Source organism: Papaver somniferum, unplaced genomic scaffold, assembly GCF_003573695.1.
Source record: "Papaver somniferum cultivar HN1 unplaced genomic scaffold, ASM357369v1 unplaced-scaffold_15, whole genome shotgun sequence".
Taxonomy (NCBI): Eukaryota; Viridiplantae; Streptophyta; class Magnoliopsida; order Ranunculales; family Papaveraceae; genus Papaver; species Papaver somniferum.
Window position 1 is genome coordinate 4,614,761 of NW_020624376.1, and position 72,089 is coordinate 4,686,849.

General features: G+C 36.6%; 2 protein-coding genes across 2 annotated transcripts; one reads left to right on the plus strand and one right to left on the minus strand.

The window, feature by feature from the left end:
- Positions 1-27,013: 27,013 nt before the first annotated feature.
- Positions 27,014-28,563, plus strand: LOC113335819. The gene is made up of 2 exons (XM_026581859.1): positions 27,014-27,883; positions 28,051-28,563. Exons 1-2 carry the CDS (start codon positions 27,246-27,248, stop codon positions 28,211-28,213), a joined length of 801 nt encoding a protein of 266 aa, XP_026437644.1. The 5' UTR covers positions 27,014-27,245; the 3' UTR covers positions 28,214-28,563.
- Positions 28,564-28,633: 70 nt separating this feature from the next.
- LOC113335818 (oligouridylate-binding protein 1B-like) lies at positions 28,634-33,006 on the minus strand. The gene is made up of 12 exons (XM_026581858.1): positions 32,741-33,006; positions 32,038-32,099; positions 31,608-31,710; positions 31,364-31,440; positions 31,229-31,290; positions 31,046-31,133; positions 30,799-30,874; positions 30,616-30,646; positions 30,234-30,356; positions 29,846-29,931; positions 29,454-29,627; positions 28,634-29,377 (listed from the first exon to the last, which is right to left on the minus strand). Exons 1-12 carry the CDS (start codon positions 32,867-32,869, stop codon positions 29,084-29,086), a joined length of 1,305 nt encoding a protein of 434 aa, XP_026437643.1. The 5' UTR covers positions 32,870-33,006; the 3' UTR covers positions 28,634-29,083.
- Between the last annotated feature and the right edge of the window lie 39,083 nt (positions 33,007-72,089).

The following is a 72,089-nucleotide window of genomic DNA, read 5'->3' on the forward strand; positions in this document are numbered from 1 at the left end:
ATGAATCGCCATGAAGTCCTTGAGCTCAACTACACTTTTATATCCTAGTCCGAGACTTATCTATGTAGACTAGAAATCAAGACTCATAGTTTTGATCACTAACATTGACAAACATGCTTGAGATATCAACGCATGCGAGGTCGACCGAGCTATGCTCTAACATTTTCATAGTTTCATTTTGCCTAATAATAGGCCAAATTGATAAAGTGGTCACTTTCCCAGAAACATAGGAAAATTGAAAAGGTGAAAGTATCACTTCTCCTGAAACGGAAAATTAGTCGATGCATAAACCAAAATATGGCTGCATAATGTGTTATGCATCCTTTGTGGTGGTTTGCATAATGGCTATGCATTGAATTTTCGAAAACTATGCCTAAAGTGAAAGTATCACTTTTCTTGAAACGGAGGGAGTACATCATTTTATTAATTGCAATTGAAAATTAGTTAGATGCATAAATCAAAATATGGCTACATAAAGTATTATATATCCTTTGTGGTGGTTTGCATAATGGATATACATATAATTTTCTAAAATTGTGCCTAAAATGATAAATATACCTCCGAATTTTTCGTAAAAACTTTAAATTTGATATTGTTGTTTGTACTCATTGCGTGGATTTTTTAATAACCTTTCTAATGAGATGAAATTTGTAAAATTTTAAAGCACGGATTTTTAGATATATGTTATATTAAAGTTTGGTTGCCAATTATGCCCCTAAAGAATAAGATACACAAGGAGTTATAGTAATTGGACTAAAAGGGAGGGATATTATGGTATTATCAAGTGCACACTACCAAAATCTTTTTATGAAATTGCAAACTTATGTGAGGTTTCAATTTACAAAAAAGTAGCCATAAAAGGGACTCCCTCCCTTCAGGCCCTCTGGGCCCTCCGGTTGGTCGGCCCAATCATATATATATCTAATCGAAGTAAATCATCAACCAAAATCAAAAACAAAAACGTGAGAGAGAGGAGACACAATCGAAATTTAAGGTTTGAAGACAAAAAATTTCTTCTCTTCTTCTTCTTCCATCTTTCAGTGACGTTCCTTGTTTGGCTGAAAAACCCATCACATTTTAATTCGTTTTTGATTGAAAAGATTGAGTATAATTCATCAAAATAAGGCTTAAATGGAAGTTACTGTAGCATGTTCGGTTAGGAGTAGTTTAAGAAAAGCCCTAGTTTTCCAACCGAACATTCTGAAACCAAGAACTTGAAGAACACTTCGGATATTACGATTTTTTTCTTTTCGTAATCGAACTCTTGTACAGAGAAACTTTTGCTGAGTTCAGTTGGTTCGCAAAAAAAAAAAGTTGCTAACCGAACTCCTCTCTTAAAACCAATATGTTTTGTTCGGTTGATTAGGTTAGTTGAAAGAAAAAAATCCCTTACACGACTCTTGTATAGAACAACAAATGTTGAGTTCGGTTGGTTCGCAAATTTTTTTTTTGCTAACCGAACTCTTCTCTGAAAACCGAAGGCTAAGCTTAGGGGTTCGACTCCATTCTTCTTCCTTTCATTACCGTTATCTTACCTAGCCTTAGTCTTTCTTTGTTAGAGCAGAGGAAGAGAGAGTCACGCCTTTCTTCGATCTTGAAACACATCCGAGCATCGAATTGTCTTATGTAATCAAAATGAGAATTGACTTATGTATGTTGAGTTCGGTTTCATAGGTTGATTGGAATTTTTCCCTTCTAACCGAACTCTACTCTGCAAACACACATGTTGAGTTCGGTTTATTCGATAATTTTTCTCATATCTGAACTTCACTTTGAAAACTCTTGTGTAGAGTTCGGTTTAGTCAAAAATTTATTTTGGAAAATGAACATTACTCTGTATACTTTAGAATATAAATTCGGCTTCCCGCGTCTTCGAGAACAAAGTTCGGCTGCCTGCGTCTTCGGAAACATTAGCCGAATTGCATTTCCAAATAAATTCGGCTACCTGTTCTTCTGATATTGTAGTCACACTTATTTGACCTAGACAAAGTTTACTTAAATTTGTTTTCTTTTATAGGAAAGTTTTGGCCAGTTCAAGCAACATTAACGAGTTCATCACTCGTATCACTCAATTCATACTCACCCATCTCAAAAAAAAGAAAAAAAGTAAAGTCTTTTTTTTCATCTTCTTCTACTTTTCTCTTTCAATAATTCTTCTTCTTATAAAAAAACAATTTATTAATTTAACCTCACTAATCACTAATTAACTCAACTTAATCATTCAACTAATCATTACGCTAACTGATAATTATACTAACCAATTATTACACAAGATTAATCAAGAAGGGTAATTTTTTGATATAAATATTTGGATAAGTGGTGGTTTATATTTAGTTCAAAATGTTTTCCTCCAAAAAAAGACATGGTCCCAAAAAATTGTTCCTTTCCTCTGTTGCTAACGTGAAAATTACGGATTATAATTCCTGCAAACAATCTTTTGTTTTTCTCCAATTATGTGGCCCACCAAATTGTAAATGACATTATACTCCATAGGTGGCTTCTCATAGTGGTACCTTGTTTGGTGTTCCATTCTTTTTTGTAACGAGAAGTATAACGGCTAAAAGGCAGCTCAGGGGAACACGGGCTTCTTCACTAGGCGACACTACGGGTTCCCAACAGGGACGGGCCTAGTGCCCGGGCTATAGCCCGTCCCTATTTTTGGCTAAAGAAAATTTTAAAATAGTAAATTTTTTAGAAATTAATATTTAGCCCACTTTTATTTATAATTAGTCCTTGTACTTGTAGTTTAAATAATTTTAATTCAAAAATTGTGTTTAAAACATAAACCTTTATGATCCTCCGGTTCCTAAACAAGGATGTTCTTCTCATCTCCAATTCAAGTATGTGCATCAACATTTTTCTTCAGATTCTATATCATGGGATCTTAACATTCTGCGAGACATATTTGAAGATAATATAGTCAACTATATCTCCAATATCTCGATTCATGTTAGTCAAGAAGATAGATTAGTTTGGCTGCTAGAGAGAAATGACACTTTCTCTTTAAATCCTCATATCGTAAGATGTTTGAAGAAGAACATGGATTTGAACCTGTGGGAGATATAATGATGAAAATATATAAAACCTTATAGAAACTCCCACTGCTTCCCAGGATTCAACATTTTTTATGGAAGGCTACCTCAAATCTTCTCTCAACAAGGGATGTCCTCAGCATAAAGGTGCCTGGAGATGTTGATATTTGTCCGTTCTGTGAGCAAACACAAGAAACTTCTGCTCATGTTTTAAGAGACCGTAATCTCCCCAGAATGGTTTGGTTTGCACTATTTGTTTGGTCTTCAAGTGGTAAAAATTCATTTTGAGAATGTATTGGTACCTGGTTTGATGAATTTCATGATAAGAAGATCATTGTGGAGGAAATCTGCAAAAGAGTCATTACAACTTGGTGTTTATGGTCTGACAGGTGTAACAAGGTCTTTCAAAACATCTGTCCTTAACCAAACAAGTCTATTAAAAACTACAAAAGCTTCATTGAAGATCATTCTTTTCAGTGAAATAAAACTTTACCTAGCAATAAGAGTTGCAGTCGTAGAATGATTCATTGGATACCTCCTCCTTATAATACTGTGACTATTAATTGTGATGGATCTTTTTAAAATTATTTAGGGGTATAGGACTGATTATTCGAAATTGTGTTGGTTCACAGCAAGCAGCAAAATGTATCCAACTGAAGGAGGGTAAGGAGCGCTGAGGAGGCTGAATGCATGGGACTGTGGGAAGCTGTAAATTGAGCGCATACTCTGAACCTAGAGAAGGTGCATTTTGAACTTGACGCAAAGACGGTGGTTGATGCAGTGGTTAAGAATTCTCCTATAGACTGGCACTTACTCAATATGATCAAAGATATTCAATTCTTTTTTAGTAGTAACAATTCTTGGAAATGTTACCATATTCCTAAAGAGAGAAATAAAATAGCTGACATCCTCTCTAGATTAGCTAGAATTGATGGATTATCATGTTCCTCGTCTAGTTCTTCTTCTCTAGAGATAAGATCTCAACTTCTTGAGGACAAAACTCACTCATGTAACCTATTTATCTTCAATACTACAATTTGCAGATTTTAGTTTTATAATGTCTATTTATTTAATATTTCATAGGAAAATTTTGGTTAACTTCTAATTTAATTATGTAACTCGTTCCAAAACAAATTGCTTGACAACCATCTATACTCTAGCCCTATCCTAAAAAGACTTGTGGGTCCGTCCTTGGTTCTCAAAGCTGATTGATCCTCTGTTCGTAAGAATTCATTAACTAATTCATCAAGCATAGCAGAGGAGGAACCATCAGGTGAAATTGGCATCCACGGCTTTCTATTTCTATCCAATGGTTCTATGCTTCATTACCTTGACGTTTTCTCCCTCAGTTAGTTTTTTCACCAGCTTCTCAACCTCATTCCTACACTCGATAAAATCCATTGATCAAGAAATAGTTCACTTAAAAATTAAAAATTCATCTGGTGTATCAGACTTCCAAAATGTTTATCTATTACTGGCATTTGCATTTCGTGTCATAGATCCAACATTAGGGGACCTGAGACTTCTAACTAGATAGGACACCCTAATTGCTTTATGTTTTCTAATCAGATATAGTGTGTTCTTGTAAATGAATCAGTACTTGAACTAATAATTTTCTTAAATTAATTTGCTTTTGTTTTGGCTTCTTTTTCTGCAAATCTCCTGTTATTCTGGGAGTTTCATCTTTATAATATAGTAGACCAACCGAAAATGCTTTATACCCCAAAGTTATGCCCCCAAATGTTTCTCCCACGACGCGTGGCCACAGTAGTGGCCCAATCCAATGCTAATGGACCCCCTGTTTTCTACGGAACAAGGGAGGTGATGACACCTAACGGGGGAAATGGTAGCAGGTGTGATTGTGAGGTGCTTAGCAGGGTCGGTAGACCAACTGTGAATTGTTGCTGAAGCTGGTGTAATCCTTCATATAATAGTAGCAGAAAGAGCGTTGATATCAGTGTAGTACAATGATAAAGTTGAAAAAGTGGGGGTACAACAACCACACCCAATATTTCCCTTAGCAATTTGTATGGAGAAACTCCAATATACTTTCTAAAGAATCAACTAGACAGTCAGACTCAATCTAGATAAAAAGTATATCAAAGAGTTTATATCTCAATCTCTCGATTTCATATATATACTCAAGCAAATAGAAATATGCGAGTCTTTATCAAATACTAGAGAGATAACTTGGATGGTACCAAAGACCAATATCCAAGTGTCAATCAGTTTAAATCAACAACCAAAAGGTTGGATATTCTAATTGATTGAACAACGCACAACTTGTGATATTTCAATTATATAACAAAATATAATGCGGAAAAGAAATAACATAGACACCAGAATTTTGTTAACGAGGAAACCGCAAATGCAGAAAAACCTCGGGACCTAGTCCATATTGAACACACAATGTATTAAACCGCTACAGACACTAGCCTACATCAAACTAACTTCGGTCTGGACTGTAGTTGATCCCCAATCAATCTCACACTGATCCAAGGTACAGTTATGCTCCTACGTCTCTTATACCAGCAGGATGCTACGTACTTGATTCCCATAGCTGATCTCACCCACAACTAAGAGTTGCTACGACCCAAAGTCGAAGACTTTAATAAACAAATTTGTATCACACAGAAAAGTCTACGATAATAGATAAATCCGTCTTGCACGAATATACCTACGAGTTTTGTTCCATATTCTGATAAATCAAGGTGAACAGGAACCAATTGATAAACTGGACTTATATTCCCGAAGAACAACCTAGTATTATCAATCACTTCACAATAATCTTAATCGACGCAGCGAAAAAGATATTGTGGAATCACAAACGATGAGACGAAGTGTTTGTGATTACTTTTCTATCTTTCCTATCGGAGATATAAATCTCGAGCCAATTATTACAATTGTACTCATAACGATAGAATATGCAAGATCATATCACACAACTACAAGAAAAGTAGTATCGGTCTGGCTTCACAATCCCAATGAAGTCTTTTAGTCGTTAACCTGGTTTTAGAAGAAGAAACCAAAGGTTAAAGTAGAATCGACTCTAGCTATGCAAATACTATCACACGTAAGGTGTGGGGATTAGGTTTCCTAGTTTCTAGAGTTCTCCTTTATATAGTCTTTCAAATCAGGATTTGAAATCAATGTTAGCTTGGTAACAAAACATTCAATATTCACCGTTAGATAAAAACCTGATTAGATTCAAGCTAATATTTCTCAACCGTTGGATCGAAAACTTAGCTTGTTACACACAAATGAAATGTCCAGTTTTTGATTTATGTAGCCTTTCCCAAACATTAACATTTGTTGGTTCAACAATAGTTAACCAAATGGTTAGCCATATGATTACTTTCATATCCACCATATTCTTCTTCACCACAACTAGTTCAAATGACTGAAGTTATAGAGTTGTTCAATTGCGTAGATCTTATGTAACTACACAAGACATAATCGAAGCAAAAACGGTTTGATTCACTCGAATCGGTTCATGAACTTTTTAGCCACGGTTTGCAAAAGCATTACTTAGTTTATATAAACATGAGTTCAAGAACAACCAATTTTAGATATAACCTGCTCTAGTTCGCGGACTGGGTTCGCGGACTTAAGCTCACGGAAGGAGTTCACAAACTCCAGCAGAAATTCTCGGGTCGAGAACTTCCGTTAGTTCGCGGACTTGGCTCACGCCACATTCCGTTTCTCTTGATCAACAAAGTTCGCAAACTTTGGTTCAAGGAATAAGGACTTATACATATATGTGTTTCCACAATAATGCTTATATCCTACCAATGGTTATGTAATCTAAACTCTCATTTCAATCATTGAAACATTCTCAGAGGACGTTATATAGCCGTTATTCACAGACCATTTTTCGTCAGAGCAATTTCCAAAGTGATTGAAACATAACATGACATTCGTCACTAGGTAAAGATGAATTTGGCTAAAGCGAAAGCTTACCAACACATATTTAGAGAAATAGATAGGCGAGTTACACTCGGCTCGAAATAGCAAATGTGTATAATGAAAATCTATATATCAAAACGACTTTTGTCTCAAGAATAGGAGATAGAGTAGATAGACTTTTGAGTGAGAGATAAGTTCAAGTGTCCACATACCTTTTAGTCGATGAAGATCCACCAGTTCCTTGAGTAGTCCTTCGTCTTGTATGATGATTGCCATGGAGTCTTGAGCTCAACTACACTTTCTATCCTAGTCCGAGACCTTTAGCTATATAGGCTAGAAATCAAGACTTATAGTTTTGATCACTAACATTGACAAACATGCTTGAGATAGCAACGCATGCGAGTTCGACCGAGCAATGCTCTAACAAAAGTCATAAGATGGTAATGATATTAATGATCAAGAACGGGAAGAGTCTGGCAATATTGAAGCTTATAGGGTGCTATTGTGACCTGTGATACTTAGAACAGCTCCAACGGGACTATCCAAACTTGACACTTTGCTTGTCCACGTGGATGGATAAACTGAATTTTGGGCAGTGGTAAACATCAAACGAATGGGAAAATTAATCTATTGGGACCCGTTTTTATATAAACAAATATTTTTTAAATCTAGTGGTACCCGTTTCAATATAAAAATATATTTTTATAATATCAAGTGGAGCCCTTTTATTAAATTTTTTTATAAATATTTAAATAAAACTAATTTAATTAATTTTTACGTTTTTTTTTTTGTGTTTTACATCAAATTCATATAAGACTCGACCCAACTTGGACCGATCGTCTCAATTAGGTCCGATCATCTCAGATTGAGTCGATCGGCTCAATCTGAAATGCGCTGACAAAACCTTTTATTTGAAAGTTTGTTCATCCATTTCAATCATTTGCGAGTCCAATTATAGGTGGTAAACTGGAAAATTTGCAGATATACGAGTTCCATTAGACTTGCCCTTAACTTGTTGAACTTGAACAAGCTGGAAAATTCTATGATAAATACCTTATGAGGTTAGAGGACTAATGTCTCACGTTTCAGTGCTTGGTTAAATAATATGGGATGGTATCTTTCAAAATCCTTAGAGGTTCTAATTTCCTCACCCTTTGAAGGCGTTTTTTTTTCTCTTTCTGCACCTTAAAAGAGTCGGTTTCCTCGATTATAATGACCAATCTAACTTAATGTGTGAATGCAAGTCATTAATTACTCCCCTTCACAATTTTTAAACTAAACTAGATTTTTGTACACCTAAAAGCGGGGCACCCTTTTTTATCCCCTCCTATTTGTGCTTAGGTGGTGATGAAGTCTTTTGGTGTTGATATCCACGATATAAGTCGGAAGCTTCTCAACAACAATAATTTTTATCGGCCAGTAAAAGATGAAGCAAAATTGTGCAAATGACATGTTGCTGGCATTTCATGCCAAGATAATGAATAAATTACATGAAACAGATGAATCTCCGATGAAACCATAAAATCTCTAGATTTTTTTCATTTTCTTGAGAATCATGAGCTTTATTGAACCAAAAAATCATTGGACTTGAACTCCAGAAATAGTTCCTGTTTTAAAAAGCTAATGTAGTACTCTTGCCTAGACACTAGGGTAGTGTAGCTGAGAATCGATAGCCATGATAGTAACAGGGTTCAACAATGACACACTACTAACCCCAATTATAGACAGAATAAAATAACAAAAAATTAAGTGAGAAAATGATTTAGGAGGAATAATGGAGAAGATTAGGGGAATAAATTAGGATTAAAACCCTAAATTAGTATCATTTGCTTTTTCCCAGTCACGAATCAATACCCATAGGAAGAAAACATCCGGTCTCAGCTCAGGGATTGCAATCAATAGATTTAGTTTAGTGGAGAATAAATTATGTATTAGTTGATGTATAACTATGATTGTATAGTACGAAAGCAATGACTCGATCAAATAAGGTCTCCCTTTAACCAACAAGAACTGGTCTAATCGGCGGTAGAGAAAAAAAATATACAGAAAGAGATTATGGGTTCATTGTATGAGTGTCAGGTGTTATGAGTATCAGGTCACTATAATTTGCAAATCATGAAGATTTGGTGTTGCAGTTCTTTTTGCTATTTGTTAAATGTTGTATACATGATGAATCATGATTATCAGGCACCTAAGTAACAAAGAAATACAATGGATCATACGGGAACAAGAAAACTCTTTATCTGGCAGCAGATGCACTCGCAAACCAGGCAATGGACAGAAACCAATAAGAAGTACTACCTCCGTCCCACTATTAATTGACATAGTAGTACAATTCAGAAATGATTTATCTCTTAAATTATACAGTGGATATTCGTATATTTTAAATCATTGAAAAGCATTTTAAAACACTTACGTAACGAATATAAACATGAGTATCAAATGATATAAATTTAACTGTAGTTGCAGGAAATCCTACACTACACCCCTCATATGATTTCACTAACATTCAGCTCATTTTAGATTAACAATCTTAATTTTATTGATGAATCTTTGAACAATCTTACAAGAAAAGATAAAGGAATCAAGAACAACCCTTGTTCTAGATTTTCTCTCTCCTATTTACTTGTTTCTCACCCAGAAAAAGATCTCCCTCCTTTTATTCACAGTTGAACGACTATTTATAGGGAAATACATAGTGGATGACAGCTAATCTGTCCTTTATTTTCGGATATGGCTTGCGACATTCTCGCAACCTTACAAATATTAATCTCGCAAACTCTCTAATTTTCGCAGGGTCATCATATCTTTCTCATGATTTTAGCTGACGTCGTTTATTATATCGTTTCTGAAATAGTTCTGCGACGCTGTGTTGTGTTGTTCATAATTTCGATGAGATATTACAGTTGCGAGATTCTGATCCTACATCTTGCTTCTTCTCATATCTTCTCTGCAAAGTAGAGAATGATGTGAGAAATGCCGCAGCTGTTCATCTCTTCATATTCTGCATTTATCACACTATTCTTTCTTCCATCTGTTTCTTGACACGTCTTCTGTAGCCGCTGCTTTTCAACCGCTCATGTTTTTTCGTCTTAATGGTGTTTATTTCTTCGAGTAAAAAATCTTCTTTATATATTCTTCTTACTCTTCTTTTCACTTTCTTTTTACTTTCTCTTCTCTTTTTATTCTCTCATCTCTGCAACTCTATTGTTCTTCCGTAAATTCCGTTACCGTAATCCTTCCTTCTTCAATCTTCTTACTTTTTATTCATTCCCATACTCTATATTCAAATATGCCTCCAAGTGTCCATAAACATGAGAAAAACTTAAAAGACGTCCAAAAAGATCTTGCAGAGAAAGGTTTCACACTTTCTATCATTCCTGGTAAAAGTGCCAAGTCAATTCTTTTTATCAAAATTTTTTCTGATCAGTATTGTGATGATCAATCAATCATAATTTCGCTAGGTCAAATTCTCGCAGGTCTTCCCATTCCTATTTACGACCCAGATATTCCTCTCTTCTATGAAATTCTCGCTCATTCGGGATTTTCGCGAGCTATCTTCCAGTTGAGTGGGGATTGCATCCGTCTGATGCTAGACTTCGCTAATCTTGATGCTGGTAAAGGATCTCTATACTCCAAAGAATTTAGGGATCCTAAATTCGCAGACTTATAAATAATTGCTGAGAAATATACAGTAGCGAGCTTCTTTGAAAATTATGAACTGATCTCCATGAAGAAAGAGAATACTCGCTGGGGTATTCGTTTGAAAAGGAAAGATAACGTTGATGAAGCGAAAATACTTATGCAAGATATTGATTGGCATTCTGGTAAGAACACAACTCCTCGCCAATCCAAAGATGATAAATGGTGTGTTTTTCCCTTGATGCTAAGAGGGCCTTATATTGCTGGATCAAATATTCTTCTTGAGAATCTCGCTACCTATCAACCTTGGGTATTCTCTTGGCCCGAGAAGAAGAAATAGGTATGTTTCTTCCAGTTTCGCGCACTTTATATTTCTTTATTTTTCTTTATTCTTTTGTTCGCTGACCCTTGCGATATTCTACAGATCCAAAAACTGAAAGATAGTTATAACAGGACTGGGAGGACTACTACCTTCTTAGCTCTTCGCTCATACACAGATGAGGTAAGAAATTTTTCTCTTATGATTTTAAACAGTATATGTTGCTTCCATTTCTTATTTCTATCTGTGTGTGAAGATTATTGCTGAAATAGAAGAACCTGTCAATGTTGTGAAGACTGGTGATAAAGGCAAAGGCGCTTCGCAGGGAAAAATCAACTGCTCCTCCTTCAAAGAAAAGGAAAATCCGTTCTTCTTCTCCTTCAAATATTCCTTCTCATGAAAATTCTGAAAGTGACAACGATGATGAGGATAATTATGACCTTGCCGTAAGTGAAGATTTTCCACCTGAATCTTCTATGGCTAAGCTCTATGGCCTCTTTTCTGATTCTCTGCAAGGAATGGGAGATAGCCAATTCGCTAATACCTGCAAATCTCTCGCTACAATATGTGATGTCCCTTTACTGGATGGTGATAGTTCTCTTCGTGGAGTTTCTAGATCAGTGACTTCCGACTTCTTGCATTCTCTTAATAGTCTGGTATACTTTCATCCTTTTACTTCTTCATTGTCATAATTCAAAATCTCTTTCTATGTTAATACTTTTTATATTTTCTCGCAGGCTGGAAAAGCTTCTTTCGTTGTTGCCTCAGATCTAGAGAGGAGACGCGAAAATCTTGAAAAGAAGAATCTTCAATTTCGCACAAAGAATGAAGAATTGAAAGCTGAAGTCAAATGTCTTCGTGAGAAAAACAGACAACTAGAAATTGATTCTTCTTCGTATAAGAACAAAATCTCTAGTCTTCAGCAAGCTAATAATCAGCTTTATGGTATGTTACTTTTCTCCTTTCCCTTCATTCATTCATCCTGTTGTTTTATCTTATTTAAATGATCCTTTTTGCAGACATTTATGGTCTTTCTGATGAAGCTACCCTTCTTCGTTCATTTCCTAATGCCTTGGATAATGATACCCTTCTTGAGCGTCTTAATAATTCTTAAATAGTTTCTCAAATGATAGAATTTCATCTCTTTCTCTAGAATGAGCTTAGATCAAATTTCGCCTCTTAGAAATTGACCATAGATCTAGTTTAGGCTTAGCCAACCGATTTAAGCGTCTCCTTCTTATTCTAAAGAGAACCAATGAGTTAGAACCAAAATTAGCGGTCTCATAGATGATAAGGATCGCATCTCTGATCAAGGTGCTAAGGCTTTGGCGAAATTCCAAGAGACTCTTCTTGAAGTTCAACTTGAACGAGATGAGCTAACCGCAAGAACATCGAGCTCTGCGAAAGGGAAAACCAAATTCGTTCTCGTCTTCTTATAAGTAATGAGGATGAATTTGTTTGGGCTGCGAAAATCTTAGATGATGCCAGAAAAGATTTAGGTGTAAATGTTAGTCTCCAAGTTGAGCATACAGCCTTGATTAGAGATATGATTTCTGACAGAGAAGGTTATTAACTGCTCTTCTTTACTAATCTTTTGCTTCTTATGAATTTTCATCAAGTTAATAATTGATTGTCTTTTGCTCGCAGATTCTGAAAGTAGATATCGTGAAAATTGAGGAACTCGAAGCTGAAAAGGAGGAACTCGCAAAGAATCTTTCTTCTCGCAACGACAAGTATTCTAGATTAAAGAATCAAATCAAGATCACTGTTGCGAATTTTAAGAATGATGCTATGCATTTTCGCAATCAAACTATCCAAATGGTTTGTGACGACATAATCCCTCATTCTGATTATCCTTGTCTCTTGGAAGAGATCCCACAGAATACTCCCAGTCTGATTATTTCTGATAGCGAAGCTGATGATGAAGAATCTGATGGTGATGAAGGTTCTGATGGTGATGAAGATTCTGACGCAGACAAGAAGGGAACAAGTCTGATGAAGATGTGAAGGATCAACTAAGAAGTAGTCTTTGTTTCTTTCTTTGATCTCTGTAATACTTGTACATTTATTCCTTCTTTCTGTATATTTGTGTTTCTTTCATTTTGACCTGCATTCATTAAAACAATTCTTCCTTGCAATACAGTTAATCAATATAATCATTAATTTTTGAATTTTGTGTAAATCTATCATATGGAGACAAATAACATTTTCTAATTTCATTCATTCCCATACTTGCCTCTGTTATTTGTATCCAAATGAGAGATTTTATAAATTTTTCTTATTTTATGCCTCAATTTCGCAGTTAATTATGTATAATTTCGCAATCTTATGCGAAGTGAATTTTGATTCTTTTCAAAATCTCATTCCTGTGTGGTCTTATTTTGCCTTCCTAATTAAAGGTCTTATTATGCCACCTCTTGTCATTGCGACAAAATCGCAGGACGTCCTTGCACTTTCATGCAAAAACCCATTGATCTTGCCTTAACTTTTTCTTTTGTATTATGGCCTCTTCAGGAATGTTGCGACAATATGACAGGCCTAAATATTCTTGCGAAAATAAAGCCCCATGACATTGCCGTCTTGCGACGAAATCGCAGGACGTCTTCGCACTTTCATGCGAAAACCCATTGATCTCGCTCTTAATCTTTTTCTTTTGTATTATTGCCCTTCAGGATTGTTGCAAAATGATAAAGCCTTAATACCCTTGCCTGCGAATAAAAGCCTCATGACATTTGCGTCTTAAGACACTTATCATCTCCCTAATGGAGGGTGCCGCCCTTATCTCCCCCTGTTTCCCCTTCAAGGAGGCGTACTTCTACCATACAAGGTTAGCTCCTCCATCCAGTCTTAACAACAACCAGTTGTTTTCGCAGCCTCTTATCCCTTTTACCTATAGGCTTATGGTTACGAGACTGCACCCTAAGTGGGGTTTTTTCTTTGCCGAGTGCAGTATAAGCCAAGACTTGTCAAGAAGGCAAAAGTACGCTTCAACTCCCTGGCACTCTTGACTCAACCGTGTACCTCGTCCCTTGATCAGATCTGCACCCTTGGGAGAGTCCTTATTACTTAGTCGTCCCCAACCTAAGTCATATGCTTAAGCTGAGAATCCAAGGTGCCTCTCCGGATGGGCTTTATTGACCCCAAATCTCCATGACTCAGGTTCCGGTGGCGGTGTAGCCTTTCCCTGAGCCATGCAACATACAACATACCCCCCCCCGCTACCCCCTTATATGACGTACTTTAGGTCTTACATTTTCCTCTTGCGAAATTGTATTCGCGAACTAGGGTGTACGCCATAAAGGTTCGCCCCTTTCTCTTTTGTCATTTTTCTCTGATTGTCTTCTGTAAATTCATTATCTCTGCGAGAGTCTCGCATCATCATATTGTATTTGCATTTCGCAATCTCAATTTTGTCATTCAATAAAATGTATTTTGAGAATTTTACTTATTGCGAGAGTGTCGCAACAACTTAATCATTCATACATTTCTTGTTTTTATTACCTTTGCCATCCTCTGCTTCTTTATTATTTTCTGATACTACTTCCTTGGTAGTGGTATGTTCATCATTTTTACTCTGAGCTAACATTAGTTTCGCAACATCTCTTCTTCTTTTCTTTCGATTACATCCACCATCAACCTCTCACTTCTTTGTGTCTCTTTGATTTTTTGTCGCCAATTTTCCTTCTTGTTTGCTCTTCCTTCGCAAGATTCTATCTCAGTTTCGTAACACCTCTTTCCTTCAACCCAATCTCCCTTTATGATTCCTACACCGCTGGGGTGAAAGGAATTTGATGCACTGGTGGAAAGTTGAAGCTACACCTAGAATCCGTCGACCAATTAATGCATTGTAGGGTGATTCTACATCAACGACACATAATAAGATTTCAGAAGATATTCCCTTCAATGGAATTCGCATAGTAACCTCCCCTTTAGGCTTGTTAGCAGTACCGTTAAAACCATATATCTTATATGTTTATGGTATAAGATCATCATCTCTTCCTCCCATAGTTTTATAAGTATGATAAAATAAGATGTTCACAGAGCTTCCAGTATCGACTAGAATTCTATTAATTTCCCATGAATCTTCAGCTTCATCATCCTCATCTTCTTTCGGTTTTGGATTAATTTCTAATTTTACTACCAATGGATTATCATGCACCTCTTCACCTTCGGGATTTCTTCTGCGGTAAAAGAAATGATCTGTTTCTCGCATTCCTCTAGTGGAGATTTTGCAATATTCATAATTTCTCTTCCATCGTTATCTCTTGCGAACACTCTACTCAAAACATTGTCATGAAAATCTTCAATTGTCTTGTATGAATGTACGATAGAGTGACAGAATAGATTCTTTGCTTTTGCACCAACTTCTATGAAGAATGTTTCCTTCTTTTTCATCGTGTTTACTTTGTGATGCTCTGGTGGTGGTGGCAATGGTTGAGATTGTGGGTGCCCTACCAAAAAGTGGTTTAGTTTTCCTTGATCTATCATTCTCAGAATAATTCTTTTTACATTTCTGCAATCATTTGTTGTATGTCCATGAAAATGATGATAAGAACAAAACTCATGCTTCTGTGGTTTGGAGGTGGTTCCGTTCCCATGTTCCATGGTGTTGGTATATTCTCCATCAAAATTATAGCTTCCCATATTTTCTCCACACTTGCATTTAGAGGTGGCATCTTGATTTCTTCCCATACTACCTTGTGACCTCCTTGTCCTCTATTATAGTTTTGTCTTTGACCTCCATAAGTTTCTTGTGGTTGATCGAGTCTTTGAATCTTGTTATTTCCACCACGATTGTAGAAATTTCTTTCTCTTCATACTCCTCTTGATCTCGGCTTCCCATAGCCACCAGTTTCTGTTGATTGTTACCCGTCACCTTCTCTTGTTGTACTTGCGAAGTATTCGCTACTGTGTTTATTAGCTTGGGTAATAAGCTTGCATTCGCTGTTTGTGACTGGTGTTCGCAACTGGTATGATTCCATTTCATTTTGCCTTTCCTCTAGAAATATTCTTCTTGAAGTTCTCGCAATTCAGTCATTGTGATCGTATTCTTGACTCTGAAAATTTGGACATACAATAGGTTGTTGCAAACATAGCATTGATAAATGATAATAAATATATCTCTCATCTACACGGCCAGCCATTTCGCTACACATAGTTCTCCATCTTTTAGTAGGTGCTTCAAACTTTCGCCAATCCTTGTTTTAATCCAAACACGTTTATACCAGGTCGCGAAGAATTATTACTTATATATGCCCCTAGGAATGTAGTCTGCAAATGATTGAAGGATGTTATTGTATTCTTTGGTAGACCTTCGAACCATTTTAACGCCTCCTGTTAAGCTGGATGCGAAATACTTGCACAATACGGCATCATGATTTTCCCATTGCAACATGCACCTCACGTAGGCTTTAATGTGTTGAATTGCACAAGTTGTTCCATCAAAAATGCTGGTTAATGCGGGAAAATTGCATTTCGGTGGTATTCCTCCTAATTGTACTTCCCTTGTAAATGGAGTTTTCGCAGCTTCTTCTATAGCTTCATCCAATTGTCTTCTGCCTACTTCTCCTCTATTATTTAGCATTCCTCTCATTTCTTCTAACTCTTTCAAGATTTGTTTATTTACACCTGAATTTTGATCCATTGGTCTTTTTAATTTCGCCTCTTTCTTCTGCGTTCATGTCTTTCTTCTCTCGCGAAATTTTGCATTTCTTCTTCATTATCCTCATCTCGTCTTCTTCTGCGAGTTTCTTCTTCATCTCTATCTTGAATTCGCAATGATTATGTCTCTCATTTTCCCCTTCATGATTTTGTTCATTTCTTATTAATTCCATTCGATGTCTTTCAGCCATCCACTTTATTCTATCGTACTCTTCATTGATATTACCGTTATTCCGGTTTTGTGTACGCCTTATTTCTCGATTATCGTGATTGTTCTGGCGAATTGTCTCCTGAAGCTCTTGTTCTTCCATTTCCTCTCTCAATATTTCACGTTCGCGAATTAAACGTGCTTGTTCAGCATAATGTCTTTCAATTTCTTCTTCAATCGTCTGTTGATTTCTTTGAGTTTCTCTTTCATGTAAAATTCTTCTTCCTTCCTCTCGATTTCCTTCGCCATCTTGGTCATTTCGTCCCTCACGTTGTCCGTTCTCTTGATTTCTACCATTTTGTCCATCACCAAAAGTTTCATTTTGTGGAACGTAACGATCATCAGTTCTTTCTCTATTTTCGCGATATTCTTCATTAGGATTTGATATTTCTTCTTGAATATTGTTTCCAGCATTAATTGTGGGTGAGTTTCGCCTCATTTCTCTTCTAATCAATCTTGAATATGATTTTGTAATACTTCTCGATCTTCTACTCTGTAGTCTTATATTTTCCATCCTCAATTCGTGATTTTGTCTTGTTAATTCGCACGTTCTTCTGCTTCAGCTCTTCTTTCTTCGTGTATTCTTCGTCTCAACGTTTTTAACGCTCCAATTTCCTCATCTCCATGAATTATTCCTTCATCTGCTTCTTGATTTCTCTCTACCTGTCTATGGTTTCTGGTTTGTTGTTCTTCTTCTACTTCTTCTGCTGAATTTGATTGCCAAGTGTGTATACTCACCCTATCATAATCTGTATTCCTCCCTTGTACTAGTGTTTGTTGAATTGGTGGTTGAATTTGATTTTCTCTATTACTTCTCATTCTAGTAGATTCTCCCATCTCACTTCTTTCTCTTCCAGCAATTCTCTTGCTTCTTCTAACAGTAGTTGGTTGTTCTGATGTATTTCTTCTTCTAGCCATTTCTTCAATGTTAACGAATTGCAAGAAATTATGTAAAATTCTTAATCAATCACTCCAAATCTTCACAAATCTCAATGTTAATCTTCAATTTTTTATAGAACAATCTTCAATACTCCTTGTTTCTAGCGCCATTATGTAGTTGCAGGAAATCCTACACTACACCCTCATATGATTTCACTAACATTCAGCTCATTTTAGATTAACAATTTTAATTTTATTGATGAATCTTTGAACAATCTTACAAGAAAAGATAAAGGAATCAAGAATAACCCTTGTTCTAGATTTTCTCTCTCATATTTACTTGTTTCTCACCCAGAAAAAGATCTCCCTCCTTTTCTTCACAGTTGAACGACTATTTATAGGGAAATACATAGTGGGTGACAGCTAATCTGTCCTTTATTTTCGGATATGGCTTGCGACATTCTCGCAACCTTACAAATATTAATCTCGCAAACTCTCTAATTTTTGCAGGGTCATCACATCTTTCTCATGATTTTAGCTGACGTCGTTTATTATATCGTCTCTGAAATAATTCTGCGACGCTGTTGTGTTGTGTTGTTGATAATTTCGCTGAGATATTATAGTTGCGAGATTCTGATCCTACATTAACTATTAATGGAATAAAATCTAAAAATAATTAGGTTAATTAATAGTGGAACGGAAGGATTATTTGAAACTGCCTTCTGGGAAAATGTGGTTCCTAACTTTCTAAGACAATTTCTACCGAATGCCCTTGTGGATGTATGTACATGACCTAGTTGTAACGATGGTTTCGTTATCAAATTAGCAAAATCTTATCATCACGCATTCGAGTTCATAACAATGCAGCAAGCAATACTAAACTGTTATATTTTACATCCACTGATATGTATATTAATAACAGTAAACCCCTTACGACATAGAAATGCACTCTCATTGTTCATTCGAGAGTGCGTGGCAGCAATAATCAATTATCAATTATTGTGTCAAAATAATCAATTATCAATTCAACTCTAAACTGAATAGTATCATTCTTTTCAATTGTCACGAAATGTTAGAAAAAGAAGATCAAACTTTGAGTTTGTGAGAGAACTCTTTTACCAGTAAAAGTGAAATCATTCTTACTAATTTTGTATCTTAATTTGATTTGATTTGTTTTATTTTTTAGAGTCTCAAAATCTTTTTTTTTTCTTCTTTACTAGAATTTCTTTTTCGTTAGTGCAAAAGTAATGCTCCTTTGAAAAAGCAACTAAGGAACTTGCATGGTAGCTATAGGATGAAACATAAAGCTTCTTTTGAAGAACTGATTTATATAACTTCGAGAGTAACTACTTTTTACGAAAGCCACAACGGTAATCCTTGTATTTGTATGGCTTCCACCCAATGATCATTTGTCTATGGATATCTAGAGCCTAAAGAAAAATAGGTAATGGTTTGAAGTCGATGCTCCTTTCACCGTAGATAACTATTAATAAGATAACGTGATGATGTACTTATACTGAAAACTAAAGTCTATAGTTACGCGGTTTTGGTATGAGATTAACGTCACTTAATATTTTTTGGTCATTTTTCCGCTGGGTTTACAGAAAACAGAAGAGAGAAAGAAAATGGTTCGATGTGTCATAGTCTGTTTGGGGCCTGCTTATGCACTAATGACTAATTTTTAAAGTGTTTTAAGCATTATATTACAAAAGATAAGCATTTCAGACAGTATTCTCACTAACTTTATAACTAGCTGTCTTTGTCTATAAACATTAGATTAGTATTATCACAAATAGACAAAATGCCACTTGTAGGATGAAAGCAATAGCATCAAATATATTAATCAATATATATTCTTAACTTCCTTATATTAATTTAATATTACTAATTAAATAAAGAAAAAAGTATATTGATTTGATAAGTCTTTTTATGGATTAGTTGAGAATCCCAATTAATTTGATAATCTAAATTAGAGTATGAATTATTAAACAAGCATTAGGTGTTCACTTGATCCAACATAGCCAACGGATAAGAAGTAAGAACTAGTTAAAAAAAATATTTATTTTTACTCCATTTTCTAAGAGCTTGTTTGGATTTTTATGTCTTGGTTTTCACCATTAGCGGTCATCATGGTGCAGAAGTCTTCCAAACTACCAACCCTAAGAATTAGGGTTTCTTTTTTGGTGAACTACAGAGTTTAAGGTCTCTAGAATGGCTACACCTAACTAAAGCGAATTGTGTTGCAATTTTTAAATTGCAATTTTTCTTTTAGGTAGATATTTCTTTTTTGTAGCAAAAGTGATAATATTTGATACTATTTTGAGATTTTGTTTTTTGATATTTTCGTATATTGAGAGAAATGGAGTGGAGGAATAAAAAAATAATGATTATATATTCTATAATTTTTTAGCAAACTGTACTATACAAGTGTATTAGAAAAATCAAACAAATGCTTCTTCATATTTGAGATTATAACTTCTAAATCTATCTTCATCAATAACTTAAGTTTTATCCACAACAACACTTTCATAAATTAATAGTTTTGGGATCCAAAAAAATTATTATTTTTATGAAATTATTAATTTATTGAATTAAAATTTAGTTTATACAAGTCCAGTTAGGGTCAAGTTTTTTTTATCATTTTGGAGAAATAATTAATTTATCAAGAAATAGTTTATCGAAGTTTTACTGTATCAATAAAAGAAAATAAAATCAATGCAATCACAGGTGGTTTTATGTAAGTATGCCTGTGATGCTATAGTAGTTATACTTCGGAAAAGGTAATTGTCAATATGCAAACTAAAGATTTTTTGCTCTGTGGTGCAACCACAGAGTTCGCTTTTTTTTTTTTTTTTTTTTGAAGCAATTACAGAATTAGCTGATCATTTGTTCTTACATTGTCCTTGTATTTTTGAAATTTGGGTTTATTTAGGTAACCTGTTATAGGGGGCGGAAAGAATTATCAGAGGGGCAGAATCTAATAGGACAAAAAGGGTCATTACATGGTAATTTCAAGTGCCCCTTATCGAAAAAAATTGAAAATGACTTATTAACCTTTACATAGTTAGTTTAGTGTTAATGATTAAGTTTCACTTCAATTAACTCTAAATCAAAACAAAATCAGATTTTAGAGTTTAAAAAAAGGAAAAAAATTTAGAGATGGTAAAAATGTTTTAACCCAAAGTGAAGGTCAATCTCAATCAATTGAAGAAATTAACCAACAAAGTGAAGAACCAATGCCTGAAAATGACAAGGTATACTTCTAAATTAGTCCCAACTAGCTTTTGTTGCTCAAAGTTATCTAAAGTACGTAAAAAAATTAATTTCTTTACATTTTTAGATCTAATTGCGGTTGGAATTTTGCTCGTAACCAACCGTAAATCATAGTTGCGGTTCGAAAAAGTTGAACTACCAACCTTAACTGGTTAAATTTGGGGGAAACCCAATCATAAAACCAGTTACGGTTGGTAACCAAATGCTCGAGGCGAACCTAACTAATAAACTAAAATGGTTACCAAACATAACAGTATTTACGGTTCATCTCGAATTTTAGTTATGAACTGTAATTTGTGACCTTTCTGAACTCTAGCTTCCAGGGTTATTTACGGTTCGTAATTCTGGTATCGACATCAACCGTAAGTTCACTTACGGTTGAAAAAAAAACGTAACTGAAGAAAATTCTCAGATATAAGAACATATGGCAATTACCAACCGTAAAAACATCAAAATTTCCAGTTATGGTTCGTAACTGAGTTAAAATCAACCGTAACTCACATAAACCCATAAATTTCAATTTCAATTTTCATCTAAAACCCTAATTTTTGATAGAAACTAAACTTAAATCGAACAAAATAAAATAAACCCAAACTGGGTTTTTCAAAACATACCTCATATAAGTCATTACACTTAATTAATTTTCGAATCGCTGATTAATCGAAGACTATGAAATTTTCAGTTTTAATGGAGGTTACGGTTGATGGGAGGAGGAGAAGAGAAGAAGAAAGAAAACAGATTTTCAATTTAGCTTTGATTTAGGTTAAAAAATAGGGAGGATAATCTAGACAATTTACAATACCATTTGCACATCCCCTAACCAACTAGAGGAACATTACTATCATGATTCCGCTCCTCTAATAAAACCTGCCGCCCCTATAACAGGTTACTTATAAGGTATTTCACTTCTTTTAGGTCACTCCCACAATCACTTTAATGCTCATTGACTCCGCAGAAGTCACAAATTTATACCATTCTTGACTTCCTGAGAAGTTACTAATTACACCATCCGCTAGCAACTATGAACAGGAAGAAATCATCGAGTTCTTGGCTCCATGCACAAAAACAATCTCTGCAAAATCACTATTCTATAAAACAAACCATAATTCTATAGTGTTTAGATGAAGATACTTCTATTAATTAATATATAAGTCGTGAACCCCATAATTGGGAGTTTGTTCTACATTGATATTGTAGCTTCCAGGTAATATTAAATTCCATAAAATCAGTTTTCTGGACAAGATAAGGAATGACTTTCCATGAAATACCATATAGTTAAGTTTAAAACATATTTGAGACCACATTTTTTTTTTATAATTACATGGAAACAGATTTTTAACCGAACAACGGAAAACACGTTATTTTTATGGGAAGATGACTATTCCATGGAATTAACTTCTATCAAACATATTAATATAACTTTTTCCTTTTTGAAGAAAAAAAAAAGAAACAATAGACAAGAAATTGATTGATAATTCCTTGCTTTTTCTTCTCATTTATGAGTGATTTAAGAAATTAGTTGGATAATAAAAATCATAACCAAATGGGAATCAAATTGATGGTGGAGATGGTACTTATTAACGGTAAGACCCACCCAAAAATTACCTAACTTCAACTCTATTATTGATATTCTTTTTCCATCATTAACTACTGGATGAATGATTTATGATGAAACCCCATCAAGGTAGGGTTCCTTCTTGAACCCACACGAACAATGACAAAATAAAATCAAAGGAAAAAGACATACAAGAAATTTAAATACCAAAGCAAAATTAAAATCACATCAAAAATAAAGTAGCAAACTGTATTCAAGGAAATTTGAAAAACATCAAAAAAAAAATGACATAAATTATTTCATATAATTGACACGTACATAATTATTGATAACTTTTTTAACAATACTATATTACTAGATGACCTCTGCCACGGTGGGGAAGCCGGCCGAAGAAAAAAGAAAATACTGCTGTAATTGGATGGTAAAAAAAAATTTGTATCAAAAGTGAAAGTATCATTTTTCTTGAAACGGAGGGAGTACATCGTTTTATTAGTTGCAAAGGAATGTATAAACCAAAATATGGTTACATAAAGTTTATGTATCATTTGTGGTAGTTTGCATAATGGATATACATTTATTTTCGAAAATTGTGCCTAAAATGATAAATTATCTCCGAATTTTTCGTAAAAACACTAAATTTGATATTGTTGTTGGTACTCATTGCGTAGATTTTTTTTAAACATTTCCAACGAGATAAAATTTGTAAAATTTCAAGACACTGATTTTTAGATATGTGAGTTACCAATTATACCCCTAATTTTTTTTTTATTTTTTTGCAAAAGACTCACTAGGAGCATTTTAATAAAAAGGCAACCAAAAAGAATGAGGGGGACTAGGCTCTCAAAGATGGGAGAAGAGAAGACAAGAACAAAAGTAAAAGAACATGATACAAATTATCTAAAACGATAAACGGACAGACTTGATCTGTTTGTACCCACAACTGATCGAATAAAATGCGGTGGCTCATTCCACCATTGCGAGCCTGTAGATGCTCCCCACTTAGCCAGTAAATCCGCTACAACATTACCCTCTTTATAGATATGAGAGTACCTGAACTGAATTGTCGATAGAAACTTCATACAATTAGCCCAATGAACAGCTAAATTCCACGGCACCAAAGAATGATCAGATAAAGCACCAATGACATGCATGGAATCACATTCAAACCAAATATGTCTCATGCCTCTGAAACATGCGATCCTGAATGCAAAAATGACTCCCCAAAATTCAGCAGAAATAGAGTTATCCACACCGATGGATTATGCCAAGCTCCCAACTACTGCACAATTACTATTCCGAAATACCACGCGACATCCAGCTTGCCCAGGATTCCCCAACGAACAACCGTCAGTGTAAATTTTACAAAACATTAACAATTTGACTCTTATATCTATTTGCCCTTCCTCTTTGGTTTATTTACTTTTTTGGTTTATTTACAAAAATGTCTAATACTTATTTGCCCTTCCTTTTTCGGTTTATTTACGAAAATGTCTTAAAGAAAAAAGAAAAATTTGATTTAGGGGGCAGTGTCGTCCTTTCATCGTTGAACCAAATCCAATCTTTTTGTGTTAAATTGGAAAAAATGTCACGCTTCACATTGACACAAAATCACAATATGTATAGAGTCCTCCCTCGCTTCGCTCGGTCGGCCTAATAAATTTGGGCATGATTCTCAACTATTTTGTTAGCTGGTTATATAGTCAGGTTATCAAAGAACGTAGTGAAACAGTTTGACACCGATGACATAAACTTAGTTAATCAAGTCTATAATTATCTTTTTTGTGTTAAATTGGAAAAATGTCACGCTTCACATTGACACAAAATCACCATATGTATAGAGTCCTCCCTCGCTTCGCTCGGTCGGCCTAATAAATTTGGGCATGATTCTCAACTATTTTGTTAGTTGGTTATATAGTCAGGTTATCAAAGAACGTAGTGAAACAGTTTGACACCGATGATATAAACTTAGTTAATCAAGTCTATAATTATCTTTTTAGTGTATTTGTGATTACATTTTGAAATAAACATCAATGTATCAATTACCGCAAGTTACGTAAAAATTCAGTAAATTCTTCAATCCATGTATACATAAATTGAAATATGTTTACCCCTTGTCATGTACCCGGCATGGTAAGGGAGCGTCCATATTCTATATGTGTTTGTCTTTAGTAATAATAGCGTTGTTTAGTATAGCTAGGAGTAGTAATTAATATTAGGTTGTACTGGTCAGTTGAGATGTAACCACCCGGTGAATTAATGATCGTTGGATGGTAAGGGAAATGCCTATCTTTATAAGTCACAGAGAGTCCTGTAATGAACTTTATCAAATTATTAATCAAATTCAATCGTTTATTCGATTTAGGCTGTGTTTTTCGGAATTCAGAGAATCCTGTCATTGTACATCCATGTACATGACACCTTTCTAGTCCGATATCTCCTAAAGACTGAAAGATTCCCATAACATCATAATATAAAAATAGCAAAATAAAACGCTCAGATCATATACTTCATACAATGTGATTTATGTTTTTCTCCCTTCTCATCTTCAATCCGTCCTACTCCTGCCAATGCATTCGAGTTAAAGCAGCTATATTAGTCAACAAATTAAATTACTACAAGTTACAGAAAAAAGGTTTACTGGTGTCTTCAGTCGACCTACAAAAATCAGAATATTTTTTTAATTAATTTTATTTAACAGTTAAGTTAAATGCAAGGGTCGACGATGAGTAATAATGACTAATGAGTATGAACAATAACGATTAAAATGCCAAAAACAAGAGAGTACCCATATGAATTAGCATGCCATCTGTAATATTTCACGATCATATACTTTATCAGTTTGTCTTCTGATCAAAATTTTTTTGCTTGATGGAAAACAAATAAATAATACAATTCGCAACAAAAATAAGGTGTCGTATATATTTTTGGCGCAACACCGCAAGAAACGACATGACGTGACGCGACTGGCTTATGCATCATAGTCCCAACTGTCTGACCGCTACTTCATCAGCTTTGACAAATGCTTGTAACCAATTATAACTCGTCAAGTGTTCATCTTCACGTGAATGCAGGGGCCGAGTGTTCCTCTTTTCTAACAGTTTCTTTCCTGTGGGCTAAAACCCTAAAAAGTCAGTTGATAGGGATCATGGTTTTGTCCACTAACTCAAATTCAATCATCTTCCATTTCACTTAAATACTACCTCTTTTTACTGAATCCCATAGAATTTTGTGGAGCTCTAACTTTTACCATATTTAATATGAGTTGTGCATCGGGGAAAATTCAGATTTTTTTTTTAATATAAACCGTGAATGTCGTAAATCAGTGAAGTCGATAGGTTGTCATGGGAAACTGTGGCTAAAAGATTTCTAGCAGAGTTGTGTTCACGGAGAGAACCATGATCAAGTTACATTTTTCCCATGACAGTTGCAGTTACAGGAGCTTCTGCTAGGCATTAAAAATATGAATTCCGACTTGTTAACCATCATGTGGATCTCTCTTCCCTGTGTTGTTCTATGGATATCCATTACCTAAATTCGAAATCTATCTATGTTGTTAAACTTATACAACTCAACGTTTAACAACGAATCTCATGAAGTTATTGCCTATACGGCAATACTTATCTCATACTGTATGTCAAATAAAAAGTCTACATAAATATCTCTAGCTATGTGAACTACACAACGACCTTTTAGGACACAAACAAAGGTTGATTTGAGTACTCATCTTCATATGTATGTGTCAAACACATTTGTTTGCATCATCAGAATGAAAAATCAGATCACAGATGTGCAAACGACACAAATAAGTGACCTCCCTAACTATTAGTGTGTTGCCCTTTTTCTGGTACCGACGAATTTCGAGTTCAAATGATCATATAATCACCCAAACACGTTATCATATAATCACTGTGCTATACCATAAAAATGATCGGCGTTATTAGTGTGCTATATTAGAGTATTAATGTTGCTATCACGCACTCACCTGCATGCCGGATTAGCAACGCAATGAAATAAAATAGGGTAAACCTTCGTCTCAAAATAATACAAAGTAATGAACTGAGAGTCTGAGACTGATGCCATGATACACTGCATTTTTTTACTACTGTACAGTACAGAATCTCCAGACTTCAGTGACGTACAGTTAACTGTCTGTGCAGTGATCGTTTATCCATAGAGTATATGCCGATCTCAGATTTTTTTAACACATAACCCATCCATGATGATTATTGACACGTACCAAACTCTCATCTGTAAAATACTGTCACAATTCATTCTTCTATATAATTTATGTATGAACAGTGAATGAATGGGGTCTTGATCAATGGTGATGTAACTTGCTAGAGGACCACTCACTGATAGGTGACACTTTTCTTTTTTCCTTTCTTTATAAAAAAAGAAAAATCGATCTTTGAATTATTTCCATTCATTCATAAACAATTAAATTTGATAAATTATTGTTTATGATTTATTTTATTATTAAAAATTATTTTCTTGTTTTTTGTTTTTATATTCCAATCATCAACCATATAATCCAAACTCAAAACCTGTGGGCTAAACTCACTCCTCCTACTTCATAAATTCCAGAGAAGGAGAAGTGAGAAGGAGACGAAAAAACCAAAAAAAATCCATTGAATTGAGAGCTGAATTTCTCAATTGAATCAAGCCCCAAGATTTGTATTTGATCAAGAAACGTAACTCAAGTTTTGAGTTTGATCTGAAAATCTTTCATTTCTCTTGTAATTCTTGATTAGAATTCATTTATATTTAGATATGTTGGGAAAAACTACAAGACCTATTGTGATAGGGAAGCTACTAAAGCCGGAATTCTCCGGTCACCGGGCGATGTTTCCCGAGGAAATTACGAGTCCGAAGAGCCCTTTGGATTTCAAGATTCGATCACCAAGAGTACCGGCAATCGGGGGAGTCGGATTGGGTATACTGGCTGCGTTGGAGAAGTCCGGCGGTGGTCGGAGTGAAATTCAGATGAGGTTCATTGCTGGTAATTTGAATAGAGGATCAACAGCAACAACTACTGCTACTACAGCAACAGCTAAAAGTACATCTATATCTGTTCCAATTCCGATTGGTAACACTAACGGTACAAGAAATTGTAGAGAAGTGTTAATGGATGAACAAGATTCAGAAAGTTACACTTATGTTACACTTCATAAGCCGAATAATCAATCTTACACAAGGGTTTATTGTGATCATGGTGGTGATCAGAAATTGGTATCTAAAGTTGTTGTTCATAATGATGAAAGTAAAAAAATGAGGATCAATATGGGTGTATTTTGCGAGTCACCACCACGGCGTAACGAATCGGAATTCGAGTTTCCGACATCAGATTTTCTTAGTTCTTGCTTCTTGTGCAGAAAAAAGCTTCATGGAAAAGATATATTCATGTACAGGTAAATTTCATTCTATCCAAGCTCTCTCTAATGGTTTATATCAATCAAAACGGTTTTGGCAATAGTTTTCAAAAGCGTAGCTAAAACGTTGTGTACTGTGGTTGTTTCCGTGTTTTTATGTTGTGGCGGTTGATCAAGACTGATGATAATTTTGTTATGTTCTGTAGGGGCGAGAAAGCATTTTGTAGCAACGAATGTCGACACAGACAAATAGTTAGCGACGAGCGACAGGAGAAATGCCGATCAGAGGCATCAAGATATAGAGATATATCGATTTCGCCGTACTCAGGTGGTGGCCAACTCTTCTCTGCTGGAATTACTGCATCTTGATTAGGAAGAAAAAAAGTTCAAAACTAAATAAGCTGGCACCACCACACTAGTAATTACCACGATGACGCCTATCTTACGGTACATTATCATCGGACCTACTACTACAAAGACTGCATGAACGACGAAATTCAGTACATTTTTGGACCTATGGGGACGTGTTGATTCAGTACATTTTTGGAGCAAAAGTGCCGTGTAGTAAGAATCAACCGGTTCAAAGGAAGGCAAATTTTTGAATGTATGTGCAAGCTTAAAAGCTTATGCTTGTATTGTATAAATTTTTGAAAGAATTTAGTGATATAATGAAAATTGATCACTCTGTTCTTGTTTATATGAATTCACTATTTCTGACACTTGATTGCAACAAATAATAGAGATCATATCCATATGAAATGAACAGGCTAAAAAGATCGAGATTACGAGTCGAAGAACTTCACTTCTCTTTCGATTCATCAACAGAGAAATACAAAGAAATATAATACAGTCAGAATGATACAGTAAGAACAAAAAACTGGAGAAATTGTAAAGAAACAAGAAAAAAGAACACCACTAGGTACATCTGAGTAATTATAACAGGAATCATTTCCATCAGGTAATCACTCCCAGCAGTAGAAGAGAACGCGCTAAAGAAAAGAAAACACTCGCTCAAACCCTACATAAAAACTTAAAACTTCACACGCTATGATATATCCTTACAAATTCCAAGTAGAACACTCAAACAAGCTCACAGTGGAAGGAGAAACTAAAAAAGAAACTGAAAAAGAAGATGGGTCTAGTTTTAAGGTTTAGTACAAACTCAAGCAGTCTCGTCTCTGACCAGCAGGCGAGGCAACTGCAAGTATAGAGAGAAAGAAAGTGGTCGAGGAAGATGATTTACTGGTGATAGTACATGAGCTGTTGGGCGTTTGGGTAACCACCATCATATATTGCTTGACTGGCTGCTCCGGCAGCACCCATTCCCATGGCTTGCTTTAGAGCAAGCTGAGCATGAGGGTGGTGATGCATCATTGCTGCCGCCTGAGGACCTCCCATCTTGCTCATTTGCATTTGTCGCTCATAGGCTAACAAGTCCGTGGTGGTAATACCAGGGAAAGGACCAGCAGCGGCGGGTGGGGGAAGTGGGGTTGAACTTGTACCTGGTGGGGTTGGTTTGCTACCCCAAGAACACTGCAGATACATAGGTAACATTAGAAAGAACAGATAGAGAGATGATCAGATTGGTCAAAGGAAGACATGTTTTTACCTTTAGTGCCTTTCCAAAGAACATACGAGTATTGGCCATCTGAATAGCAAGAGCTGCTTCTGAATGGTTACTGTATCTCACAAAACCAAAGCCTTTGTCTCGTTGTACTCTGACTTCTTCAATTGCTCCGGCACCAAGGGAATGGAAATGTCGGTGGAGATCAAGCTGGGTAATCTGTAAAATTACGTATCAATGAGTAATCTCGAAACATAATTAAAGGGAGCTTTTAAATTATACAATGACTACTTCTATGACACATCATTATAAAAACTTGAAATCCAGACCAAATACCACATTTGAGGTACTTCAAAAAAAATTTAGCAATATAAAAAGCTTAAGAACTGTCTTCAATTAGAAACAGCCAGGTAGTAAAAAAGAGATGACTTTCTTGCCTCTGGCGCAAGGTTGCCAACATAAACTGTAGTATACTGAGGATTATTCTCGGGAGCATCTTCATTTATGGTCTCTTGACCGTCTTCTGCAAAAAGAGAAAAGAGAGAAAATGTTAAGATCACAACAAATCTGTTGAAGTCGAGACACCTTTATGGAGACAACCAAAAAAAGGGAGTATAAAATAGAGGAAGCATTTCCCATTTATAAAGATAACATCAAAGCTTCAATTTTAATCTTTCAACAATGGTTGTAAGCAAGAAACTTAGTGAAAAGTGTTAATCCCACCACATTAACGACTCAAAAGGAAGATTCTATGTTGGATATGTTTCAGTCTCACAAGCCACAACTAACAGTGTTCACACTACAAAGACAAGTTACACAACTCACCTGATGTTCCTCCATTTGTCAATTCAACCACACTTTTGACATCTGAGAGTTGCTTCTCATCGTTTGAAGTAGCACCTTTCGCCGCCCAGTTACACCGTATCTGTCTACTGCCTAGCCACTTCCCTACAAGGACAAAGTAAAAGCAGAAGAGCGAACAGTTATTAGATCATCAAACTGAATTCTACAAGGTATAGTATGACAATTGAATATATACTGGAATCTGAAACTACTAACAGACAATTATAGATATTTGTCCTGGCATGCTCCAGTATCGGGTGATTAAAATACAAAAGAAGCATATCATAAGACAAAGCTTCAGAAAGTGAAAATGTAACGAGCAACGTCCCAGTAAAATATGTGAAAGTGATTTAGTCTTCCTTACCAGTTAAGTCATTTATTGCACCTTGAGCTTCCTGAAACAAAGAACAAGATTGAGTGGTTATCGTAGGACATAAAACTAGAGCGCGTAACTAGTACGACAATTACATAATAACGACAGAAAAAGAAAAAAGTGCATGGAGGCGCTCCTGTGTTTGGGAAACAAAAGAGAGAGTACTTCACTGACCTGCTGATTCCTGAAGGAAACAAACCCAAAACCTCTTGAACGTCCAGTCTTTTGATCCCACATAACCCTTGCATCTCTGCAACCATGAAAAGTTCCAACACCAAATGTTATCTTACAACTTGAACTTTAGACTAAGATTTATCAACTTATTGTAGTTCGACTCCCAAGTCCTTTTTGAGAAATCGAGAAAAAAAAATCTAACAAGAAGGAGAAACCAAAAGAATAGGCTGAATCGAGTGGAACTTACGAGCAACTTGGATATACAGAGAAGCACGCATATAAAGTAGCATCAGTAACCTCAGGGCTAAGATCACCAACGAATATGTTGAAATGACCTGCACAACATGATAAGAAGCAAACAGTGTCCAATGAAATCCGTGTCGGGGGAAAACTTATAAACCTAGGGTAAACAATTAAAAAAGCGTATAACCTGAGGTGTCCTCCCTCTGACCACTAGCATACGCCCAATTAACTTTGATAGGCTGCCCAAACCTGCATATGAACAGAGTTAGATGCAGGACATAAGAACGAGACAAGCAATCAAAAGCAGAAGGATTCTACTCACAAATGTCTCCCGTTGAGAGTCATGATGGCGAGAGCAGCACATCTACGATCAAAATAGTCAATAAAACCATAGGATGACTGCAAACAAGAACAGTAACGCAAATCGTAAGCAAACACCACTATAAACAACCAAAAACAGTAGCAAACCCTTTAAGAAAATAGGCCCCCCCGTTAAAAAAATACAACTGTCTAGCCTACAAGGCTGATCAACAATCATCCCTTTAGAGGCAATTCACACACTATACCTTCTCTTTTCTAATTAACTTGCAACCTTCAAGTGCACCAGTACTTGCAAAAACCTCCTGAAGAAGTGGTTCAGTCACCTGACTATGAACGTTTCCAACATACCTGCAATCCCATAAACCTAAATGTTAGGATGCTAACAAAATTGCAGCATTCAAGTAGTGAAATAAACAGATATACATGAAGATCTGGCAATTTGGTATGCTAGAGATTTACCCATAGGGCCATAGCCAAAAAAGTAAGAACAAAAGTAGAAATATAAAGAAACACGACAGACCTAAACTATTAATGTCCGGTCCAGAACAATTTTCTTGTAAGATGTCACATAAATACAATGGTAGATAGATACGGTGCTTCGGCATCCTAAAGATCTACCCACAAGTAAAGATAAAAAGATGAAATTAAAAAGGTAAAAGACCCAAGGACACTCACACACTGCGGCATGTACTCAAATCAAAACCAGGAGGTAGATTTCCACTTGGGATCGGCTCTATCTGCAAAATCAAAAAGTAAAAACCAAAAAAGATCCTATAAAAATTCAATAGAGGAAATCTAACATTCTAATTAACAAGTACAGATATGTGATGCTAAATTCACATTTCTACATAACATTTACTCAGTAATTCTTTTCTCTGAGCAAATCACCGAGAGTGCCAATGTCCGTCAAATTTCACACACAACCAGATAAACCCCTCAAACAAGTATCGGGTTTCACCAAATACAACAGTATCCAGAAGAACTTGAGTGTCAATTAAGTGACCTAACATAACGAAAACTCCAAATTTCTTTCAATTATATTTCTAATCAAAATGAAGACACTATAAAAACCCTAAATTTGTAAATTAGCCAGCTTCTGACTACTTTCCCCCAAATTATAAGTAAAACCCTAAATGTCTTATCCACCTCTCAACCTCAAAATTAAACCCCTTGGATCTCTTCATACAATGAAATCAACGGACCCCCAGAATAAAAACCACAAAAATGATTAACCTAACAACAAGAAAACAAACCCTAACTTTGAAGTGAAAAACCCTAACAATCATACAAAGAATGAAACCCAGAAGAGCAAAGTTAACAAAATGAAAAACCCACACTTTTTTTTTATCAATAGAGTGATTGATGAAGACATATATACCTGTGGAGGAGCTAATAAACCAGGATGATACATAGATTGTTGATGTTGTTGCTGCATTAAAGCTGCTTGTTGCATCAAAGCTACTTGTTGTTGTTGTTTAAATCTCTGCTGTTGCTGCTGCTGTTGCATTTTTCTGTATAAATCCTTTTGATTTTGATGAAAAAATAGGTGTGATTTTTAGGGTTCTTCGAAGAGTAACAAAAAAAGAAAAAAGAAAAAAAAAAGAAAGAAAAAAAAAAGTGAAAACTAAAAAACCCTCGAAGAAAATTGCGACTGAGAAGATGAAAAAAAGAAAGAAGAAAACAAACAAAAAGAAGAAAACAGAGAGAGTTAGAGAGAGAAAACTCTGTTTTTCTTGTAAGTGTTTATAACCGTTAGATGGGTAGTCTTTTGTCTTGTCAAGTATCTCGAGGAGGATGATTGTGTTTTTGTCAGGCCATAATTGTACTATCACCCATCACCATACAATGGCTCTTGCGCAACCTTTAGAAATTACGATAACTCTAACTGTCGAAGCGTGGGAAATTTTACCGGCAACAAGATCAGCAACGGAAAGACGATAGCCAAATATTATCTTTCAAACAGATTCAGAAAACCTGATGCGATTCATAAAAACGATCACAAAAATTCTCTGGTATATTGCAGAAATGATTACGAAATCGAACAAAGAATGCATGCAATTCCCTGCTGTCATATATAACACATCTATAGGCAAGGGAATCAAGAAGCGGATGGTTTGGAAAATTATGCAGCGAGCGAACGGAAGACAAGAGAGAAACTTTTCGACAACAATTTGGGATATAATTCAAAGAGGAAGAGGATGCAAATGAATGAGGTCATTCCGAATTCGGACGAAGAAGTTACGAACAAAACAAATTTACCGAATATCAACGTCAAGTATGCGTACGGGTTTGCAAACGAATTTTCGTATCCTGGAGCAGTATGCAAACGGGTATGCGTACTTAAACCCCAGGATTTTGATTTTAAATGATGTTATGCATACTTGGTATGTGTACAATGTAGTCCAAACATCTCGAACTATTATTTTCAAACCGGAACATTTAAGAACCTTAAACAAAAATCAAGTTAATTAGGTAGACATGAACGATACACAAGGTACATAGATCATCATAAAACTTGCTCAAGCTTAAAGACATGCCTTTTTAGAAGAATCAGATCGAATTCTACAATGTTATCAAACATTCAAAATCATACCCAACATAATATATATGTGCCCAATTCTTATGCTTCCCTCACCGTATACATAACATGGCATTTCTTGGTGAGGATGCACTTCCAACACAATCAAGTTGTGTTGAGCATGGCACCAAGAGAGAGTTTCTTTCCAGCAACTCTTACATCTTGTAGTGTTGAGAAACACCCAATAAACTGTTTTTATAAGTCTATCAAAGAACTTCAAGAGAACCCAAAAAGATTTGTGTTTCTGATTTCTTGTTTTCCAACTTATAGAAAACGGTTTCTGCAGATAGTTTTTAGTACTGCGAAGGGAAACTCTTTTAATAAAAATAGGCATCATAGCTTCTTAATAAAAGAAGACAATACTACTATCTTGATGGGAAGTATCAGGAATTGAGCAATGAATCGATTCATTCTTTGCGGTGATGCAGTCTAAAGACTGAGATTTAAACTCCTCTTGTAATTCGTTCAATATGTTACAACCAATTGGATTACACATAGGAGGAGCATGGCTCTGGCTGATTATTAAATCAATATCAACTTCAACATGAACATTAGTCATCATAACTAGATTCAGCCTATCAAGAGATTCTTGTTCTTTCTGGAGGTATACCTCGACATCTAGAGATAAGCTTTCTAGTTTCTTTTCAAGCCCTGAGAACACTTCAAGGGATTTTAAACCTAGAGGAGGTTTAGACAGAATTTCTTCTACATATTTTATTAAATCAGTCATGGAAGAGAATTCTGAAATCCCTAGATCTGGTGGTGCATTTATTGAGATAGCACTACTGTCCATAGAGTCATATCGCTTATAAACACAGACTTTTGAGATCTTAAACGTGTTTGCATGCTCTGATACCAATTGAAAAGGTGGGGGTATAACAACCACACCCAATATTTCTCTTAGCAATCTGTATGGACAAACTCCAATATACTTTTAAGAGAATCAACTAGACAGTCATACTCAATCTTAACAAAAGTATATCAAAGAGTTATATCTCTCTTTCTCGATTCAATACTTACTCAAGCAAATAGAAACTCTGCGAGTCTAATTGAATACAAGAGAAATCACTTGAACGATACCAAAGACCAATGTTCAAGGATCAATCAATTGCAATCAACAACCAAAGGTTGGATTTCCCAATTGACCGATTCAGTGCACAACCTGTGATATTTCAATTATATAACAAAATATAATGCGGAAAAGAAATAACACAGACACCAAAAGTTTTGTTAACGAGGAAACTGCAAGTGCAGAAAAACCCTGGGACCTAGTCCAGATTGAACACACACTATATTAAGCAGCTACAGACACTAGCCTACTACAAACTAACTTCGTTCTGGACTGTAGTTGAACCCCAAACAATCTCACACTGATCCAAGGTACAATTGTGCTCCTTACGTCTCTGATCCTAGCAGGATACTACGGACTTGATTCCCTTAGCTGATCTCACCCACAACTAAGAATTGCTACGAACCAAACTCGAAGACTTTAATAAACAAATCTGTATCACACTGAAAAGTCTACGGTAATAGATAAATTTTTCTCCCACAGAGATACCTACGAGTTTTTGTTCCGTTTTTTGATAAATCAAGGTGAACATGAACCAATAGATAAACCAGACTTATATTCCCACAGAACAGCCTAATATTATCAATCACCTCACAATAATCTTAATCGACTAGCGAAACAAGATATTGTGGAATCACAAACGATGGGACGAAGGTGTTTGTGACTACTTTTTTGTCTTTCCTATCGGAGAAATTAATCTCAATCCATCTTACGATTGTACTCAAATACGATAGAAACAGCAAGATCAGATCACACAACTACAAAGAAAATAGTAAGGTCTGGCTTCACAATCCCAATGAAGTCTTCAAGTAGTTAACCTACAGGGTCTTGATAGAAACCAAAGGTTGAAGGAGAATCGACTCTATCTCATACAACTAGTATCACACAACAGGTGTGGGGATTAGGTTTCCCAGTTGCTAGAGTTCTCCTTTATATAGTCTATCAAATCAAGGTTTGCAATCAATGTTATCTTAGTAACAAAGCATTAAATATTCACCGTTAGATGAAAACCAGATTAGATTCAAGCTAATATCTTTAAACCGTTAGATCGAACTTAGCTTGTTGCACACAAATGAAATGGACGTCTATTTAGGTTTGTGTAACCGTAGCCGAACATGTACATTTAGTTGGTTCAACAGTAGTTGACCAAATGGTTAGCCATATGAGCACTTTCATATCAACCATATTCATCTTACCCATAACTAGTTCAAATGACTCAAAAGAACTAGTTAGAGAGTTGTTCAATTGCTTAGATCTCATAGAAGCATATAAGACACAATCGAAGCAAAAACGATTTGATTCACTCGAATCAATTTATGAACTTTATAGCCACAGTTTGCAAGTATGCATTCCTTAGTTTATATAAGTTTAAGTTCACGAATAACCATTTTCAGAAACTAACCCACTTAAGTACGCATACTGGTATGCGGACTTAAGTACCCGGAATAAGTTTGTTTTCAGTTCACAAACTACAACAAAAACTCATGGGATGTGAACTTCTGATAGTGCGCGTACTGATACGCAGACTTTAGTTCTATTTTTCCTGAGCAGCAAAGTATGCATACTTTGGTTCAAGGAATAAGGACTTACACACGTATGAGTTATCATACAATGTTTATATCATTTCAAGGTTATATTCTAAACTCTCATTCCAATCATTGAAACATTCTTAGAGGACGTTATATAGTTGTTATTCACAAGCTATTTCTCGTCAAAGCGATTTTCAAGTAATTGAAACTAATATGGCTTTCGTCACTAGTAAAGATGAACTTGTCCAAAGCGAAAGCTTACCAACACATATTTCGAGAAATAGATAAGCGAGATAAACTCGGATCGAAATAACAAATGTGTATAATCATAGTCTATATAGCAATACGACTTTTGTCTCTAGATAGGAGATAGAGTAGATAGACTTTTGAGTGGTAGCTAAGTTCAAGTTTCCACATACCTTTTAGTCGATGAAGTTCCACCAGTTCCTTGAGTAATTCTTCATATTTTTATGATGATCGCCATGGAGTCTAGAGCTCAACTACACTTTCTATCCTAGTCCGAGACTTAGTTAATAGTAGACTAGAAATCAATACTTATAGTTTTGATCATTAACATTGACAAACATGTTTGAGATAGCAACGCATGTGAGTTCGACCGAGTAGTGCTCTAACAATCTCCCCCTTTGCTAATTTTAGTGACAAAACTATCAATACATATGGAATACAAAATAAATAAACTTTTGTAGCTTATCTTACACATGCATGATCTCCTTGGTTCTTCAACATTACTCGAAATCTCCGTCACTTCCAAGTACTCCAATGATTCCAAAGGTTGTAAGTTTAGCATCATCATTGTTGAAAATCCGTACCTATAATAATGCGAAAACAATAGCTCTCAATCATCGTTATACAGTGTCATAATATTATTACACAACATCAAAGTTCAATTGTATCACAACTTCGACAACAATACTATGGTGATATGTATCACTCCCCCTTGGTCAATACTCCATCTCACATGGAAACCACTCCCCCTTACATAATGATCCGAAAACCATATGTATGTGTAATGTGTGTTCGAGCATTGCTCGGTCGAACTCGCATGCGTTGCTATCTCAAGCATGTTTTTCAATGTTAGTGATCAAAACTATAAGTCTTTGATTTATAGTCTATTATAGCTAAGTCTCGGACTAGGATAGAAAGTGTACTTGAGCTTGAAGACTTCATGGAGATTCATCATACAAATAGAAGAACTACTCAAGGAACCGGTGGAACTTCTCGACAAAAAGGTATGTGAAGAGTTGAACTTATCTGTCACTCAAAAGTCTATCTACTCTATCTCCTACTTCTTGAGACAAAAAGTCGTATGCTATACATATAGACTTAGATTATACACATTTGGTATTTCGAGCCGAGTATACCTCGCCTATCTATATCTCGAAATATGTGTTGGTAAGCTTTTCGCTTCGACCAAGTTTATCTTTACCTAGTGACGAAAGTCATGATATGTTTCAATCACTTTGAAAATTGCTTTGACGAGAAATGGTGCAACAACTATATAACATCCTCTAAGAATGTTTCAATGATTGGAATGAGAGTTTAGATTACATAACCAATGATGGACATAAGAATTGTTGTGGAAAAACATTTATGTATAAGTTCTATTCCTTGAACCAAAGTTTGCGAACTTTGTTGATCAAGAGAAACCGGAAGAATGGCTTGTTGCGAAGTCCGCGAACTGCCGAACTTCTCATCTCGAGAAATTCAGCTGGAGTTGACAAACTAGTTGCGTGAGTACCAGTCCGCGAACCGGCAGAAGGTCTCTTGCCGAGATTTTCTGCTGGAGTTTGTAAACTCTGCCGGTTGCTTAAGTCCGCGAACCTATTGTGCGAACTTAAGAAGGTTATATATCTGAAGATGATTTATGAACTTAAACTTTAAAAAGACTAAGGAATGCAGTTTGCAAACCGTGGCTATAAAAGTTCATGAACCGATTCAAGTGAATCAAATCATCTTTAATTCAATTGTGTCTTGTGTAGTTACATAAGATTTCCTTGCATTTGAACAACTCTCTAACTAGTTCATTTGAGTCATTTGAACTAGTTATGGTGAAGAAGAACGTGGTTGATATGAAATGCTCATATGGCTAACCTTTTGGTTAATTATTGTTGAACCAACACGTTTGGGTACGGTTAACAAACCTAGAAGCGTGCAGTTCATTTTTGTATAAAAAGCTAAGTTTTCGATCTAACGGTTGAGAAATATTAGCTTGAATCTATATCAGGTTTTCATCTAACGGTGAATATTGATTGCTTTGTTACCAAGGCAAAACCCTGATTTGAAGGACTATATAACGGAGACATCTAGTATTGTGCAAAACTAATCCCCCACACCTTACGTGTGATAATAGTTTGCGTACTAGAGTCCGTTCTACTTTAACCTTTCGTTTTCTTCTTCTAAAACTAGGTTAACGACTTAAAGACTTTATTGGGATTGTGAAGCCAGACCGATACTACTTTTATCGTAGTTGTGTGATCTGATCTTGCATCTTCTATCTTACGAGTACAATCAGATTGATTGGCTTGAGATTTGATATCTCCGATAGGCAAGATATAATAAGTAATCACAAACATCTTTGTCTAATTGTTTGTGATTCCACAACATCTTGTTTCGCTACCATACGATTAAGATTGTTGTGAGGTGATTGATTAATCTAGGCTGTTTTTCGGGAATATAAGACCGGATTATCCATTGGTTCCTGTTCACCTTGATTATTATCAAAAGACGTAACAAAAACTTTAGGGTTTTTCTGTGGGAGACAGATTGATCCTTTGATAGACTTGTCTGTGTGAGAAAGATTTGTTTATTGTCAAAGCCTGCGATTTTGGGTCGTAGCAACTCTTAGTTATGGGTGAGATCAGCTAAGGGAATCAAGTGCGCAATATCCTGCTGGGATCAGAGGCGTAGGGAATACAACTGTACCTTGGATCAGTGGGAGACTGATTGGGGTTCAACTACAGTCCAGTCCGAAGTTAGATTGGAGTAGGCTAGTGTCTGTAGCGGCTTAATACAATGTGTGTTCAATCTGGACTAGGTCCCGGGGTTTTTCTGCATTTGCGGTTTCCTCGTTAACGAAATTTCTGGTGTCTGTGTTATTTCAATTTTCGCATTATATTGTTTTATCTGTATAATTGAAATAATACATGTTGTGCGTTAGATCAATCAATTAGAGAATCCGACCTAACGGTTGTTGATTGATATTGATTGACACTTGGATATTGGTCTTTGGTACCATCCAAGTTATTCCTTGTATTTGATTAGTACTCGCAGTTTCTGTTTGAGGAAATCAAATCAAGAGAGAGATATAAACTCGTTGATATACTTTTAATTGATTGAGTCTTGTTGATTCTCTTAAAAGTATATTCGAGTTTGTCCATACAGATTGCTAAGCGGAATATTGGGTGGTGTTGTTAGACCCCCGCTTTTTCAATTGGTATCAGAGAAGGCAACACGTTTAAGACCTTACAAGTCTGTGTTTGTAGATATCTGACTCTATGGACAGTTGTGCTATCTCAGTAAACGTACCACCAGTCTTCGATGGTTCAAACTACCTATGGTGGGAAGTTGCTATGCGTACTTTTCTTCAATCGCGTGATTTCCAATCATGGGTTATGTTGTTAATGGCTATGAGATTCCTGTCGTTATAGTTGAAAACTCAACCATGCCTAAAAACATCGGTACATATACTGCTGCCGAGTCACTTGTTGCAAAGCAAAACTCCGACGGTTTGAATGCCATCATGCATGCCATTACCCCAGAGCTTCGACACCATGTGGCTTCATGCTCCACATCTAAAGAGGCTTGGGATACTTTAGAAACTGTATTTGAAGGTAACACCAGCGAAAAGGAAGCTAGGCTTCAAAACCTTAATTCTGAATGGGAAAACCTTCATATGGCAGAAGAAGATTCATTTGATGAATTTTATCACAAAATGTCTGAAATTGTTAATGCATCATGTGCATGGGGTAGGACTATTCCTGAAAAGGAAATTGTGACGAAGATTCTCAGATCTCTGCCATCTAAATACGAATCTAAAAAGCATGCCATCGTTGAGGAAAATAACCTTGATACCCTTTCGCGAAATACGCTTGTTGGGAAGCTTAAAATTTTCGATCGTGAACTTAATTCAAGAGATAAAAAGCACTTGTGTAGTAATCATGTTACTATTCCTGATGGAAAATCTCACCGTCCTAAATTGATTGATAAGAAAAATGAGAATTGCTTTATTTCTACGTTGTCTCGGTTTATACAACAACTTAGGAAAATTCTTAGAAAAAGTAAAAGAAAGTCTCAAAAAGAGATTCAATCAATCAAAAAGGGGGATAAGAGAGTTCAGAAAAACTGTACTAGCGAAACTAGTCTTGTGTATTGTAAAAGTGTGCATACTTCCAAAGGTCCAGATACTAAGGTGAATAAGATAACTAAAGCATGGATGAATACTCTTGATTATTGTCCTGAGGATGAAATCTATGATTGTTCTCTTAATCTCTTTGCTGAAAATCACAATCGTGATTCTTATACGACTGTGTCTCATAAGCTGTGTCAGCAAATGTCACCTGACTATGTATCACTCTTCAGTCATCTTGACAACAAGGGTGATACAGAAAAACACAAGATTCTACCAAAACTCTCGGGTTCCTTGTGTGAAAATCAGGATCATCTTAGCACGGATGATCAAAAGCAGTCTTGTTCTGCTAAACGCTGGGTGCAGAAGAAAAATAAGAAATCTCCTATGAAATCTTTTTTTCCTCAGAAAATGATTTCTAAAACGGTGCAGGATTTGCGAAACTCAACAATCAAGTTGTTCAAAACTATGATTAAAAGGGAAAAGAATGATGTGCAAAACTCTTCTTTCCTAAAGAATAAGAAAAAACTTGAATTAACAGATAATTCCTCGCCTCACAAAAATTATCCCAGTCCTATATTGGATTGGAGTAATTATGATCAGTAATCTTCTTGTTTATGATTCTTTTGTCTATCCCTCTTAGGCAAGAATCATTATTTTGATAGGGTTGTATTGGAATTTGGTTGTTAAATATCTAGGATTGTTCGGTTCTTGTTTGTTCTCTTCTAGTACCGTTTTTTGTTGTTCATGAACGGTTCCTGGTTCTTTAAAAGACTTTTTCTTGGAGATAACCGAATTTTGCTAGGGTTTGGTAAAAGGTCTTTTTTGGGAAATTCTTCATCTTCATTCCTTTAAAATGAAGTTTCTCCTCTTCTGCATGATCATTTCATTTACCTTCTCTATCATGTCCTCCTACGGTCTTTCAAGCAAAGAAAGTGATGTATGGACTGTTCTGTTTCCCTCTAAGAAGATTCGTTTTGATTCCTTTGACAATGAGATGTGTTATGAGAAGCGTATCTCCTCTTCTGATGAGAATTCTTCTGTCTCACAGTTTGATAATCTCTCGTTAACCATGAATCTTGTCTTGGAACAAGTACGTGCCTTGAAAAGTGAACTCGAAGCTTCTTCCAAAAGACTTGAAGAAAAGATGGATAGTCTTGAATCTAGGATTGATCTAATCTAATATGAGCTTGATGAATACAGGGAATATGAGAAGAATATTCAAAGTAAGTGAAATGCTTCATAGAGGTTTTGTTGCCTAGTATGTCTTGTTTTTGGTTTAGATGGAAGAATAACTAGTGCTTGAATAACAACGATTGTGACTGCACATAGCTATTATTTTTCATCTTCTTGTATTATTTTTTAGGTTTATTAGTATAAAATTCTAAAAATATTTGGAGGATGATGTTTTTGCAGTATTAATCTTTATGATTTGTGATATTGCAACTTGTTATGGGATATGCATGTTTGCGTCCGTGAACTTGAAGGTCCCATACTTTGTCAAAAGTAAAGTCATTCGTGTTCGGTATTCACGTACTTGTAAAAGGATGAATGGACTTTTGACAAATACAAAAGTTAAGCCTATATTGTCAATTATGTTGATGGAAGATAGGTTAAAATCTTTTGTTTTCAAGGATTATGTCTATTATTGTTGTTATGCAAATAATGATTGAATATAGAATGAATCCTTGTGTATTCCGCAGTATTGATCATCCCTGATCCATATTCGTATGTATTACTGTGAGGCTCCGTAATGTGTCTTATGTTGAGCATGATACAACCAACTTGATTATATTTGATTGACTTTGTTGGTTGTTCCGTAAGGTACTTTATGTTGAGCATTTTGAACTAAATTAATCATCTTGTTTGGATATTTAGTTATTGCTCCGTAAGTTTTCTTATGTCGAGCAAAATAATTGACAATTAAATTGATTACTTTCGTAATTAGTTTGGAAGTTTATTCCAATTAGATTAATTATGGATTCTCTTGTAATTAATCTAGTTGAGTATTTTTGTGTCTCCATGAGTTTTCTTATGTTGAGCACAAACAATTGAATTGATCACTTTTGTGTTTGATTTGATTGCGTATACCGATTAAATTAGTCACGGGTTTTACTTGTGATTAATTTGATTGAGTTTTTGGATATAAAAAATCATTCTTATAGTTTTTGATGTCCAATAAAATCCTTCTTTTCTTTCGAAATTAAGGTCGCTCTTGTTGTTCTTTCGGGAATGACATCAAATGGGGGAGATTTCTTTTGAACTTGTGCTTAATGGTCATATCTTGAGGGGTGTGCGGTTGTGGAATTTTTGAGGGGTTATCTTGTATCTTTAAACTCCTTGATGAATGCTATTAGCTTCGGCTATATGATTGCATCTAAATAAGATGATGTGTTCTCTTTATTTTTAGTCATGAAATGTCTCTTACGGAAATTTCATTATGATCCCGTTCATGTACCTTTGCCAATTTTATTGACAAAAAGGGGGAGAATTAATATGTAAATCACACTACAAATACATATGGTCTTCGGGTCATTATGTAAGGGAGAGTGGTTTCCATGTGAGATGGAGTATTGACTAAGGGGGAGTGATACATATCACCATAGTATTATTCTTGTAGTTGTGATACAATTGAACTTTGACGTTGTGTAATAATACTATGACACTGTATAACAATGATCTAGACCGAAGCTTTCTCATTGTTATATCTATGGATATTCAACAACGGTGATGCTAAACTTACAACCTTTGGGATCATTGGAGTACTTGGAAGTGACGAAGATTTCGAGGAATGTTGAAGATTAGACATGTGAAATAGGATCTACTTAAGTTTCTTTATCTGTTTTGTATTCCATATGTATTGATAGTTTTGTCATTAAAATTGACAAAGGGGGAGATTGTTAGAGCATTGGTCGGTCAAACTCGCATGCGTTGCTATCTCAAGCATGTTTGTCAATGTTAGTGATCAAAACTATAAGTCTTGATTTCTAATCTATTATAGCTAAGTCTCGGACCAGGATAGAAAGTGTAGTTGAGCTCAAGGACTTCATGGCGATTCATCATACAAGTATAAGAATTACTCAAGGAACCGGTGGAACTTCTCGACAAAAAGGTATGTGAAGACTTGAACTTATCTGTCACTCAAAAGTATATCTACTCTATATCATACTTCTTGAGACAAAAAGTCGTATGCTATATACATAGACTTAGATTATACACATTTGGTATTTCGAGCCGAGTATACCTCGCCTATCTATATCTCGAAATATGTGTTGGTAAGCTTTTCGCTTCGACAAATTTTATCTTTACCTAGTGACAAAAGTCATGATATGTTTCAATCACTTTGAAAATTGCTTTGACGAGAAATGGTGTAACAACTGTATAACGTCCTCTAAGAATGTTTGAATGATTGGAATGAGAGTTTAGATTACATAACTAATGATGGACATAAGCATTGTTGTGGAAACACATTTATGTATAAGTCCTATTCCTTGAACCAAAGTTTGCGAGCTTTGTTGATCAAGAGAAACCGGAAGAATGGCTTGTTGCGAAGTCCGCGAACTGCCGAACTTCTCATCCCGAGAAATTCAGTTGGAGTTGAAAAACTAGTTGCGTGAGTACCAGTCTGTGAACCCAGTCCTCGAACCCAGTCTGCGAACCGGCAGAAGGTCTCTTACCGAGATTTTCTGCTGAAGTTTGTAAACTCTGCCGATTGCTTAAGTCCGCGAACCTAGTGTGCGAACTTAAGAAGGTTATATATCTGAAGATGATTTCTGAACTTAAACTTTAAAAAGACTAAGGAATGCAGTTTACAAACCGTGGCTATAAAAGTTCATGAACCGATTCAAGTGAATCAAATCATCTTTACTTCAATTGTGTCTTGTGTAGTTACATAATATTTCCTTGCAATTGAACAACTCTCTAACTAGTTCATTTGAGTCATTTGAACTAGTTATGGTGAAGAAGAACATGGTTGATATGAAATGCTCATATGGCTAACCTTTTGGTTAACTATTGTTGAACCAACAATGTATACGTTTGGGTACAGTTAATAAACCTAGAAGTGTGCAATTAATTTGTGTATGACAAGCTAAGTTTTCGATCGAACGGTTGAGAAATATTATCTTGAATCTAAATCAGGTTTTCATCTAACGGTGAATATTGATTGCTTTGTTACCAATGCAAAACCCTGATTTGAAAGACTATATAAAGGAGACATCTAGTATTGTGCAAAACTAATCCCCACACCTTATGTGTGATACTAGTTTGCGTACTAGAGTCGGTTCTCCTTTAACCTTTGGTTTTCTTCTTCTAAAACCAGGTTAACGACTTAAAGAATTTATTGGGATTGTGAAGCCAGACCGATACTACTTTTATCGTAGTTGTGTGATCTGATCTTGCATCTTCTATCGTACGAGTACAATCAGATTGATTGGCTTGAGATTTGATATCTCCGATAGACAAGATATAAAAAGTAATCATGAGAAAGATGTGATGGTCCTGCGAAAATTTGAGAGTTTGCGAGGTTTACATTTGTAAGGTTGCGAGAATGTCGCAAACCATATCCGAAAATAAAGGACAAATTAGCTGTCACCCACTATGTATTTCCCTATAAATAGTCGTTCAGTTGTAAAAGAGAGAGAGAGAGATCTTTTTTTAGTAAGAAACAAGTAAATAGGAGAGAGAAAATCCAGAGCAGTGGTTATTCTTGATTCTTTTATCTCTTCTTGTAAGATTGTTCAAATATTCATCAATAAAATTAAGATTGTTAATCTAAAAATGAGTTGAGTGTTAATGAAATCATATGAGGGGTGTAGTGTAGGATTTCCTGCAACTACATAATGGCGCTAGAAACAGGGAACATTGAAGATTATTCTAGAAATAATTTAAGATTAATATTGAGATTTGTGAAGGTTTGGAGTGATTGATTAAGAATTTTATATATTTTCTTGCAATTCGTTAACATTGGAGAAATGGCTAGAAGAAGAAATACATCAGAACAACCAACTACTGTTAGAAGAAGCAAGAGGATTGCTGGAAGAGAAAGAAGTGAAATGGGAGAATCTACTAGAATGAGAAATAATGGAGAAAATCAAATTCAATCACCAGTTCAACAAACACTAGCACAAGGAAGCAATATAGATTATGATAGGGTGAGTATACACACTTGGCAATCAAATTCCGCAGAAGAAGTAGAAGAAGAGCAGCAAACCAGAAACCATAGACAGGTAGAGAGAAATCAAGAAACAGATGAAGGAATAATTCATGGAGACGAGGAAATTGGAGCGTTAGAAACGTTGAGACGAAGAATACATGAAGAAAGAAGAGCTGAGGCAGAAGAAAGTGCAAATCTAACAAGGGAAAATCACGAATTGAGGATGGAAAATATGAGACTACAAAGTAGAAGATCGAGAAGTATTACAAAATCATATTCAAGATCGACTAGAAGAGACATGAGGCGAAACTCACCCACAATTAATGCTAGAAACAATATTCAAGAAGAAATATCAAATCCTAATGAAGAATATCGCGAAAATAGAGAAAGAGTTGATGATCGTTATGTTCCACAAAATGTAACTTTGGATGATAGGCAAAATGGTAGAAATTAAGAGAATGGACAACGTCAGGGACGAAATGATCAAGATGGCGAAGGAAATCGAGAAGAAGGAAGGAGAATTTTACATGAGAGAGAAACTCAAAGAAATCAACAAACGATTGAAGAAGAAATTGAAAGACATTATGCTGAACAAGCACGTTTAATTTGCGAACGTGAAAGATTGAGAGCGGAAATGGGAGAACAAGAGCTTCAGGAGACAATTCGCCAGAACAATCACGACAATCGAGAAAGAAGGCTTACACAAACCCGGAATAACGGTAATATTAATGAAGAGTATGATAGAATACAGAGGATGGCTGAAAGACAACGAATGGTATTAATAAGAAATTAACAAAATCATGAAGGGGAAAATGAGAGACATAATCATATGCGAATCCAAGATAGAGATGAAGAAGAGACTCGCAGAAGAAGACGAGATGAGGATAATGAAGAAGAAATGCAAAATTTCGCGAGAGAAGAAAGACATGAACGCAGAAGAAGAGAGGCGAAATTAAAAAAACCAATGGATCAAAATTCAGGTGTAAATAAACAAATCTTGAAAGAATTAGAAGAAATGAGAGGAATGCTAAATAATAGAGGAGAAGTAGGCAGAAGACAATTGGATGAATCTAAGAAGAAGCTGTGAAAATTCCATTTACAAGGGAAGTACAATTAGGAGGAATACCACCGAAATGCAATTTTCCCGCATTAACCAGCATTTTTGATGGAACAACTTGTGCAATTCAACACCTTAAATCCTACGTGAGGTGCATGTTGCAATGTGAAAATCATGATGCTGTATTTGCAGACTACATTCCTAGGGGCATATATAATTAATAATTCTTCGCGACCTGGTATTGAAGACGTGTTTGGATTAAAACAAAGGATTGACGAAAGTTTGAAGCACCTAACTAAAAGATGGAGGACTATGTGTAGCGAAATAGCTGGCCGCGTAGATGAGAGATATGTTATATTATCATTTATCAATGCTATGTTTGCAACCAACCTATTGTATGTCCAAATTTTCAGAGTCAAGAATACGATCACAATGACTGAATTGCGAGAACTTCAAGAGGAATATATTGCTCTAGAGGAAAGGCAAAATGAAATGGAATCATACCCAGTTGTGAACACCAGTTCACAAACAGCGAATGCAAGCTTATTACCAAAGCTAATAAACACAGTAGCGAATACTTCGCAAGTACAACAAGAGAAGGTGACAGGTAACAATCAACAGAAACTGGTGGCTATGGGAAGCCGAGATCAAGAGGAGTATGAAGGAGAAAGACATTTCTACAATCGTGGTGGAAATAACAAGATTCAAAGACTCGATCAACCACAAGAAACTTATGGAGGTAAAGACAAAACTATAATAGAGGACAAGGAGGCCATGATAGACGCATTTATGTGTCTAATATAGCTCATTTGTATATATTGTTGGTGCTCGATATCGTACTTATTTGGTTATTTTATTTATTTGTAGGTGTTTTTGGAAGAATAAGGCTTTGTGGCGAAATTGGCTAAGAATGCGGCATTTGGACCTCCGTTGATAACTACCAGAAGCACCCCAGAAGTATGTTGGAGACACCCAGAAGTACCCCGAAGGAACCCCGAAAAAGTCCGGAAAACATCCAAGAAAAATTACGAAAGACACCCAATATTTGGTTATTTCCACCCCAAGAATTTTATTTCAACCCCACTTGCTATTCGCACCCCATCAGAGGATAGGGGGCATTCCTTCTCAAAATTCAAAAATGGGTTTTTGGCGGGAAGACTTGTTACAGCACTGGCAGATTTGGTGATCGAATTTTGGACGTGATTTTTGGAGATTCAATTGCTGTATTTGCTACTAATGGGCTGTAATTGAGTAAACAAGTCTGTTACGATCGATTGGACCCAACCAATTGGGCTGGAATGACCGGGAGAATGGATCAAAGTCCAACCAGGACACGTACTCTCTGTTTAACTTTCAAATCTATTTTCAAGAGATTCTAGGAGAGTTTTGCGCTGAAGTAAACTATACTTGGTCCTGTTCAAGTCTTGATAAGAGTTTGGTAGCAAATTTATAGCTAACAAACGCGTACAGGGAGATCACAAGAGAGATATTTTCTCAACAGCTCAGAGAAGAGAGAAGAAAGAAGAAGTTGGATTCACTCGAGATTTTTGGGGGTTTGATAGCTATATAAGTGTTGGTTCGAGTCATAAGAAGGGTTAGAAACCCTTAGGAGAGAATTGGGAGTAGAGGAGAGCCGAGGAGAAGCGATTACAGAGAGTTAGAGTGCTGCTGCTGCTGCTGTTCGAGGAGGAAGAAGAAGAGGAAGAACAGACCTGCTAAGGCAGTCGTTCTTCAACAGTCTTAAAACCAGAAACTAGTGTCGTAGTTCAACAGCGCTAGATATATATCGTTTATAAACGGCAATACTCATCTTTGTAACAGTGACGCTGTAACGTTTATACAGCGTTGCAAACTTCTCTCTATCACCATATTCATCAATAAAAACACCTATTAAGTCATGAACACATCTTTTGATTATGTTTTTGGGATGAGGAGCTAAACCCATTAGCCGAGACGACGGAGGAAGCCATTGGCACAAAATTTATTGGTATAATTCTAATTTTTATATTTATTTGCAATATTATTATTTGATTATTTGCACGAATTAAAATTGAATTAATATTTTTTATTGAGTAATTGTGAATTGACTTGATGAAGCATGCTGGGTTTTAGTAAATTTTGATGTTTTATACTTTTTAATTACAATTATTACTTCAAAAACTTATTTGAGGCAAATATTAGAATTGATTTTAAAGATAAAATTGCATAAGAACTATTTAGAGTTTACTATTAAAATGGTCATTGGTGGAATCCTAGTCTTGGTGTTTTTCTATAAATTTGAATTATTTTGTTTACTTTCCTTTTAAATTAAATCTAAAAAAGAAATTGTTTTCTTCACAAGTCCTAAAGAACCTTTTTATCACTACAACTACAATCACTATTTAAAAACCATCAATTTTTTGTGCCGCCGACGCGGATTTTTGTTTAGGTAGCATTTTTTTTAGATTTATTTTGTTTTTATTTTTATTATTATTTTTGTTCTTCTTTACGTTTTTGGGTTTTTTTTTGTTTCCTTGCAGATTTTTGAAGATTGGAGCGAAAGACAATTTGGCCAAAGCTTGTGGTGATTTACTTAAAGTTTGGGAGCGAAAAGCAAAGCTAAAGGAGCGAAAGAAGAAGATTTTCTTTATTTTGTAAAAGAGAGAAAAAAAAAAAAGAGATTTTTGTTTTTTTTAGGCTTTCATTTTTGTTTTTGCACTTTATTTTTGGACTTTGGACTGTGAACTTTGGACATTTTATTTTTATTTTTTATACCCTACGGAAGGGTAACCTTAAATATAAACTGTTTGCAGGGAAGGACGACGATTACAATATCGTCTCGGCCCCTCGGGTTCGCACACGGCATAGGAGTCGTGGCCCGAGTCGACAACAATGGTTCATCCCCCGTCTGGTACGGGAGGTAAGTCCAATCGAAACACTCACGAATCCCCTGCAAGCGAGTTACTGTACTCCTTAAGGTGCTAATTGTTTGAGGACGAACCAGACTGTCTTTATTTTCCTAGTAAAGAGAAAGGCCTGGCCTAAACAAGATAAGGGTTCGGATTTCATCACCGCTCCCTTCTTGCCCGCCTTAGGAAAACGAAACCTAACGCGAACCTAAGCCTAAAATTTGGACTAGAAAGAGACCTATAGGGTATCGAGCTTAACAGGACAATCATTCGAAAAATATTGGTTACTCTTTTAAGCACACCTCGAAGTTCTTGACGGTTTCTGCGAGTTGAATGCGTGACTGCGCCGCATTGGATCGGTGAGGTTTTGGGTATCAAAGGTCCACTGAGCTTCCCTCGCCTCGATTCAACTTACTTTAACTCGGATTGATCCATAGGGGTTTGCTTAAATTGTAACGAATTCCCTTTCGAAGGATTAGAATCTGGTCTAGAAACAATCTAAGTGGAGCCATCATGCTTGTTGTTTGCTAGAAATCTTTAGGTTTGCTGTGGTAAAGTCGAGTCAGCCTGCTGTGTGATTGCTAGAACCTTCCTGTTAGGATTTTTATTTCTTTTTGAATTCTTTTTAGTGTATGCCGATTTTGTTAGGGCTTGGAAAAGAGATACTCTAGGTCGATTGATTAGCGAAAAACCTAGTAGTTCTTCTGATTAAGCAGGGAGCTCGAAGACTCTTCTTTGAGAGCCCTGTTTTTGGAAACTTCAGTTTTGAGAATTTATCTCTGAGTGAAAAGTACCCCTAGTACTCCAGTTGTGCCAACGATGGCAACTTTGAAAGATTACATGTTCCCAACTAGGACCAACCGAGCTTCATGCATTAAATTGCCAGCCACTACGGCTAATTTTGAGATAAAACCTAGTATTCTTCAGATGATCCCTATATTCTTAGGAAAAGATGATGAGAACCCTTATTTCCATATTAGGGACTTTGAGGAAATCTGTGGGACAATTAGAATAAAAGACCTTACTGATGAAGTCTTGAAACTTAAGATGTTTCCCTTTTCCTTGAGAGATAAAGCCAAGACCTGGCTAACAACCTACCATCTGAATCCATTGAAACATGGCAGGAACTTATTGCTGCTTTCTATATGAAATTCTACCCTAAGCATAAAACTGCAGCTGTTAGGCAGAAAATTAGTGCTAGTGTGCAACAAGAGGGAGAGTCTCTTTATAGGTTTTTAGAGCGATTCAATGATCTCCTATCTCAGTGTCCTCACCATGGATTTGATAATATGAAACTTGTACAGATTATTTATGATGGTTTAGACTATTCGACCAAAGCCATGGTTGAGTCTATGTGCGCTGGTGAGTTCACTAGTAAAAATGCTGATGATGCTTTTACCTTCTTAGGAGCTATCGCTGAAAAATCCCAACAGTGGGAATCTTGTGTTGAACCCCCTAAAAGACTCTTGGTCAATAGAAGTAGCACCAATGTGGTAGATACAAGTTTTGGTTCAGATGCTAAGTTTGCTGCTTTATCTAGAAGGTTAGAAGCTTTGGAATGGGTCAGCCTAAAATAGGTCCCTTGTTGAACCTAATAGAGCCTCTCAAGTCTCTAGTTGTGGAATAGAGCCCGATAATTCATTTGGGAAGGTCAGGTTAGTGAAGAGCAAGCCCATGCTGTCTATAACAATGCTAGGTTTGAGAACCGTCAGAAGTTTGACCCATACTCAGAAACCTACAACCCTGGTTGGAGAAACCATCCTAATTTCTCTTGGTCTAAGGGCCAGAGTCAAGGCCAGTCTAGCAATTCTCAGCCTCCCCCAGGTTTTGGTTTTAAGAACTCTTCAGGTCAAACCCAGTTTCAGAACACTTCCGAGAAAAAGATCTCTACCTTAGAGGATACTCTCACTATGTTAGCAAATAACCATGAAATGCTAACAAAGAACCACATGAGCTTTCAACAAGAAACTAGGCAAGAATTGAAGAATAATTCCCAGAGTCTTGCCAAATTAGAACTTCAAGTAGGACAAATAGCTAAGTTCATAAGTGAGAGAGAAGATGGAAGGTTCCCTAGTCGTACTGATCCCAACCCAAAAGGAGAGAAATCGTACAATCATGTGAATGCTGTCACAACCCTTAGGAGTGGAAAGAAGTTGACAACAAGGTTGCCATGCCTGATAGTGAACATGCTGTAGTTCACCCTGCTGAGCCAGAAAATGAGGAGACTGATAGAGTCTCCAAAGAGACCAATGAGGGTCCTGTTGAGCCCGGCTTTGTTCCCAGAGCCCCATTCCCACAGCTGCTAGTTCCGACTAAGAGGGAGTCCAACTTTAATGATATATTGGAGGTTTTTAAGCAGGTTAATATCAACCTTCCATTATTAGATGCAATTAGGCAGATTCCCTCTTATGCCAAGTTCCTTAAGGACTTGTGTACGCGAAAGCGTAAGCTCAGTGTCCAGAAGAAAGCCTTCATAGCTAGTCATGTGAGTTCTATTATTCAGAATACCACTACTCCTAAGTATAAAGACCCAGGGTCCCCTACCATTGCTTGTACAATAGGTAAGTACCGTGTTGAGAAAGCTTTGCTTGACTTAGGAGCCAGTGTGAATTTACTTCCATATCATGTGTACCTTAAGCTAGGACTTGGTGAGATGAAACCTACCCAGATGACACTTCAGTTAGCTGATAGGTCCGTTAAAATTCCTCGTGGTGTGATCGAGGATGTTCTCATAGAGGTTGACAAGTTTATTTATCCAGTGGATTTTGTTATCCTAGATACCCAACCTGTCCCTGACCCAGAGAACCAAATACCAGTGATTTTAGGTCGCGCCGTTTTTAGCTACATCCAATGCGATCATTAACTGTCGAAATGGTATTATGAATTTGTCTTTTGGTAATATGACTATTGAGCTGAACATTTTTAATATTAGTAAGCTACCCTCTGAACTAGATGACTCGAATATAGAAGAGGTGAACATGATAGGAACATTAGTCGAGGAGTCATTACCAAACACTTTGTTAGAAGATCCATTAGAAAAATGCCTAGCTCACTTTGGGATTGATTTTGATGATGATAATGTAATTAATGAGGTGAATGCTTTGTTAGATTCAACCCCTTTGTTAGATACTAGTAATGGATGGAAACCTAAGTTCGAACCACTACCAGTTTCTAAGTCTACCCTAGTTCCTTCTTTAGAAGAGCCTCCTAAGTTGGACCTAAAACCATTGCCAGATACCCTGAAGTATGTGTTTTTAGGCCCGTCTGAGACTTTACCTGTGATTGTTTCTTCCGACTTGGATAGATCAGGAAAGTAGGCTAGTAACCGTCCTTCAAAACAACAAGGAAGCTTTAGGGTGGACCATAGCAGACATTAAGGGTATAAGTCCTACTGTTTGTATGCATCAGATCTATTTAGAGGAAGACACCAAACCTTCTAGGGAGATGCAACGTCGACTAAACCCAATATGAAAGAAGTAGTTCGAACTGAGGTTCTTAAGCTATTAGATGCAGGCATATCTACCCTATTTCAGACAGTAAGTGGGTCAGCCCCGTTCAGGTTGTTCCCAAGAAATCTGGTATTACTGTAGTCCAGAATAATAACAATGAGTTAATCCCGACCCGAATGACCACGGGTTGGCGTGTTTGTATTGACTATAGGAAATTGAACAAGGTCACTAGGAAGGACCACTTTCCCCTTCCCTTCATCGACCAGATGCTAGAGAGATTAGCTGGACATAGTCACTACTGCTTTTTAGATGGCTACTCTGGATATAATCAGATCGTTATTGCCCCAGAAGACCAGGAGAAAACCACTTTTACCTGTCCCTTTGGTACCTTTGCGTATAGACGCATGCCTTTCGGGCTATGTAATGCCCCTGCGACTTTTCAGCGTTGCATGATGAGCATATTTTCTGACATGGTAGAACGGTTCTTAGAGGTCTTTATGGATGATTTTTCAGTGTTTGGTTCGTCTTTCGATGAGTGCTTGCATCATTTGTCATTAGTTTTGACTAGGTGTAAGGAAAAGAATTTAGTGCTTAATTGGGAGAAATGTCACTTTATGGTTCGTTCAGGAATTGTTCTAGGGCATATTGTATCTTCAAAGGGTATAGAGGTGGATAGAGCCAAAGTTGACCTTATTAAAACTTTACCGGTCCCAAAAACCGTAAGAGATATTAGGTCATTCTTAGGACATGCTGGTTTTTATCGTCGTTTCATTAAGGATTTTAGCTTGATGTCTAGACCTCTTTGCAATTTGCTTGCAAAAGATGTTAAGTTTGTTTTTGATGATGCTTGTTTAGAGGCTTTTGAGAAGCTTAAGTCATTACTCACTACCGCCCCCATAGTCCAGGCACCCAACTGGAACCTACCCTTTGAGATCATGTGTGATGCTTCAGATTATGCTATTGGTGTTGTGCTAGGTCAGCGAGAAAATAAGTTACTTCATGTGATTTACTATGCTAGCAAAACTCTGAATGATGCCCAGTTGAACTATACCACTACCGAGAAGGAACTATTAGCCATTGTGTTTGCCTTAGACAAGTTTAGACCCTATCTCTTAGGTTCTAAGATCATCATATTACTGATCATGCTGCTTTAAAATATCTTTTGTCTAAGAAGGATACTAAACCTAGATTGATTAGGTGGATTCTGTTGTTGCAAGAGTTTTCTCCAGACATTAGAGACAAAAAGGGTGCCGAAAATGTTGTAGCAGATCACTTGTCTAGGCTAGTTGTTAGTTCCCCAGATGATTCCCTTCCTATAAGGGATAGCTTTCCTGATGAACAATTGTTCTTTGTTACCCAATTACCTTGGTATGCGAATATAGTGAACTATCTTGTTACTGGTCGAATGCCCCAACATTGGGGTAAACAAGATCGTTCTAGATTTTTAGCTGAGGTTAAGCACTTCTTTTGGGATGATCCTTATTTGTTTAAGTATTGTCCAGACCAGATTATTAGGAGATGTATACCTGAGAGTGACCAGTCCAGTATTATTCCTTTTGTCATGATCATGCTTGTGGGGGTCACTTTAGTGCTAAGAAAACTGCTGCTAAGATATTGCAGTGTGGATTCTATTGGCCTTCGTTGTTTAAAGACTCCCACAGTTACTGCGTTACTTGTGAACGATGCCAGAAATTAGGAACCATTTCCCGTAGGAACATGATGCCCTTGAACCCTATTTTAATTGTTGAGGTCTTTGATGTGTGGGGTATTGACTTTATGGGTCCGTTTCCTAATTCTTTTGGTAACCTATACATCCTTGTCGCCGTAGACTATGTCTCTAAGTGGATTGAGGCGGTTGCGTGTAAAACCAATGACCATAGGGTTGTGATTGAGTTCTTGAAAAATAATATACTTACACGTTTTGGTACACCGCGAGCTATAATTAGTGATGGAGGGTCGCACTTTTGTAATGGGACTTTTAGGCTTCTGATGAAGAAATATGGTATTACACATAAGGTAGCTACCCCGTATCATCCACAGACTAGTGGTCAGGTAGAGGTTTCCAATAGGGAGTAAAACGTATATTAGAGAAAACAGTTAATCCTAATCGGAAAGACTGGTCGTCTAGGCTTACTGATGCCTTATGGGCTTACCGTACTGCGTTTAAGACCCCCATTGGAATGTCGCCTTATCGGCTTGTTTATGGCAAGGCATGTCACTTACCTGTTGAGTTAGAACACAGAGCTTATTGGGCTGTTAAGCAGCTAAATTTTTCACTTGACAAGGCAGGAGCCCATAGGAAACTCCAGCTCAATGAGTTGGACGAGATTCGTATAGATGCTTACGATAGTGCGAAGGAGTATAAGAAAAAATGAAACTTGTGCATGATAGAAACATATTACGGAAGTCATTTTCTCCAGGTCAAAAAGTTCTTCTGTATGACACTCGTTTGCATCTATTCCCCGGGAAACTGCGCTCTCGGTGGACCGGTCCTTTTGTGGTCCGTACTGTTTTTCCTCATGGAGCTGTTGAGATCGAGACACTGGATGGTAGTAGTTCTTCAAAGGTTAACGGTTAATTGATTTGAAGCCCTTTTTAGAGCCTTTCCTACAGTGATGATGTGAGGAGGTCCCTATGGAGGACCCTGTTTACCCTTGATTGACCGTCGAGGCGATTTGTATGTTGTATAATTTTTGTATTCAGTTTTTGGTTTCACTTCACTCAGGTACTATCTTTCCGAACTCTCTCTTTACTATTTCCTCATGTTACTTATTTTTTTGGTACTGTTCTTTCATGCGAAACATTGAGGACAATGTTAGATTTAAGTTTGGGGGTATGGGAGAAACTTTTGTGTTGCATTTTTGAAACTTCTAGCGTTACATGGTATCCGGTTAGCTAAGTTTACATACTGTTTCTCACCGAAAAGATAGAAATTGGAATGCTACAGATAACAACTTATTGAGACATTAGAGAAAAAGACATTGAGATCCTTGAAATTCAGGAGAGAACTTGTTCTTTTTAGAGGGTAACCGTGATGGACCTAACCATACATGATGGAAAGGCAAGTAGGTCAGGAAATGCCAGAAAGACAAAGCAACCTCACAATGTAGTCTTAGTTACTGGATTGCGACTCTCTCTCAGTAGAAACTTATCATCATCAACAAGCGGAGCGACATCAAAATCTATGAAGAAAGTGAAGACGTTTTAAGGTTTAGAAGCAACAATAGAAAAGAATAATTCAAAAATCAAAGTTGAAGACTTAGTTACAAGAAGTTACAAGAGCAAATGATATAAGTTGTTAGAATCCATGATACCAAGACATCACAAGTTGCGAAGAGCCAAGTTTTGAAAGTCCTTCTCTCATGGCCATGTAAATTTTGTCTTGTAATTTTTTCTATTTTAAAAAAAAAAAAATGAAAAAAAAAAATGAAAAAAAAAAGAATTAAAAAAAAAAACAAAAAAAACATCATTACGTTCTTTTTGTTCAATAAGGCCATAGGGAAGAAGAAATTTATAAGTCAAGCAAGAAATCGAAGAGAAGAGTTAATTGTCAAGGTTCTATGAGGTTCGATAGTTTATCATCAACAGTTGAAGACCGAAGAAGACGTTGTTTCTACTGAGCACTATGAGAGAGTCGAAGAAAGATACATTTGGTTGCTTTGTTAGTCCGCTTTCAATATGGCACAAGATATTTCTAGCACTGGTTTCACTCATCACACGTAATTAGTCCAGCTGTGTAGCAGATGTCCCTCTCATTTTTATCTCTCTCCTAATCTTATCCAGCTGTAAAGCATCGGACGCATCTTACAATGTTTATCTAGCTGTATAGCGGATATCTCTTTATCTAGCAGTCATGCAGATGTGTCTCCTGATAGGCTTTTAAAAGGTGTAAAAAATTATCCCCGGCCAAAAACTTGGTGGGCCCGGAGATATGTATAAAATTAAGCGCAACGAAAACGGGGGCCTACAGTAATACCGCAAGTGCACGGTCGTCAGTTGTAGCTCGTGCAAGTACGGGTCGATCCACAGAGATCGGGTGTGTTTTGTGTGTTTAGCTATTTTGGGTTCTAATTGCTGTTGGGCTTTGAATGGTCAATGGGCTTTGAGTACTAATGGGTTTGATAACAATAGGCTTTTGATTAAGCCTTTGCTTTCAAAGTAAACGTAAGATGGGCTTGACCTTTGGCCTTTGGAATGAACTGAGCCTTGTGCTCAGTTGGTCTTAAAATGAATTGAACTGGGCTTTGGATTCAGTTGGCTTGGTTTAGCTAGGCCTTTGGGCTTAGTGAACTGTGGCTGGACTTAGTGAACTGTGGGCTTGGGGAGGAAGCAGCAGCAGCAGAGCAAAGAAAGCAATGCAGCAGTGGTGCAGCAGCAGACAACAGCAACAGCAGCAGCAGAAGGGCAGCAGCAGCAGCTGCAGGGGAAGGAAAGCAATGCAGTAGTGGTGCAGCAGCAGACAACAGCAACAGCAGCAGCAGAACAAGGAGCAAAAAGAGATGGCAGTTAACAGGAAAGACAATGGAGAAAAATTACAAGACAATGACTAAACAGGCAGAGAACAATGCAAAATAGCAAAGGGAAAGAACACAACAACTACAAGCAGAAAACAGTGCAAGATGAACCAAGGCCTAAGCCAAGGGCAGGGATGTGGAGAAACTGAAATGGAGCAAAACTAAGGCATTCTTACAGGCAAACAACAAAGGAATGGCAAGATAATCAGCTTGCTATGAGCACTGATTTCTTCCATTGCACAATCAGCACAATGCACCTAAGCATACAAAAGGAATGGCAAGATAATCAGCTTGCTATGAGCACTGATTTCTTCCATTGCACAATCAGTTCAATGCTTCAAAGGTAACTAGCCTAGCATTCCATCAAACTAACAGCAAATTAAACACAACAGTTGAGCTAGACATGGCACTAACATGACAAATTAAAATTAAACAGGAACACATTAAACAGGAATATAACAGGATATGAAAAGTATAACATTAACAGAAACTTAAACAGGATATGAAAATAAATGAAATTAAAACTAACACACATGAACAGAAATGAGTTTGAGCTGAAATTGAAAATTAACAGGACATGAAAGTCCTGGATGCTGGCTAATCCAAGCATAAAGTTTTTACATCACACCCACAGTCATATTTATACTTACAAGCACAATTAGGGTTCTACCCAAAAAAAAATCCCAAATTAAAAACAGTAGACTAGGGTTTGATTTCTTTACCTAATTTGATGTAGCAACATCAAATTGAACTCGACCCATTCTTCTATTTGTCCTCCTCTACCTCTCCATGTCTTCAATTGCTTCTCACTTTCGACCTAATTTACCAATTTTGCACGCTAGGGTTTCTGATAGAGAACGTGCAGAAATTGAGAAAATAGGTGGCTAAGGAGAAGGGAAACTGATGGTATTGGTTACTTTGATGGACGTGGTGACAGAGAGTTGGTGGCGGAGCAGGTGGTGACAGAGGTGGAGAAGGTGGTGGTGTACGGTGGAAGGGGAAGGCTCTGCAAACAGGGAGGTGATGGAGGAGAGGGGCTCGACTGTTTTGGGAAGAAGGGGGGTGTTTGGTTAGGTGGTAAGGTTCGGTTGCTAGGGTGTTAGGCGGCTTCATCAAATTGGATGAACAGCGAGGATGAGCCGTGGGATGTGGAGCTGGTAGGTAGATCGGACGGTGATGCGGAGGCAAGCGAGGAGCGACCGTCGGATGAAGTGATACAACGAAACGAACGGTGCTAGATTAGGTTAGGTGCTGTAGTGTAAGGCGGAGATATCAAACTTTGATGAACAGCAAGGGATCAACCGTTGGATTCAACCACCATCTAATCTGAAGGCTTGGAATTTCAGCGTTGTGGTGCTTGGCAGAGACTTCAGATTTTGATGCTCTATGAAGGAGCGACCATCGGATGCTTCTGAGAGCTGATCTGATGGCTGAGAACGGAGGCGTTTTTGTGTGTAGAAAATGAGTTTGTGCGCACCATTCTTCGCGGCTTCCTTGCGTGATTTCTCCCGGCTTTTCACTACTTTTCTGCTCTTTTCGCTCCTCAATTCATCCAAACTTTATTTATTACCTAAAAATACAAAATTAATTAATAAAAATATTTATTCTTGAAAACAATGAAAATACAGAATATGGGATAGAATGTAGAATTAATGCATAAAAGATGAGTTAAATGCAAACAAAAAGGGATAAATATATACAATATTTGGCACTCATCAAATACCCCCAAACCTGAATTTTACTTGTCCTCAAGTAAAACAAAACTAAGGAAATCCTAACTATACCACTGTCGCTGGTATCTCGAATGCATTTAGCGTATGCACTAAGCCTTTTAAACCACTAAGTGTCCCTAGTGGACGAGTTGAAGTCTCGTGAAGGTTTACCAGAGGTGTGCCTACAAAACCTAAGGACAAGATATAAGCTCAGATTCCATCAAATGTGACATGTGCAAAACAGTTTAAGCTCACAGCAAAATGGAGATGTCAATCTAGCTATCAAAGGCACAATCCTAGCACTGATAACAAAAAAAGACATGTGATAAGAGTGTAAAGTGTATCTACACATGTGTAAAGAAAGATCTGAAGTTATGACTACTAATCACCAAGAGATAGTTTCTCAGGCTAAGAACTGAGGTCGAAATCTAGCTAGCTGTCCGGACTTTACGAGAATTGTGAATGAGTTGGAGGTATTTCACAATTACTCGCGTTGTACATCAATGGCATACACCCTCCTTGCTTATTACAAAAAAACAACAAAATAACTCTTTACATGACTCTTATTTACATTGACTATTCTCTTTTTATTTTTGGAACAAGAGAGGATGGAATTGATAAATACTTGATTTTTTTGTATTTTTCTGATATTTTTTTTTTTTTTTTTTTCTGAATATATACATCATTTTTTTTTTTTTTTTACAAGGAAACACTTTTGATACATATACAAAAGGAAAAAAAATTACATGACACTTTGCAAGAGGTAGCCCTTTTTGATGCACCCAGTTAAATTCGATGGTTGTCTTTCTTAATGTAACCTCCACCTTCTATCCCAACCAACCAAAGAACAAGCTAGTCAAGTTTCGTTCAGTATTCTAAAGTGATTGGCAATCGTAACTTCCTATCAAACACCTTGAAGATCGAGGCCATACATGTATTGGTAGATCGTGCGCGTGCAAATTTCTTATCACTATGTGAATTGTGCTAGAATCAGGGTGCCTAAATATCTAGACTAAGACTCCTAATAAAAATACATATTTGCACAAGAGTCAACATTTCAAGGTAAATGAGCTCCATTTTTTATGATTTTTCATTTTTTAATTTTTTTGGAATTTTTCAATTTTTTCAAAAAGATGGAGTTTTGTTTTCAATTATAGCATATTATCGTGGCATCTACTCTATACCCCCAAACCTAAACTAAACATTGTCCTCAATGTTTCAAAATATGGAAAGAATTAAAATGCAACATATGGAAAGGGACATGCTGAGTAGAGTAAAAGGAGAGAGAATACCCGATTTCGGCGAAAGCAGAATTAAAACTCCGTTATTCAAGGCAAAAATCCAACATATTTCAGCCGAGATCATATTGGATTAGCAAAATATATACAAAAGGAACAAAAGGGTTTTTTTAAGAAATTTTATCTACTGGATTATATACAAAAAAATCACCATACACCAAAAGTCTAAAGAGTTGAGGATCAACCCAAAAGAAAAAGTGTAGAGACATGGAAAGTTTCAAAACACTAAAATTGGACTTAAATGGGAGAAAAATAAAACTTTTTTTTTTTTTTTTTTTTTTTTGAAAAAGAAAATAAAATTTGGTTTTTGAATTGGGAGCACGCCCACTGTTGTCCTCTAATGGAATGGAAGGAAGGCTGCAGCCCACGAAACACTAAGTTTTAATTTTGAAAGTTTAATTTGGCCCAGTTGGTTAAGGCCCGACGTTTGTTTTAAAACTTTGGTTTCGAGGTCCACTCTTGAGTGGAAACAAGCCCACAATCGGTTACAAGCTCAGCTGGGTTTAAACCCAGAGTCCAAAATACAAGTCCAATGGAAGAATTTAAACAAGCCCACACAAAATAAATACAAGCCCACAAATAAATTATTAAAAACCCAAAATAGAAAAATAAAAAGCCCAAAAAATTGGGTTAATTATTACAAGCCCACAATTAAAGAAATTTGGAAGCCCACAGGTTGGGTTCTCTCAATGGAATGGGTTTAGGCTTACCTTTTTAGCACAGCCCAGCTGCTCTGATATTGTTGCAAAAACCCAGTTGGGTTTTGGTTCTTTTCCTTGGTGGCGTCCCAGCAGAGGAAAAACAGGTTCAGAACAGCAGGTCCAACAGCAAATGAAGTGAAGCAGATGCAGATGCAAATGCTATGCAATGAAATGCAAAAATAGCTAAGAAAAACACAGATAAAACACAGCACCAATCCCCGGCAACGGCGCCAAAAACTTGGTAGCGGCCGGGAAGATATTTATATTTTAAATGCAAAATGGTCCCCGGCAGCGGCGCCAAAAACTTGATAGGCTTTTAAAAGGTGTAAAAATTATCCCCGGCCAAAAACTTGGTGGGCCCGGAGATATGTATAAAATTAAGCGCAATGAAAACGGGGGCCTACAGTAATACCGCAAGTGCGCGGTCGTCAGTTGTAGCTCGTGCAAGTACGGGTCGATCCACAGAGATCGGGTGTGTTTTGTGTGTTTAGCTATTTTGGGTTCTAATTGCTGTTGGGCTTTGAATGGTCAATGGGCTTTGAGTACTAATGGGTTTGATAACAATAGGCTTTTGATTAAGCCTTTGCTTTCAAAGTAAACGTATGATGGGCTTGACCTTTGGCCTTTGGAATGAACTGAGCCTTGTGCTCAGTTGGTCTTAAAATGAATTGAACTGGGCTTTGGATTCAGTTGGCTTGGTTTAGCTAGGCCTTTGGGCTTAGTGAACTGTGGCTGGACTTAGTGAACTGTGGGCTTGGGGAGGAAGCAGCAGCAGCAGAGCAAAGAAAGCAATGCAGCAGTGGTGCAGCAGCAGACAACAGCAACAGCAGCAGCAGAAGGGCAGCAGCAGCAGCTGCAGGGGAAGGAAAGCAATGCAGTAGTGGTGCAGCAGCAGACAACAGCAACAGCAGCAGCAGAACAAGGAGAAAAAAGAGATGGCAGTTAACAGGAAAGACAATGGAGAAAAATTACAAGACAATGACTAAACAGGCAGAGAACAATGCAAAATAGCAAAGGGAAAGAACACAGCAACTACAAGCAGAAAACAGTGCAAGATGAACCAAGGCCTAAGCCAAGGGCAGGGATGTGGAGAAACTGAAATGGAGCAAAACTAAGGCATTCTTACAGGCAAACAACAAAGGAATGGCAAGATAATCAGCTTGCTATGAGCACTGATTTCTTCCATTGCACAATCAGCACAATGCACCTAAGCATACAAAAGGAATGGCAAGATAATCAGCTTGCTATGAGCACTGATTTCTTCCATTGCACAATCAGTTCAATGCTTCAAAGGTAACTAGCCTAGCATTCCATCAAACTAACAGCAAATTAAACACAACAGTTGAGCTAGACATGGCACTAACATGACAAATTAAAATTAAACAGGAACACATTAAACAGGAATATAACAGGATATGAAAAGTATAACATTAACAGAAACTTAAACAGGATATGAAAATAAATGAAATTAAAACTAACACACATGAACAGAAATGAGTTTGAGCTGAAATTGAAAATTAACAGGACATGAAAGTCCTGGATGCTGGCTAATCCAAGCATAAAGTTTTTACATCACACCCACAGTCATATTTATACTTACAAGCACAATTAGGGTTCTACCCAAAAAAAATTCCCAAATTAAAAACTGTAGAATAGGGTTTGATTTCTTTACCTAATTTGATGTAGCAACATCAAATTGAACTCGACCCATTCTTCTATTTGTCCTCCTCTACCTCTCCATGTATTCAATTGCTTCTCACTTTCGACCTAATTTACCAATTTTGCACGCTAGGGTTTCTGATAGAGAACGTGCAGAAATTGAGAAAATAGGTGGCTAAGGAGAAGGGAAACTGATGGTATTGGTTACTTTGATGGACGTGGTGACAGAGAGTTGGTGGCGGAGCAGGTGGTGACAGAGGTGGAGAAGGTGGTGGTGTACGGTGGAAGGGGAAGGCTCTGCAAACAGGAAGGTGATGGAGGAGAGGGGCTCGACTGTTTTGGGAAGAAGGGGGGTGTTTGGTTAGGTGGTAAGGTTCGGTTGCTAGGGTGTTAGGCGGCTTCATCAAATTGGATGAACAGCGAGGATGAGCCGTGGGATGTGGAGCTGGTAGGTAGATCGGACGGTGATGCGGAGGCAAGCGAGGAGCGACCGTCGGATGAAGTGATACAACGAAACTAACGGTGCTAGATTAGGTTAGGTGCTGTAGTGTAAGGCGGAGATATCAAACTTTGATGAACAGCAAGGGATCAACCGTTGGATTCAACCACCATCTAATCTGAAGGCTTGGAATTTCAGCGTTGTGGTGCTTGGCAGAGACTTCAGATTTTGATGCTCTATGAAGGAGCGACCATCGGATGCTTCTGAGAGCTGATCTGATGGCTGAGAACGGAGGCGTTTTTGTGTGTAGAAAATGAGGTTGTGCGCACCATTCTTCGCGGCTTCCTTGCGTGATTTCTCCCGGCTTTTCACTACTTTTCTGCTCTTTTCGCTCCTCAATTCATCCAAACTTTATTTATTACCTAAAAATACAAAATTAATTAATAAAAATATTTATTCTTGAAAACAATGAAAATACAGAATATGGGATAGAATGTAGAATTAATGCATAAAAGATGAGTTAAATGCCAACAAAAAGGGATAAATATATACAATATTTGGCACTCATCATCTCCCCTTTTCTTCAGTCAGCTTTAGAGCTGACACCTTTAATTTCTCTGGCATTCTACTTACTTGGAGATAGGTTGAGAATATGTATGTCCTCATACCTCTTTGGATACTTGTGACCAATTAGGAGTACATGTTTTGTGGGTATATCTCTGGTAAGCTCTCCCGAGACTATAACTCGGCCACTAGGGCCACCTAGGGGTTTAAAGGCTTATTGCATACGCTAAATGCAATCGACGATGCCTGCGACAGTGAGTTAGGATTTTATTTTGTAGTTTTGATTTGCTCGAGGACTAGCAAATAATAAGTTTGGGGGTATTTGATAGACGCATTTATGTGTCTAATATAGCTCATTTGTATATATTGTTGGTGCTCGATATCGTACTTATTTGGTTATTTTATTTATTTGTAGGTGTTTTTGGAAGAATAAGGCTTTGTGGCGAAATTGGATAAAAATGCGGCATTTGAACCTCCGTTGATAACGACCAGAAGCACCCCAGAAGTATGTTGGAGACACCCAGAAGTACCCCGGAAAAGTCCGGAAAACATCCAAGAAAAATTACTAAAGGCACCCAAGATTTGGTTATTTCCACCCCAAGAATTTTATTTCAACCCCACTTGCTATTCGCACCCCATCAGAGGATAGGGGGCATTCCTTCTCAAAATTCAAAAATGGGTTTTTGGCGGGAAGACTTGTTACAGCACTGGCAGATTTGGTGATCGAATTTTGGACGTGATTTTTGGAGATTCAATTGCTGTATTTGCTACTAATGGGTTGTAATTGAGTAAACAAGTCTGTTACGATCGATTGGACCCAACCAATTGGGCTGGAATGACCGGGAGAATGGATCAAAGTCCAACCAGGACACGTACTCTCTGTTTAACTTTCAAAGCTATTTTCAAGAGATTCTAGGAGAGTTTTGCGCTGAAGTAAACTATACTTGGTCCTGTTCAAGTCTTGATAAGAGTTTGGTAGCAAATTTATAGCTAACAAACGCGTACAGGGAGATCACAAGAGAGATATTTTCTCAACATCGCAGAGAAGAGAGAAGAAAGAAGAAGTCGGATTCACTCGAGATTTTTGGGGGTTTGATAGCTATATAAGTGTTGGTTCGAGTCATAAGAAGGGTTAGAAACCCTTAGGAGAGAATTGGGAGTAGAGGAGAGCCGAGGAGAAGCGATTACAGAGAGTTAGAGTGCTGCTGCTGCTGCTGTTCGAGGAGGAAGAAGAAGAGGAAGAACATACCTGCTAAGGCAGTCGTTCTTCAACAGTCTTAAAACCAGAAACTAGTGTCGTAGTTCAACAACGCTAGATATATATCTTTTATAAACGGAAATACTCATCTTTGTAACAGTGACGCTGTAACGTTTATACAGCGTTGCAAACTTCTCTCTATCACCATATTCATCAATAAAAACACCTATTAAGTCATGAACACATCTTTTTATTATGTTTTTGGGATGAGGAGCTAAACCCATTAGCCGAGATGACGGAGGAAGCCATTGGCACAAAATTTATTGGTATAATTCTAATTTTTATATTTATTTGCAATATTATTATTTGATTATTTGCACGAATTAAAATTGAATTAATAGTTTTTATTGAGTAATTGTGAATTGACTTGATGAAGCATGCTGGGTTTTAGTAACTTTTGATGTTTTATACTTTTTAATTACAATTATTACTTCAAAAACTTATTTGAGGCAAATATTAGAATTGATTTTAAAGATAAAATTGCATAAGAACTATTTAGAGTTTACTATTAAAATGGTCATTGGTGGAATCCTAGTCTTGGTGTTTTTCTATAAATTTGAATTATTTTGTTTATTTTCCTTTTAAATTAAATCTAAAAAAGAAATTGTTTTCTTCACAAGTCCTAAAGAACCTTTTTATCACTACAACTACAATCACTATTTAAAAACCATCAGGCCACAAGGTAGTATGGGAAGAAATCAAGATGCCACCTCTAAATGCAAGTGTGGAGAAAATATGGGAAGCTATAATTTTGATGGAGAATATACCAACACCATGGAACATGGGAACGGAACCACCTCCAAACCACAAAAGTCATGAGTTTTGTTCTTATCATAATTTTCATGGACATACAACAAATGATTGCAGAAATGTAAAAAGAATTATTCTGAGAATGATAGATCAAGGAAAACTAAACCACCAGAGCATCACAAAGTAAACACGATGAAAAAGAAGGAAACATTCTTCATAGAAGTTGGTGCAAAAGCAAAGAATCTATTCTGTCACTCTATCATACATTCATACAAGACAATGGAAGATTTTCATGACAATGTTTTAAGTAGAGTGTTCGCAAGAGATAATGATGGAAGAGAAATTATGAATATTGCCAAAATCTCGCCACTAGAGGAATGGCAGAAACAGATCATTTCTTTTACCACAGAAGAAATCCCCGAAGGTGAAGAGGTACATGATAATCCATTGGTAGTAAAATTAGATATTAATCCAAAACCGAAAGAAGATGAGGATGATGAAGCTGAAGATTCATGGGAAATTAATAGGATTCTAATCGATACTGGAAGCTCTGTGAACATCTTATTTTATCATACTTATAAAACTATGGGAGGAAGAGATGATGGTCTTATACCATCAACATATAAGATATATGGTTTTAATGGTACTACTAACAAGCCTAAAGGGGAGGTTACTATGCGAATTCCATTGAAGGGAATATCTTATGAAATCTTATTCTGTGTCGTTGATGTAGAATCACCCTACAATGCATTAATTGGTCGACCTTGGCTACATGGGATTCTAGGTGTAGCTTCAACTTTCCACCAGTGTATCAAATTCCCTCACCTCAGCGGTGTAGGAATCATAAAGGGAGATTGGGTTGAAGGAAAGAGGTGTTACGAAACTGAGATAGAATCTTGCGAAGGAAGAGGAAACAAGAAGGAAAATTGGCGTAACAAAATCAAAGAGACACAAAGAAGTGAGAGGTTGATGGTGGATGCAATCGAAAGAAAAGAAGAAGAGATGTTGCAAAACTTATGCTAGCTCAGAAAAAAATGATGAACATACCACTACCAAGGAAGCGGTATCAGAAAATAATAAAGAAGCAGAGGATGGAAAAGGTAATAAAAACAAGAAATGTATGAATGATTAATTTGTTGCGACACTCTCGCAATAAGTAAAATTCTCAAAAATACATTTTATTGAATGACAAAATTGAGATTGCGAAATGCAAATACGATATGATGATGTGCGAGAATATCACAAAGATAATGAAGTTTACAGAAGACAATCAGAGAAAAATAACAAAAGAGAAAGGGGCGAACCTTTATGGCGTACACCCTAGTGCGCGAATACAATTTCGCAAGAGGCAAATGTAAGACCTAAAGTACGTCATATAAGGGGGGGACCTGTTGCGTGGCTCAGGGAAAGGCTACACCGCCAATGGAACCTGAGTCATGGAGATTTGGGGTCAATAAATCCCATCCGGGAGAGGCACCTTGGATTCTCAGCTTAAGCATGTGATTTAGGTTGGGTGACTAAGGTAATAAGGACTCTCCCAAGGAGTGAAGAATCTGATCAAGGCGCCGAGGTACACGGTTGAGTCAAGAGTGCCAAGGGCGTTTGAAGCGCACCTTTCCATTCTTGACAAGTATTGGCTTATACTGCACTCGGCCCGAAGAAAACCCCACTTAGGGTGCATTCTCGTAACCATAAGCCCTATAGGTAAAAGGGATAAGAGGCTGCGAAAACAACTGGTTGTTGTGAATACTGGATGGGAGGATCTAACCTTGTATGGTAGAAGTACGCCTCCTTGAAGGGGAAACCAGGGGGAAGATAAAGGCGGCACCCTCCATTAGGGAGCTGATAAGTGTCTTAAGACGCAAATGTCATGAGGCTTTTTACTCGCAAGGGTATTAAGGCTTGTCATATTTGTACAACAATCCTGAAGAGGCAATAATACAAAAGAAAAAGATAAGACGAGATCAATGGGTTTTCGCATAAAAGTGCAAATACGTCCTGCGATTTTGTCGCAAGACGACAATGTCATGGGGCTTTATTTTCGTAAGAATATTTAGGCCTGTCATATCGTCGCAACATTCCTGAAGAGGCTACAATACAAAAGAAAAAGTTAAGACAAGATCAATGGGTTTTTGCATGAAAGTGCAAGGACGTCCTGCGATTTTGTCGCAATGACAAGAGGTGGCATAATAAAACCTTTAATTAGGAAGGCAAAATAAGACCACACAGGAATGAGATTTTGAAAATAATCAAAATTCACTTCGCATAAGATTGCGAAATTATTCATAATTAACTGCGAAATTGAGGCACAAAATAAGAAAAATTTACAAAATCTCTCATTTGGATACAAATAACAGAGGCAAGTATGGGAATGAATGAAATTAAAAAATGTTATTTGTCTCCATATGATAGATTTACACAAAAATTCAAAAATTAATGATTATATTGATTAACTGTATTGCAAGGAAGAATTTTTTTAATGAATGCAGGTCAAAATGAAAGAAACACAAATATACAGAAAGAAGGAGTAAATGTACAAGTATTACAGAAGATCAAAGAAAGAAACAACTACTACTTATTAGTTGATCCTTCGTCATCTTCATCAGACTTGTTCCCTTCTTCGTCTGCGTCAGAACCTTCATCACCATCAGATTCTTCATCATCAGCTTCGCTATCAGAAATAATCAGACTGGGAATATTCTTTGGGATCTCTTCCAAGAGACAAGGATAATCATAATGAGGGATACTATGGTCATCACAAACCATTTGGATAGTTTGATTGCGAAAATGCATAGCATCATTCTTAAAGTTCGCAACAGTGATCTTGATTTGATTCTTTAATCTAGAATACGTCGTTGCGAGAAGAAAGATTCTTTGCAAGTTCCTCTTTTTCAGCTTCAAGTTCCTCAATCTTTTCACGATATCTACTTTCAGAATCTGCGAGCAAAAGACAATCAATTAATAACCTGATGAAAATTCATAAGAAACAAAAGATTAGTAAAGAAGAACAGTTAATAACCTTCTCTGTTAGAAATCATATCTCTAATCAAGGTTGTATGCTCAACTTGGAGACTAACATTTACACCTAAATCTTTTCTGGCATCATCTAAGATTTTCGCAGCCCAAGCAAATTCATCCTCATTACTTATAAGAAGACGAGAACGAATTTGGTTTTCTTTTTCGCAGAGCTCGATGTTCTTGCGGCTAGCTTCATCTCGTTCAAGTTGAACTTCAAGAAGAGTCTCTTGGAATTTTGCCAAAGCCTTAGAACCTTGATCAGAGATGCGATCCTTATCATCTATGAGACCGCTAATTTTTGTTCTTAACTCATTGATTTTCTCTTTAGAATTAAGAAGGAGACGCTTAAATCGGTTGGCTAAGCCTAAACTAGATCTATGGTCAATTTCTAAGAGGCGAAATTTGGAATTAAGTTCATTCAGAGAAAGAGATGAAATTCTATCATTTGAGAAACTATTTAAAGAATTATTAAGACGCTCAAGAAGGGTATCATTATCCAAGGCATTAGGAAATGAACGAAGAATGGTAGCTTCATCAGAAAGACCATAAATGTCTGCAAAAAGGATCAATTAAATAAGATAAAACAACAGGATGAATGAATGAAGGGAAAGGAGAAAAGTAACATACCATAGAGCTGATTATTAGCTTTCTGAAGACTAGAGATTTTGTTCTTATACGAAGAAGAATCAATTTCTAGTTTTCTGTTTTTCTCGTGAAGACATTTGACTTCAGCTTCCAGTTCTTCATTCTTTGTGCGAAATTGAAGATTCTTCTTTTCAAGATTTTCGTGTCTCCTCTCTAGATCTGAGGCAACAGTGAAAGAAGCTTTTCCATCCTGCGAGAAAATATAAAAAGAGATTTTGAGTTACGACAATGAAGAAGTAAAAGGATGAAAGTATACCAGACTATTAAGAGAATGCAGGAAATTAGGAGTCACTGATCTAGAAACTCCACAAATAGAATTATCACCATCCAACAAAGGAACATCGCAAATTGTAGAGAGAGCTTTACAGGTGTTAGCGAATTGACTATCTCCCATTCCTTGCAAAGAATCTGAAAAGAGTCCAGAGAGCTTAGCCATAGAAGATTCGGATGGAGAATCTTCATTTGCAGCAAGGTCATCATTATTCTCGGATTTTTCATGAGAAGGAATATTTGAAGGAGAAGAAGAACGAACTTTTCTTTTCTTTGAAGGAGGAGCAGTTGGTTTTTCCCTGCGAAGAGCACCTTTTCCTTTATCACCAGTCTTCGCAACATTGGAAGGTTCTTCTATTTCAGCAATAATCTTCACACACAGATAGAAATAAGAAATGGAAGCAACAGTATACTGTTTAAAATCATAAGAGAATGTTTCTTACCTCATCTGTGTATGAGCGAAGAGCTAACAAGGTACTAGTCTTCCCAGTCCTGTTATAACTATCTTTCAGTTTTTGGATCTGTAGAATGTCGCAAGTGTCAGCGAACAAAAGAATAAATACAAATAAAGAAATATAAAGTGAGCGAAACTGGAAGAAAATACCTCTTTCTCCTTCTCGGGCCAAGAGAATACCCAAGGTTGATAGGTAGCGAGATTCTCAGGAAGAACATTTGACCCAGCAATATAAGGCCTTTTAGCATCAAGGGAAAAACACACCATTTATCATCTTTGGATTGGCGAGGAGTTGTGTTCTTACCAGAATGCCAATCAATGTCTTGCATGAGTATTTTAGCTTCATCAATGTTATCTTTCCTTTTCAAACGAATACCCCAGCGAGTATTCTCTTTCTTCATGGAGATCAGTTCATAATTTTCAAAGAAATTCGCTACTGTGTATTTCTCAACAATTATCTCCAAGTATGCGAATTTAGGATCCCTAAGTTCTTTGGAGTACAGAGATCCTTTACCAGCACCACGGTTAGCGAACTCTAACATCATACGGATGCAATCCCCACTCAATTGGAAAATAGCTCGCGGAAATCCCGAGTGAGCGAGAATTTCATAGAACAGAGGAATATCTGGATCATAAAGAGGAATGGGGAGACCTGAGAGAATTTGACCTAGAGAAATTATGATTGATTGATCATCACAATATTGATCAGAGAAAAGTTTGATAGAAAGAATTTATTTGGAACTTTCACCAGGAATGGTAGAAAGTGTGAAACCTTTCTCTGCAAGATCTTTTTGGACGTCTTTTAAGTTTTTCTCATGTTTATGGCCACTTGGAGGCATATTTTAATATAGGGTATGGGAATGAACAAAAAGTAAGAAGATTGAAGAGGGAAGGATTACAGTAGAGGAACTTACGGAAAAACAATAGAGTTGCAGAGATGAGAGAATAAAAAGAGAAAAGAAAGTAAAAAGAAAGTGGAAAGAAGAGTAAGAAGAATATATAAAGAAGATTTTTTACTCGAAGAAATAAACACCATTAAGATGAAAAGACATGAGCGGTTGAAAAGCAGCGGTTACAGAAGACGTGTCAAGAAACAAATGGAAGAAAGAATACATGTGATAAATGCAGAATATGAAGAGATGAACAACTGCGGCATTTCTCACATCATTATCTACTTTGTAGAGAAGAAATGAGAAGAGGCAAGATGTAGGATCAGAATCTCGCAGCAATAATGCCTAAGTGAAATTATCAACAACACAACACAACAACGTCGCAGAACAATTTTAGAAGTGACATAATAAACAACGTCAGCTAAAATCATGAGAAAGATGTGATGGTCCTGCGAAAATTAGAG

Bases quoted from the DNA above. Each gene is read 5' to 3' on its own strand.
- LOC113335819 (XM_026581859.1), top strand. From the start codon at position 27,246: ATGTTGGGAAAAACTACAAGACCTATTGTGATAGGGAAGCTACTAAAG. The intron at 27,884-28,050 runs GTAAATTTCATT...TATGTTCTGTAG, and splicing joins AAAGATATATTCATGTACAG to GGGCGAGAAAGCATTTTGTA.
- LOC113335818 (XM_026581858.1), bottom strand. From the start codon at position 32,869: ATGCAACAGCAGCAGCAACAGCAGAGATTTAAACAACAACAACAAGTA. The intron at 32,100-32,740 runs GTATATATGTCT...TTGATTTTGCAG, and splicing joins GTTTATTAGCTCCTCCACAG to ATAGAGCCGATCCCAAGTGG. The intron at 30,357-30,615 runs GTAAGGAAGACT...TTGTCCTTGTAG, and splicing joins TGCAATAAATGACTTAACTG to GGAAGTGGCTAGGCAGTAGA.